Source organism: Chelonia mydas, chromosome 13, assembly GCF_015237465.2.
Source record: "Chelonia mydas isolate rCheMyd1 chromosome 13, rCheMyd1.pri.v2, whole genome shotgun sequence".
NCBI lineage: Eukaryota > Metazoa > Chordata > Testudines > Cheloniidae > Chelonia > Chelonia mydas.
The window spans coordinates 33,388,391-33,460,479 of NC_051253.2; the positions used below are offsets into that span (position 1 = coordinate 33,388,391).

Consider the following 72,089-nt stretch of genomic DNA (forward strand, 5'->3'; position numbering starts at 1 on the left):
TTTGCACCTGGCTCCTGGCCTGCTCCTATGCCAGCGGCTTCCTGAACTCCTTAATCCAAACTCTCTGCACATTCAGCTTGCCCTTCTGTGGGGCCAACCAGGTCGACCATTTCTTCTGTGACATCACATCCCTGGTGAAGCTCTCCTGCACCGAGACCCAGAGCAACATGACCATCATCCTGGCCTCGGCCTGTGTCATCGGTGTCAGCAGCTTCCTGACCACGCTGACTTCCTACCTGTACATCTTCTCGGCCATCCTCAGGATCCCCTCCCATCAGGGCAGACACAAGACCTTCTCCACCTGCACCTCTCACCTCACAGCCATCTCCATCTTCTTCGGGACTCTCATCTCCATGTACGTGCGGCCCAAGCCAAGTTATTCTGCTCAGCAGGACAAAGCTGTCTCTGTGCTGTACACCCTAGTGATTCCCATGGTGAACCCCATGATCTACAGCCTGAGGAATAAGGAAGTTAAAGAGGCATTGAGGAGAAGGCTTCCTGTCACAGTCAGTGGTTTGCATCTTCCCACCCTTCCCTCTTCCAAAGAACCTGGCCTAAACAGAGCTTTCTATAACACATAGAGGGAGAAGAGCCAAAGACTAGATTACATTCACAAGGGGCTTTGCTAATGCTGATCCATCAAAAGTGGGCAGCAATTTTCAATGGACCCAAGGGATTTAGGTGCACAAATCCGTTCATATGCAATGAATGCCTTTCTCTCTTAGTATCCTTTTAAAATCCATGGCCAAGATACCACAGTGATGGGCAACAAAATAAAAACATGTTGGATAAATAGACAAATGAACAGACAACACGTAATGATTTTAATTTGTATCTACTTCAAGGAAGGGGTTAAATTACTGATCCATGGGGGTAACCTGAAAGTATCTTTATAGTACAGAAAGTCAGATGACCAACTTTTTCCAAAGTGGCTCTTGGTTTTGGCTCCCTTGATTTGTGAGAACTCAGCTTAGACACCTTAGTCCTGAGATGTCAGAGGAAATGAGCAACTGCAGCTCCTATCGTCCATCCGACTCTCCCTCTCTATCTCAGATGATAAGCTCTCCAGGTTGGCTTCCCTTTGGAGAAACGAGCTACACAGATTCAAAGTTTTGCTTTTTTATTTACACTATATACATGTGGCCTGGAACAGAGGTGGCCAGAAAGATCACACAGGCAATCCTTGCTATTAGAAATCTCAGCCCCCAAACCAACGCCCGATTCCCATACAGTATCTTTGCCCAAGAATTGCCTTTAGATAAAGAACAAATTTTCTTGCTATTTGCAAGAGCTCCCTGCAAAAAAAAAAATATATTAAATTAACAACAATAGAATATTTCTTCAAAGACTGAAAAGAGCTTTCATACTAAGAAAAAATGTAAGAGCACCCCCTTTTGACTCCTGCCATAACAATATTTTAGGGCAGTGGATGTATTTTTGTTAAGAAAATCAATCAATGTAATTGTGAAGCAGAATATATTCAAGTTATCAGACTGGATGGAATAAACATTTAAAGGTGCCTTGAATTATACTTTTTTTTTGGATTTTTTTTAATTCTTTCTTTCTTCAGAATAATTTGTTAAAAGTATTCTCAGAATAATCAGTAATAAATTACTTCCGTAGAAAAGGAATTATTAATATGTAATCATTTATTATTATTATTATGCAAATGTCTACAAAACAAAGGCTGAAGGGACCTATTATTGCTCTCTCTAAATGCATCAGAAGGTAAAACACCAGGGAGGGAGAGGAGTTATTTAAGGGCCAATACTGGCACAAGAACAACTGGATATAAACTGGCCATTAATAAATTTAGGCTTCATATTAGAGGAAGGTTTCTAACCATGAGAGGAGTGAAGTTCTGGAACAGCCTTCCAAGGGGAGCAGTGGAGACAAAAAAACTAATTTGCTTTATGACTGATCTTGATAAATTTCTGAAGGGGATGGTAAAATGAGACTACCTACAATGACATATGGCAGGGGTAACCAAAATTACTGACCCTCTGAGCTGCACATGACAATTTTCAGAAGTTCAAGAGCTGGGGCACACCTGCTGGGATTCAGGGATTCGGCCTGTGGGAGGCACCTGCCAGTGTGGAAAGGGGGTCTTGGGGTGCATCTGCTGTGACTCAGGGTTTCAGCAGGAGTGGGGCTGAAGCCCTGAGTCCCGGCAGAGGCACCCCAAGACCCCCTCTCCACACCGGGCAGAAGCCTCTACCCCACGACCCTTCTACAAGGCAGAGGCAGAGGTCCCAAGCTCACCCCAGCAGTCTGGTAGGTAGAGAAAAAAGGGAAGAAGGAGGATCCTGGGAACTACAGGCCAGTCAGCCTCACCTCAGTCCCTGGAAAAAATCATGGAGCAGGTCCTCAAGGAATCAATTCTGAAGCACTTAGAGGAGAGAAAGTGATCAGGAACAGTCAACATGGATTCACCAAGGGCAAGTCATACCTGACTAATCTAATTGCCTTCTATGACGAGATAACTGGTTCTGTGGATGAAGGAAAAGCAGTGGACGTGTTGTTCCTTGACTTTAGCAAAGCTTTTGACACTGTCTCCCACAGTATGCTTGTCAGCAAGTTAAAGAAGTATGGGCTGGACGAATGCACTATAAGGTGGATAGAAATCTGGCTAGATTGTCGGGCTCAACGGGTAGTGATCAATGGCTCCATGTCTAGTTGGCAGCCGGTATCAAGTGGAGTGTCCCAAGGGTCGGTCCTGGGGCCGGTTTTGTTCAATATCTTCATAAATGATCTGGAGGATGGTGTGGATTGCGCCCTCAGCGAGTTTGCAGATGACACTAAACTGGGAGGAGAGGTAGATACGCTGGAGGGTAGGGATAGGATACAGAGGGCCCTAGACAAATGAGAGGATTGGGCCAAAAGAAATCTGATGAGGTTCAACAAGGACAAGTGCAGAGTCCTGCACTTAGGACGGAAGAATCCAATGCACTGCTACAAACTAGGGACTGAATGGCTTGGCAGCAGCTCTGCAGAAAAGGACCTAGGGGTTACAGTGGACGAGAAGCTGGATATGAGTCAACAGTGTGCCCTTGTTGCCAAGAAGGCCAATGGCATTTTGGGATGTATAAGTAGGGGCATTGCCAGCAGATGGAGGGACGTGATCGTTCCCCTCTATTCGACACTGGTGAGGCCTCATCTGGAGTACTGTGTCCAGTTTTGGGCCCCACACTACAAGAAGGATGTGGATAAATTGGAAAGAGTCCAGTGGAGGGCAACAAAAATGATTAGGGGACTGGAACACATGACTTATGAGGAGAGGCTGAGGGAACTGGGGATGTTTAGTCTACAGAAGAGAAGAATGAGGGGGGATTTGATAGCTGCTTTCAACTACCTGAAGGGGGGGGGGTTCCAAAGAGGATGGCTCTAGACTGTTCTCAGTGGTAGCAGATGAGAGAACAAGGAGTAATGGTCTCAAGTTGCAGTGCAGGAGGTTTAGGTTGGATATTAGGAAAAACTTTTTCACTAGGAGGGTGGTGAAACACTGGAATGCGTTACCTAGGGAGGTGGTGGAATCTCCTTCCTTAGAAGTTTTTAAGGTCAGGCTTGAGAAAGCCCTGGCTGGGATGATTTAATTGGGGATCGACCCTGCTTTGAGAGGGTGTTGGACTAGATGACCTCCTGAGGTCCCTTCCAGCTCTGATATTCTATGATTCTATGAAAAGTTTGTTACAAGGAGGAGAGAGAAAAAATATTTCCATTAACCTCTGATGATAGGACAAGAAGCAATGGGCTTAAAATGCAGCAAGGGAGGTTTAGATGGGGCAATAGAAAAAACAAACTTCCTGTCAGGGTATTTAAGCACTGGAACAAATTGCCTAGGGAGGCTGTGGAATCTCCATCACTGGAGGTTTTAAATAACAGGTTAGACAAACATCTGTCAGGAATAGTCTAGCTATTACGTAGTCCTGCCTTGAGTGCAGGGAACTGAACTGGATGACCTACTGATGTCCCTTCCAGTCCCACACTCTGTGATTCTATAATAGATGCTTTACCAGATGAAGAGACTCCAGTGTGCAAAGTGATTTTTCTGCTTCTGTATGTTCAACAGGAGATAAGCTGTGGTTGTGTAACTTGAACAGAGTGGGACAGAAAGAACCAGGCTTGTATAAACCAACAAATGTCTACTGAAGTCAATGACTCAATGGAGGTATGATGATCTACACCAGCTTGATAGCTGGCCCCATTGACTGCAACAGGGCTGAAGTGATTTACACCAGCTTGGTATCTGGCCCCATTGACTGCAGTGTAGCTACGGCTGCTTCACACCAACTGGGGTTTCAAAGAGTTGAATTTAATGGATCTTTGACAATTGACGCTAGCTGGGGATCTGGGCTTTTGAAGTTGAACTGGGCCTCTTAATGAGAGGCATTTTGTGGATTTTCTCACTTAAGCATCATAATCTATTCTATCCAACTTGATCTGATTCAGTTCTGATGAGGTGCTTTCCAAAATCCCTCTTTAGGTGCCTAAATATCTTTGAAAATATGTCCCTAAATGACTTGAGAGCCTAAGTCCCATAGTTTATTTCTCTGAGACTTTTACATTAGCATCCATGGAAAGGTGTACATGCAGTCTGACAATGTTCAGAGGAAAAGGTAAACAACTATGCAAAGTAGAATCGCGAGGCTGGCTTTCATCACCTAGGGTTGGCTGTCAGCTGTCCCTACCAGTGCATCTCCAGGGTTCAAAATTATCTTATTAGCAATGACTATAGATTCCACTTACATTCAGGTTCCCATTTTACCAGCTGCTGCACAGACACACAACCAGAGAAAGTTTGTGTTCCCAAAAAACTCACCATGTAACCAGACAGCGCTGGAGAAAGGAATTGTCAATATCCACATTTTACAGATGGGACTTGAGAAACAGTGGGATTAAGGTTGAGATTTTCAAAGCGGCCTAAGCACTTTTGACACTAAAATCCTAATAAAGTCAATGAGATTTGGGCACCCAAATCCATCAGCATTTTAGCCTAAGCAGATTGCCCAGAGTCACACAAGGAGCTAGAAATAGATTCCAGATTTCCCAAGTTATAGTCCAGCATCTTCACCACAAAACCATCCATCCCCATGTTTGAGAGAGCTCCCCTCTCTTCAAAGGAGCCAAAGGGAGTTAGATGTTCAGACGAGTGCCTAATTACCTTAGGCCATTGAAAGTCCCTGCCTTTCCCCATAATATTCACCAGCTGAGACTATTGTTCCATGGAAGAGCCTTGTTGGAATTCTGCTGTCTTTGGCACCCATTGTCATCCATCCCAAATACCTGTCCACTCTTCAATAGCCTTGATCCTTCAGGGAGCTCAGTGGAAAAAGCCTTTCTTTGTTTGTTGTTTTCTCAGAGCCTCTTTCACCCCCTTGTTCCTCAGGCTGTAGATCAAAGGGTTCAGCATGGGGTTGACAATGGTGTAGAACACAGAGACCACTTTGCTTTGCCTGGGGAGGATATGGCCCTGGGCTGGGCATACATAAAGAAGATTGTTCCATAGAACAAGCTCACAGTCACCAGGTGGGTGGCACAAGTAGAGAAGGCTCTGTGTCTTCCCTCAGAGGTGGGTATCCTCATGACAGTGGTGATGACGAAACCATAGAAGATAAGGATGACCAGGCCAGTGCTCACTATGATGAACCCGCACATGGCCAGCATTGCCATTTCGCTGGCAAAGGTGTCAGAGCAGGAGGCTTGCATCACTGCGGGGATGTCACAGAAGAAGTGATCTATTTTCCCTGGCCTGCAGAAGGACAAGCTAAATGTAAAGCCTCTCTGGATCCTGCAGTTCAGGCAACCTGAGAGATAGAAGCCCACCACCAGGCAAACACAAGTCCTCTTAGACATTGTGATTGGATAGCGCAGCAGGTTGCAGATGGTGGCAAAGCGGTCGTAAGCCATCACTGCCAGGATGAATATCTCGGTGGTCCCAAAGAGAGAGAAGAAGAACATTTGGGCAGCACATCCATTGTAGGAGATGGCTCTGCACCCCGTTGAGAAGCACAGCCGGGCTTTGGGGGCAATGACGGAGGAGTAGCAGAGGTCCAGGAAGGACAAGTTCTTCAGGAAGAAGTACTTGGAGGTGTGGAGCCTGGAGTCAGAGCTGATGATGATGATCATGCCGGCATTCCCCAGCAGGGTGACAGTGTACAGAACCAAGAAGAGGACAGAGAGGAAGACTTGCAGTTCGGGATGGCCTTCAAACCCTACCAGGGTGAACTCAGACACCGTGGTGTAGTTTTCCTTGGCTCCTTTGGTATATGGAGGAAAGAAGAAACAATTTGGGGAGAATGTTGATTCCTCAATTAGCTCCAATCATCACATTGGTATACATGTCAGTGGACACATGTGGTTGAATGATCCATTGCAACTCTGGACATGAGACAGAGAAGACAATACATAAGAATCACCCTTGCTTGCAACAGGTGTCACACTTCCTTATCATGAGCAAACATCCATACGTGTAGTTTATCATGGTGGAAATAGACTGGTTCTGAAAGTTGAAAGAAGGTAAAGAATTATTGAGAGAACTTCAACAAGCCAGGAAAACTGTCATAAAAATGTAGATATAAATAAATATATTACATTAAAATAGCTAGAAAAAAGAGAGAAGTGAGAGGAAATAGAGAAAGATTAGAAAGGGAAAACAGAGGAAAAACATAGATAGATAGATTGCAGTTTTAATCGCACTAATAAACAATAGAATACCAGTTGAAATGTATTAAATATACTTGGCTGTTTTTCTACATTTTCAAATATATTGATTTCAATTACAACACAGAATACAATGTGTACAGTGCTCACTTTATATTATTATTTTTATTACAGATATTTGCACTGTAAAGATGATAAACAAAAGAAACAGTATTTTCAGTTCACCTCATACAATACCGTAATGTAATCATTTTATCATGGAAGTGCAACTTACAAATGTAGATTTTTGTTTGTTACATAACTGCACTCAAAAACAAAAACAATGTAAAACTTTAGAGCCTACACTTCCACTCAGTCCTACTTCTTGTTCAGACAATCACTAAGACAAACAAGTTTGTTTACATTTACAGGAGATAATGCTGCCCGCTTCTTATTTACAATGTCACCTGAAAGTGAGAACAGGCATTCACATGGCACTTTTGCAGCCAGCATTGCAAGGTATTTACGTGCCAGATATGCTAAACATTCATATGCCCCTTCATGCTTCAGCCACCATTCCAGAGGACATGCTTCCATGCTGATGACACTCGTTAAAAAAAGTAATGCGTTAATTACATTTGTGACTGAACTCCTTGGGGGAGAATAGTATGTCTCCTGCTCTGTTTTACCTACATTCTGCCATATATTTCATGTTATAGCAGTCTCGGCTGATGACCCAGCATGTTGTTCATTTTAAGAACACTTTCACTGCAGATTTGACAAAATGCAAAGAAGGTACCAATGTGAGATTTCTAAAGATAGCTACAGCACTCAACTCAAGGTTTAAGAATCCAAAGTGCCTTCCAAAATCTGAGAGGGATGAGGTGTGGAGCATGCTTTCAGAAGTCTTAAAAGAACAACACTCCAATGTGGAAACTACAGAACCTGAACCACCAAAAAAGAAAATCAACCTTCTGTAGGAGGCATCTGACTCAGATGATGAAAGTGAACATGTGTTGGTCTGCACTGCTTTGGATCATTATCAAGCAGAACCCCTCATTAGCATGGACGCATGTCCTCTGGAATGGTGGTTGAAGCATGAAGGGACATATGAATCTCTAACGCATCTGGCACATAAATATCTTGAGACAACAGCTACAAACAGTGCCATGTGAACACCTGTTCTCACTTTCAGGTGACACTGCCAACAAGAAGCAAGCAGCATTGTATCCTGCAAAGGTAAACAAACTTGTTTGTCTGAGTGACTGACTGAACAAGAACTAGGACTGAGCGGACTTGTAGGCTCTAAAGTTTTACTTTGTTTTATGTTTGAATAAAGTTATTTTTATACATAATTCTACATTTGAAAGTTCAACTTTCATGATAAAGAGGTTGTATTACAGTACTTGTATGAGGTGAATTGAAAAATACTGTTTCTTTTTTATAGTACAAATATTTGTAATAAAAAATAAATATAAAGTGAGCGCTGTACACTTTGTATTCTGTGTTGTAATTGAAATCAATATATGTGAAAATGTAGAAAACATCCAAAAATATTTAAACAAATGTATTCTATTATCGTTTAACAGTGCGATTTTCGTGCAATTAATCATGATTAATGTTTTTAATTGTGTGATTAATCACATTTAATTTTTTTAATTGCTTGACAGCCCTAATAGATAATTACTTTTTTGGCAAGTTAGGTGGGAATACATTCAATAACAACCAACTCTTACATTTTTACGATAGCCGTTCTCATGACAATTTCACCATTCACGGTGGCAGAAAACCTCACAAGAGTTCAGCCCAACCCATCCCAAGCCAATTAGTCTTCTAGCTAGAAAACCCTTTGCCCAGTTCAGGTCCAAAGATCACTTTGTTAACCTTCATTTGAAAGAGGAGAAAAGGGGTCCAAATTTTGCTTCTGCTGAGAGCAGTGTACAACAGGAACAGATGTTAAGTCACTTTCCTTAATGCACTACTAGACGGTGATCGGATACTGGCATGAGGAGGGCAGTATAAAAACCTATCTAGAATCGAATCGAGTAAAATAGAATATGAAAATATGTATTGCACTCAATGGTTGTCTCCTCTCCCCGAGCCCCATGTAATCAGGAGTACCTCCATTAGAGTCAGCAAGACTGATTCTGCTCTCCCTCACTCCAGTGTTATTTGACTGTATCTCCATAATGGTCAACATACAGTTTTGTTGTAAAATTGGCTTAAGAGACAACAGAATCAGATCTTATACGTCCTTACATTTAATCATCTGACTCCACCACAGAGCCGGTTTCTCTCTCCTTCCCCCTGCCCATTATAAACTAGTAATTATTTCAAGTGAATTCTCTGCCTTTCCTAACTTACTTGTCTTCCCACCCAAGAAGGACTAATATTTTGTCACTAAAAATAAAACAGTGTAGTTACTGGAAATGTGACACAGTCATGAATTACTTACTTTAATAAGTAACTAATGCTATTTTTTAAAAGAGCTTTAAGCAGTTAGAAAGCTATGATATGTCTTTTTACTTTTTTTTAATTGTAAAATTCCTTCTTCAAATGAGGGATCTGTATAATACTGTTATTCCCCATGAGCTAATTTCTTCACAATTTACTTTCCTGTAATCTATTTTACAGGGTTTTCTTACAATGCAAATTATTTAGACAAAAATTACTAAAAATCTTTATTTAAATTCTGTCACAGGGATGATAATTATTTAGTTATGGAAATTAAGTAAATTTAACAATTTCCCACTCTTGGCACTTCCTTAGGATGTAAAACTATGTGTATATCATTTTAAACATTTATGATAATATAGCTTTTAATTATTTTATTTCAATTTTCATTTTATTTCATTTTAATGCTGTGATTAAATATTATTTCACTGCAAAAGTTAACAAGAGTTTTGTGTGTATGTGTGTGTGTTTTTAAAGCAGGAGAGTACGTGGAGAAACATGCATCTTCATCACTATGCCATTTCTCTTATTCATGTTGTTACTCAATCTTTCATGATGACACATGGCTTTTGTGTTTTTAAATGTCATATTTTATTAAAACTGTGACCCTGACAGTCTGGTCAACTTTTGTGTGACCCACAACAACTTAGCAAGAAGCACTGAAATGTAATCAAGACAATCTACTTGTATATGAATTTCAAAGAGATGTCCTAGGCCAGCAGTCATTAACTCATTTATTTGTAGTAATAGAAATCAAGAGTAGATGCTAAGTGTATTTGTCTGTGTTTGCCTGTATCTTGTTAAAAGTTTAACTGTGTGATCTAATTAGCTTTTAGTTGCTAAAATCCTGTCTTTTAATGATTCATTATTGTATTCTGTTGACACAAAGATCAAAAATGTAAGATATTGTAGGAACTAATAGTATTATTTACATTCTCTTCAGCTTAATTATCTATGCTATAATGAAATGCCTTGATCATTTGAATGACTCATTGCCTCATGTGAATAAACACAGCAAGTTTATCTCTGCACAGGAAACAGATTAGCTTCAAAGCTACAGTATACACTGCCTATTCTTCATCTGAGGAGAGTCCTGCTGTAAAGATTTCTTTCCAGAGGCTTATCAGCTTGCTAGAAGACTATAAAGAAAAAATCCCAGGCCTGATCCTTTTAATATCAGGTCTGTTTAAACTTTGACAGGGAAGGTCTATGCCACACGACTGAGGTCTCCAGGTTTACTCTGGATTTTCCCTGGAATTCTCATGGAAGAATTTGAACAAACTCTACACCAGGACTACTACCTTTTGGACTATAACCTTTTACATTCATAGAATCATAGAATATCAGGGTTGGAAGGGACCTCAGGAGGTCATCTAGTCCAACCCCCTGCTCAAAGCAGGACCAATCCCCAATTAAATCATCCCAGCCAAGGCTTTGCGAAGCCTGACCTTAAAAACTTCTAAGGAAGGAGATTCTACCACCTCCCTAGGTAACGCATTCCAGTGTTTCACCACCCTCCTAGTGAAAAAGTTTTTCCTAATATCCAACCTAAACCTCCCCCACTGCAACTTGAGACCATTATTCCTCATTCTGTCATCTGCTACCACTGAGAACAGTCTAGAGCCATCCTCTTTGGAACCCCCCCCCCTTTCAGGTAGTTGAAAGCAGCTATCAAATCCCCCCTCATTCTTCTCTTCTGCAAACTAAACAATCCCAGTTCCCTCAGCCTCTCCTCATAAGTCATGTGTTCCAGACCCCTAATCATTTTTGTTGCCCTTCGCTGGACTCTCTCCAATTTATCCACATCCTTCTTGTAGTGTGGGGCCCAAAACTGGACACAGTACTCCAGATGAGGCCTCACCAATGTCGAATAGAGGGGAACGATCATGTCCCTCGATCTGCTGGCTATGCCCCTACTTATACATCCCAAAATGCCATTGGCCTTCTTGGCAACAAGGGCACACTGTTGACTCATATCCAGTTTCTCGTCCACTGTCACCCCTAGGTCCTTTTCCGCAGAACTGATTCCATTCCGCAGAACATTGATTCCAGAGAGACTTTTACAAATCAGCAGCCTCACCATCTCTGCTATAAAATTGACCTAAGGAGTGTTCATACATCTGTATGTGTATTGATCTATTAACCACTGCAATTCTCTTTCTTCTTTTTCTTTTTATTATTAAAACCTGTAGTTTTAGTTCCTAAAGAGTTGACACCTGGGTGATTATCGGGTAAGATCTCATATTGATCTGGGTGGACCTAACATATGGTGAATCTATGTTCAATAACCACTCACTATATTAGACTTGGCTGTCTAGATGGGAATCAAGGGGAGGGGTGCTTAAAGGGGACTGTATCTGGCTTCTTGGTAACTACAGTAGTATTACAGGAGATGTTTTGTTACTGGCTTGGTGAATCTAATTATAGAATAAACCACCAGTTTGGGGGATTGCCTGCCCCATTCCTTGCAGTTTGCCCTGAACATAGCATCCTATGAAGTGAGCTGTAGCTCACGAAAGCTCATGCTCAAATAAATTGGTTAGTCTCTAAGGTGCCACAAGTACTCCTTTTCTTTTAGCATCCTCAGTGTAACCCATCAAAGAAACAGGTCCAATCCTCCTTAGGCTTGGCCGGATATTACAGGTGATTTGTACTGCAATACAGCCAAATCGCCGCCCCACTGACAGGCCTAACCAAAAAGAAACAGCCAAATGCCATTCAGTGGACTGAAGAGTGTCAGAAGGCCTTTAACCAGCTTAAAGCGACACTCATGTCTGACCCTGTGCTAAGGGCCCCAGACTTTGACAAACCGTTCCTAGTAACCACAGATGCGTCCGACCGTGGTGTGGGAGCAGTTTTAATGCAGGAAGGACCGGATCAAGAATTTCATCCTGTCGTGTTTCTCAGCAAAAAACTGTCTGAGAGGGAAAGCCACTGGTCAATCACTGAAAAGGAATGTTACGCCATTGTCTATGCCCTGGAAAAGCTACACCCATATGTTTGGGGACGGCGTTTCCACCTGCAAACCAACCATGCTGTGTTGAAGTGGCTTCATACTGTCATGGACAATAACAAAAAATTTCTTTGGTGGAGTTTAGCTTTCCAAGGTTTTGATTTTGAAATACAACACGTTTCAGGAGCTTCTTACAAAGTGGCTGATGCACTCTCCCGTGAAAGGTTTCAGAGTAGCAGCCGTGTTAGTCTGTATCCGCAAAAAGAAAAGGAGGACTTGTGGCACCTTGGAGACTCTTGGAGTCCTGTGATAACTGCTGGACTCAAAGTGTTCTAATCAGAGCAGTACAGTATACAGGACACTGGGTGCATGCTGGCTGCTGGGGCTGTGTGTGTGTGTGCGTGTGTCAGTGTGCGTGTGTCCAGGCAGGGAGCCACAAGTAGCAGAAGCATTTTGGGGTACTCAGAGCTATAATACAACACGTCACTTTCCCATTTCAATGTGTTCCAACTTTCTTACTCAGTGTTTTTGTATCTTCAAGTTATATTATGTTATAAAATATTAAAATCAAATATTAAATACATTATTATATTTGTAATCATATGGAACACTATATTTGGTATTCTATATTATATTTTATATTGTAATATATTATATTTTATATTACATTATGATTATATTATTAGGGTTTGAAATGATTGAAATGAAACATTTCAACATTAGCAAAAAATAATTCAATGCAGTTATTTTGCTGGATCTGGATTAATTTTATCCAGCATTTCTGTTTCATGACATTTCAAATTTTCAACCTTTCATCTTGATTCGGGAGGAAAACAAATTTTGAAATGTCCAAAATTTCCCACATGGCAGAAATTTCATTTTCCCACCAGCTCTAGTTGCATGTTCTATTCTCATCATGTAATAAATCAATCTTAATAGCCAGAGATGGGCCTTCAGTGGAACCTCAGATCTGTACCTCAGATCTGGTTTACACTGGGGCTCCAAACTGTAAAATAATGCAGAGAAACAGGCTATCCGTGTAATTGGGGATCGGTCCTGCTTTGAGCAGGGGGTTGGACTGGATGACCTCCTGAGGTCCCTTCCAGTCCTGATATTCTATGATTCTATGATACCTGAGAAAGAAAATGAATCAATCAGAGAAGCTTCTGCCTACAGAGACTCCTTCCCAGGTTTCACAATGGATACAGTAATTGGGCAAGAGATTAAAATGTTTGCATTTAAAAGTGACGTTTGTCCACTCTCTGCAAACCTCAGGGGAAGTCAGATGATTCTGAAAATTGGAGATTGCAAGCATGAGCCAATGGGGCTTCTTTGTGGAGATTTCTAAGTGTTTGAAGAGCATGAGATTTAACAAGCTGCATATTCATTCCTTTTGAAGTGTGCTTGCCATGTCATTTTGTATGTGTGTCCACATATGAGTGTGTGTGAGAGAGGTGAGTATATATGTAGAAAGATTTTGGAATAAAATACAATTTAATATGAGTTTGTTTTCTCTCCTTTGCTTTCTCTCAGATACAACCCCAGTGGAGCACAGATACAGATCACTTTCTGAGGGTCACATCTAGACTAGCAGCATGTCCTAGCGATCAGCGCTGCATTATTTGATAGCTCACAGCTCTCTGGTTCTTGGGCAAGATCCAGAGGACTGCACTCCGGCTTTAGTCAAACCTTACTCTTTTCAAAGTGTTTGGGAGTTTTGCCCGAGTGTTTGAAACTTGAATAAAGGCTCCAGGTTTCCCTTACCATGATCCTGAGGCAGAGAGTCAGATTTTACTTATTCCTGATGTAAATTGGAGGAAGGACTGAATAAAAATGTGTGGGGAATCTCAGGATTCTTCTCCTTTTTCTGTTTATTTTGTAACAATTGTACTGGCAGGTGACTTATAACAATTACACTGGCAGGTGACCAAGCCAAACATAAGGACTCTCCATTGCCTGCATTGAACCTTTCAGTCTTCCTCACCTGGCCTGAATTTTGAAGGCAAATCACGAAACAGAAGTCCCTGTAGCACCTCCATTACCTGTCACTCCCTTAATCAATACATACTTTTTCCGGTGGGAGTTTCAAAAGCACTCGGCATTGACTTAACTCTGGTCCCACTGCAGACAAGAGTTTTGCTATTGACGTCAAAGGGTGCAGAGCTAGCCCAGTGCTGATTTTTTTAAAGCGACGGTCTTCTTAGTTCTTTCAAGACTGTTGATCTGTTAGACGAGAAAACTCTTGAAAGCACAATCGCTCATAAAACTCCATAGAATTCCACTGAATGCATCCGATGAAGTGAGCTGTAGCTCACAAAAGTTTATGCTCAAATAAATTTGTGCGTCTCTAAGGTGCCACAAGTCCTCCTTTTCTTTTTTCATAAAACTCATGTGAGTTTTGCCATTGACTTCAACTGAACCAGGTTTTCACCCATAGAATTTCACTCTAGAAAGAACCATTTTAGATCAATTATTCTGAGCTGCTGCATGACAGGTCAGAGAATTTCCGATAGTTAGGTAGTCCCCTTTGCCCCATTCATCCCTTAGTGTGATCACAAAATGGAACCAACTCCAGCCGCTCCTACCTCTGGAAGAAAGAATTTCTCTCCTCCTCTACATTTGCTGCTGCCTCTGCATAATTAAGCAGTGGAAGACGAGCTTTTAAAATCTCTTTCTAGCCATGGGGGATCTCATGGCTAAAAGAAAGAAGGTGGCACTTCCCTTAAGGATGTCACCAAGGAATATCTGTTAGTTAGCTGTAAGTTTGTGCTGGAGAACCAATATTCCATTGAGATCCCTGGGGTCTGGAGACCTCTATCTGTTCATCAGGGGCAGAATGGGTAGGAGCTCCAACAGAATCAATGGACTCTGAGGCTGGGAAGCCCTCCAGGATTGAGCGTGAAATTCAGGCTTCATGGTCCTTCCAGTCTATGGGCTGGAATTCTAAAAACAGAGTTAATAAATGGTAATTATAGCAGCATTGCCTAGCGCCATACCCACCTCTCCCATTAGTAACTGAAAAAAATAATAATATCCTAATCAGGTTAGACATCTAGCTCCCAAGGAAAGTCAATGGGAGTTAGTTGCCTAGCTCACTCAGTTCGTGTCTACACTGCAAGCTACATTTTGAAAGGCATCCACTTGGGTGCACACCCCTATGGTCGTGTGGGTCACACTAGGGCACTAAAAAAAATTGTGTAGCCAATGCTTTGCCATTAGGCTTCAGAGCACGAGCTCCAGCCCATGCCACAATGTCTACACCACTATTTTTAGCATGCAACCTGCTAGCCTGAGTCTGTGGACCTGGGCTGGGAAGCTCTCTCACTGATGCAGTGTAGACATGCCCTTAGGTGCTTCTTAAAACCCCACTGGGAGCTCGATCTTCCAAGGGATTTAGGCACTTAACTGCTATTTTGGGTGCCTACGTCAAAAATTTAGATCCCTGCTTAGCTAGGGCCTGAATTTCAACCAGTGGACATGCCCAGAGTTGCCTCAGTCCTGGGGAGATTCCAAACTAGGTATTCCCCCCCACTTGTCTTGTCTGTAGGGCCTGATCCATAGGTGTGGCTTGAGGTCACCAGAACCCTGTCAGTTCACAAAATACAGCCGGGGGAACAGTTGTTCCCTTTTCATCCTATAGCCAAATGGTTAAAGCATTCACCTGGGATGTGGGAGAACAGGGTTGCAACCGCTATTGTACCTGAGAGAAGTGAGGACTTGAACTCAGGGCTTTCCCCCAACAGTAGGTTGCCCTTATCAGGGGCCTATGTGCAATGTTGGTGCAGGGCTTTTTCAGTCTGCCCTGTTGAAGCTATTCCCACTTTGCTTGAAATAGTTAATTCTTTGAGCCGGAAAAGAACGAGAAGGACTCTTTAGCCTGCATGTTAGGGGGTAGGACAATCAGGGCCAAGTCCCTGCTCCAATAAAGAGCTAATTGTTCTTTACAAGGTGGAACAACTTCATCAGGTCAGACAGAGAGAGCCGTCATCCTGGGATTAACGCACTCAGACTGTGAGAAGTTGGGCTACAGCTCCTGTGAGGTGCTTCAGAAGAATGTCTGACTCCAAATGTTTCACTTGTGGGGTGTTTGGTTTCCAAGTGGAAAAAAAAAACAGAAATGTTCTGTGAAAAGCCCCTTTTCATATTTCTGTGTGCAAAACAGTTTGGATGGAAAATTCTTGACCAGCCGTATTTGACGATAGTTAAGTAGCTGGTATGCTGTGCCCATGCTTCTCATGCTGACCTGCATTTTCTCTAAAAAAGAAAAGGAGTACTTGTGGCACCTTAGAGATAGTCTCTAAGGTGCCACAAGTACTTCTTTTCTTTTTGCGAATACAGACTAACACGGCTGTTACTCTGAAACCTGCATTTTCTCTGTTTCTTTTTGCTCCTTCTGTCTGTTTGTTGTGTCCTCCTGTCTTATGTCTTACCCTTATACTATACAGTCACTGGGGAAAGGACTGTCCCTTTTTTATGTGTTTGCACATTGACCCATTGGTGTGCCCCCTGCACACTTTTATGTGCCTGGGAGGGAGATTAAACAATCCTTGATATCTGACTTGCTAGGAAATAGGGAGCGTCTAGGGAAAGCGGGGTACTGGTGGGCAAGGCGCAGTGGCTGGCTGGCTGGCTGTGGTTTTTGCCTTGATTACTTACTCCTTGGCAGACCCAGTCCAGCGGCATCTGCTGGCTCTCTGCAGGCAGCAGCCCGCAGGGGCTGGTTGCTGGGGTCGCTGCTAGTCAGCTACAGGCTGCAGCTGCATCGTTGTGACATATTCGTACACATACATACTGTATGTATTGCTGTCCTTGTGCAAGCAAGCGGCCACCCATTGCAGTGGCCAGGCACATTTTGCAGGTGTGCAGCCCATGGGGAGGGTGCCAGTGCCCTTTTGAGGGGTGGAGGGGTGGGGGAGACAGTGTTTCTGCAGCTAACACCTCAGGAACTTCTGCAAGAGGCAAGTTGGGTTGCTGCTTAATGGTGTCCACAGGAAAACTTCCAGCCTCAGCAACTGCTACTCTGTCAGGTTGCAGGAGGCAGCCACCTGGGAGGCAGGGGAGGAGACAGAGGTCTGGGGGGCATGCAGCAGCAACACCACAAGCGATAGGGGGTGGCAGGTGGGGGCTGCAGCTCCAAGGGGAACCACTACCCACAGCAAAGCCGTCCCAGTCCCCGGCTCAGTCCTGGCACGTGGAAGGCGTGAGTTGGCTAGCCAATGGGGGCAAGAAAGGGGCATCCCTGGGAAGGACTAGGTGGAGCAAAGCATCCTTATAGAAACTCCCACATTGGGCCGTACAGCCGATCTCGCTGCTCTCCCTGTTGTCGTGCCATGCCTCGAGATGAATGTGCTGCACGTCTGCCATTTCCAAGCCACAATTTCACATATGTCATGGGATTCCACTGAGTATAAGGAGGTCCCACACATGAAATAAATAGCAAGTCCACCACATGACGAGTGGTAAGTACAGTCCATTTCACTATAATGATGTTGTTCATTGCACTGAATCCTCTTTTGCAGTCAGCGTTGCTTGCAGCAAGGGTGTCCACTGCAAGAATGAGTTTTTTAAGTTTACCAGGAATGTTTTTTTTTCTCCAGAAGCCTTGAATTCAACAAATCCCAAGTGTGTTTCTTGTTGATTGATTCTCAGTTGATCAGCCAAGGATCTTATTTCCTTTTCTCCAAAGTGGGAATTCTCTGGATTCTCTTGCCATTTTTCAGGATTCAAAACTGACAAATTGTTAATTAAGTGCTTATAATTGGAAGCCCTTTCTTCACGTGTGCTTTGATAGGCTTTGTTTGAGGCAGTTGTGAAGAGTTTTGTCCTCATGTTGTCAATGAATGCTTGAATGAATTGAGATGAGTTGATTTGGGGGCTTTTTCCAGCGCCGTTTATTTTGCTGTTTTTGAACATCAAAGATTGTTCAGCCTTTTGAGCTTCTTCAGAGTGAATTGCTGGGTCTGTTTTTAGGCTTTCGATTCTCTTGATGTATATTTGCATTAGGTTGTCTGCTTTTGGAATGGTCATGTCTCGTTCTTGTAACATCTCGGACAAGTTCTTCAGTTCTTTCAGCACATCCAGCATTAACGAAAGGTTTCTAATGAAATTTACAGAACACAGCTTTGAGTGTAGTCCTTGAAATTTAATACTTTCGCTTCTGACTCTTGACAGGTCTTGTGAGGCCAACTCGAAGTGTTTTGCCAAAGCAGAGTATGTTTGCTACACTGCATTGACTGCTCTCCATGTTGACGCCACCCACCTTAAATTGAATATTTTGCCGCTTTTTTTAAGTACAATGTGTAATTCATTGGCATGAGCACTCAGTTCACGAGAGTTTTTTGGTGATTGACTGTACAAGGAATATAATGCATCCAAAAAGGCCTTAAAGTCATTTGTACCTCCGGTGACTTCTAAAGCTTCATCAACAGCAAGTTCCAGTCTATGGTTGAGGCAATGCCATAATATCACATTAGGAAAGTCCATTTGTAGTAGTTTTCCAACAGCAGCTTTGACTCCAAACATCACATTTGTGCTGTCTCTACAAAAGCTGATCATCACTTCCAATAATAGTTCTTTAGAGAACCCACAACGCAGCAAGCATTTCAAAATTTCCCCTTTAATGGCTGCTGCTGTTATGTTTGCAGCTCTATCAAGTCCAGAGGAAACGTAAGAGGCCTCATGATTCCATCTATACTTGCTTTCAAAAAAATGATGAGAGTCGAGTTTCCAGGGGGAGTAGCCGATTCATCGACAAGTACTGTCCTTTTTGCCTTATTGTCGATGATTTTGTTGACAATTCTCTTTTTCATTTCAGTGGCTATATGATTGATTATGTCTACACAAACTGTTCTACTATGCAACAAATGCCCCATTTCAATTCCGTTGATCTGCTGTAGGTCAATGAGGCTCTTGTGGTCACTGAGGGGTCGATTTGTTTTAGCAATGTAGTAGGCTGTTAGGAATACACGAGCAGTAGTTTCAAATGCTGCTTCTTCACTTTTAGCATGCAGATTAAGAAGAGTTTCTTTTTTAGCCATGGCTTGAATTTTTTCAGCCTCCATGTGAGCTGCAGATTTCTTATGTTCATTTATTTTTTTTGCGAAGGGAGGACCGCTCTGTCTCTTTATTCTTTCCATACGAGGATATTTCACAAGAGGCCTACTTTGGAGAGATGTTTACCCCTCTTGCAGAATGGAGCTTCAAATCTGAAATGTCATGACATACTGTGCACCCAAGTTTACAGCCCGAAGCAAAAAGCCAGTTGTTTTTCTTTTTGAACGCCTCAAATTGCATTTTTGACCACACAGCAGGGTATGGTGGTGGAGTATCAGCTTTTTTACAGGGCAATTCAGCAGTTTCATTTGTCTCCTCTCTTTGTGGTGGCTGCAGCTCACCACATGACACAGATGTAAAAGTGTCAGCATTTTTCCCTGTGGATGACGAGTTAAAGCTTCTTCATTGGCTGCTGTTCTTTTTGACTGACAATCCCCCATTTCCTCACTTTTACGTTTAATCATACCTGTTCGGGTCTGTTGAACATGTATCTTCTTAGGCGGCATTTTCCCCCCACTTACTGTCCTCCTGCTGTTAATAGCGCGCCGGACAAGACTTGACCAATAGGAAGCAAGCCCGCGCAAGTACCATGTGGCGGTATGGCACTCAAAAGCTAACTTTGGAACATCCACATGAATGTCTTCTTGTGAAAACAAAATCTTCTTGTCTTCCTTGACAGATCTAAATCTACTCTTATTCCAGGTATGTTCTAAATGTATAGGTCCAGTATGGATGGATCTCTCAGGAAAGAAAGCTCTTCAGTGTAGGAATCGGACCAACAGCCCCCCGGAGCAAGATGCCATTAAGCAGCACATATTAAGCAGAAGGTCCTGAGATGTTAGCTGCAAGGGTGCAGGGGGCACACCAATATGTGGCTATTAGTAGGGGAAGACAGGGGTGAATGAAGGACAGCTACAATAGCCGCCATGAAATAAACAAGATACTTCCAGAAAGTTTTGTCAATTTCAGCCTCCGCACTCTGCAGGACACCAACACCCACAAAAAAAGAGAGATCTGAGCCCCGAGGTCCTAAGGACATTTCAGGTGTTTAATTCAATATATAAAGAGGGTGGAATGAAAGCTACTAATTTCTTTCAAAGGTGGCACAATAATTTCCCTGAATATCCAGTTTTCCCCTCCAGTCCCTTTGTGGTTTTGTCTATGGGGCTATTTGCTTTCCCTGTGAATCTTTAGTTGTTTTACCAAAATTGCTTTGCCCAAAATAAACCCCAATCATCAGAACACATCTTCTCACCATGTTCTCCATATTTTTTTTTTAAACAGTAACATTTCAAAGAGGATCTGCAAGCAGTTTGGACATTACAACCATGATCCTCTGCTGGGGATGGAATGGGAAAGATTTGAACTTGGAAATGGTTCCTGATTTTGATTGTATTTTTTGTGTATTATATTATTGAAGACTGCCTCATCCAGAGGGCAGAAAAGAACTGCCCAGGCTTTGATACCCCCACCCCAACAACTCTGAGTGAAATTAACAAGGAAGCCAGAAATAGCCCCTAATTCTGCGGTTCAGAGGGCGGAGTGAACAGCTAAATTTAAACTGTTCCTATGCAGACAGCAGGCATCCTGGGGAGGCTTCTCCCTCAGCCAGTCCCCCTGCTCTCTGCTACAAGCTAGAGGGGAGACCCTGCAACCCCTGCTGAGTGCAGGGTTCGGGGAAACATGGAGCCTAGCCGCGTCCGCAGCCTGGCTGGAGAAGGAGAGGGAGAGAAACAATAAACAAATGTGACAGTAAGTTTTCCCTTTCCAAGCTTTTATTAGCTTTGAGTCTGAACTTTTTGTTCTGCAGCCAAAGGATGTGAGAGTCAGCCGGTACTGAATGCTCCACTTATTTGCCAGTTCACTACTGCATCATTTCTTACCGCTACTCTGTACTGGACTGGCTTACTTTCATCTCTGGAGAAAACCCACCAGCTTGCCACATTAGCTAGAGTGAACATTCACTTTAATTCAAAAACTGCACTGTTGGTTTAGGTTTATAGTAAAACAAGTTTATTAATAAAACAAGAAGGATTTTAAGTGAATTCAAGTATCAGAGATAAAGTTAGAAAGGATTAGAAGCAAAGAAAAGTGAAAACAAACATCTAAAAGTCTAAAACTTAATCTAGCAAGGTACAGTCTCAATTCAAGATGACTTTCTTCACTCACAGTCTTCCAGCAAGATGATGTCTGACACCCCCACACCCCCACCAAGATCTCTTCCAGAAGCCCCAAAATGCTGGTTCCTTTGTCTTTGTGAAACAGATAACTCGGGGGTATTCTGCCCCTTTCTTTTATAGTCCACTGAAACTTTGAAACGGAGTCTTCTGAAGGTTACCCGTCAAGGTAAAGTTTATTCAAGTTGTGAGGAAGGTGAAATGGAGTCTAGTGGCCAAGGGAGGTATACATTTAAGTTGAGCCTCTATTATGGTGTCTTTGGAAAGTGTCCATGCAGCTTACAGGGTCACTCTAGTCACTGTACCTTTTAATTTCTGTTTAACTAACCTCCCCATTTTTGCATAGTTCCCCTTTCTGAAATTAAATGCCACATTGTTGGGCTGTTGAGGTGTTCTTCCCACCACAGGAATGTTAAATGTTATTATATTATGGTCACTATTTCCAAGCGGTCCTGTTATAGTTACCACTTGGACCAGATCCTGCGCTCCACTCAGGACTAGATCGAGAGTTGCCTCTCCCCTTCCTGTACCAGCTGCTCCAAGAAGCAGTAATTTAAAGTATTGGGAAATTTTGTCTTTGCATGTTGTCCTGAGATGACATGTACCCAGTCAATATAGGGATAATTGAAATCCCCCACTATTACTGAGTTCTTTATTTTGATAGCCTCTCTAATCTCCCTTAGAATTAGTGGGGGAAGCAAAAGTGGATGGGAATCTGGGAGGCAGTGACCATGAGTTGGTTGAGTTCAGGATCCTGACGCAGGGAAGAAAGGTAAGCAGCAGGATACGGACCCTGGACTTCAGGAAAGCAGACGGACCCCCTGGGGGACTAACATGAAGGGGAAAGGAGTCCAGGAGAGCTGGCTGTATTTCAAGGAATCCCTGTTGAGGTTACAGGGACAAACCATCCCGATGAGTCGAAAGAATAGTAAATATGGCAGGCGACCAGCTTGGCTTAACGATGAAATCCTAGTGGATCTTAAACATAAAAAAGAAGCTTACAAGAAGTGGAAGGTTGGACATATGACCAGGGAAGAGTATAAAAATATTGCTCGGGCATGTAGGAATGATATCAGGAGGGCCAAATCGCACCTGGAGCTGCAGCTAGCAAGAGATGTCAAGAGTAACAAGAAGGGTTTCTTCAGGTATGTTGGCAACAAGAAGAAAGCCAAGGAAAGTGTGGGCCCCTTACTGAATGAGAGAGCCAACCTAGTGACAGAGGATGTGGAAAAAGCTAATGTACTCAATGCTTTTTTTGCCTCTGTCTTCACGAACAAGGTCAGCTCCCAGACTGCTGTGCTGGGCATCACAAAATGGGGAAGAGATGGCCAGCCCTCTGTGGAGATAGAGGTGGTTAGGGACTATTTAGAAAAGCTGGACATGCACAAGTCCATGGGGCCGGACGAGTTGCATCCGAGAGTGCTGAAGGAATTGGCGGCTGTGATTGCAGAGCCATTGGCCATTATCTTTGAAAACTCGTGGCGAACGGGGGAAGTCCCAGATGACTGGAAAAAGGCTAATGTAGTGCCAATCTTTAAAAAAGGGAAGAAGGAGGATCCTGGGAACTACAGGCCAGTCAGCCTCACCTCAGTCCATGGAAAAATCATGGAACAGGTCCTCAAATAATCAATCCTGAAGCACTTGCATGAGAGGAAAGTGATCAGGAACAGCCAGCATGGATTCACCAAGGGAAGGTCATGCCTCACTAATCTAATCGCCTTTTATGATGAGATTACTGGTTCTGTGGATGAAGGGAAAGCAGTGGATGTATTGTTTCTTGACTTTAGCAAAGCTTTTGACACGGTCTCCCACAGTATTCTTGTCAGCAAGTTAAGGAAGTATGGGCTGGATGAATGCACTATAAGGTGGGTAGAAAGTTGGCTAGATTGTCGGGCTCAACGGGTAGTGATCAATGGCTCCATGTCTAGTTGGCAGCCGGTGTCAAGTGGAGTGCCCCAGGGGTCGGTCCTGGGGCCGGTTTTGTTCAATATCTTCATAAATGATCTGGAGGATGGTGTGGATTGCACTCTCAGCAAATTTGCGGATGATACTAAACTGGGAGGAGTGGTAGATACGCTGGAGGGGAGGGATAGGATACAGAAGGACCTAGACAAATTGGAGGATTGGGCCAAAAGAAATCTGATGAGGTTCAATAAGGATAAGTGCAGGGTCCTGCACTTAGGACGGAAGAATCCAATGCACCGCTACAGACTAGGGACCGAATGGCTCGGCAGCAGTTCTGCGGAAAAGGACCTAGGGGTGACAGTGGACGACAAGCTGGATATGAGTCAACAGTGTGCCCTTGTTGCCAAAAAGGCCAATGGCATTTTGGGATGTATAAGTAGGGGCATAGCGAGCAGATCGAGGGACGTGATCGTTCCCCTCTATTCGACATTGGTGAGGCCTCATCTGGAGTACTGTGTCCAGTTTTGGGCCCCACACTACAAGAAGGATGTGGATAAATTGGAGAGAGTCCAGCGAAGGGCAACAAAAATGATTAGGGGTCTAGAACACATGACTTATGAGGAGAGGCTGAGGGAGCTGGGATTGTTTAGTCTACAGAAGAGAAGAATGAGGGGGGATTTGATAGCTGCTTTCAACTACCTGAAAGGGGGTTCCAAAGAGGATGGCTCTAGACTGTTCTCAATGGTAACAGATGACAGAACGAGGAGTAATGGTCTCAAGTTGCAGTGGGGGAGGTTTAGATTGGATATTAGGAAAAACTTTTTCACTAAGAGGGTGGTGAAACACTGGAATGCGTTACCTAGGGAGGTGGTAGAATCTCCTTCCTTAGAGGTTTTTAAGGTCAGGCTTGACAAAGCCCTGGCTGGGATGATTTAACTGGGACTTGGTCCTGCTTCGAGCAGGGGGTTGGACTAGATGACCTTCTGAGGTCCCTTCCAACCCTGATATTCTATGATTCTATGATTCTTAGCATTTCATCATCACTATCACTGTCCTGGTCAGGTGGTTGATAATAGATCGCTAGTGTTATATTCTTATTAGAGCCTGGAATTACTATCCATAGAGAGTCTATGGAATATGTGGATTCATTTAAGATTTTTATTTCATTTGATTCTACATTTTCTTTCAAATATAGTGCCCCCCACCCCCCGCACAACCTGTTCTGTCCTTCCGATATATTTTATACCCCGGAATGATTGGGTTCCATTGATTGTCCTCGCTCCACCAGGTTTCTGGGGTGCCTATTATGTCAATATCCTCCTTTAACACGAGGCACTCTAGTTCATCCATCTTACTATTTAGACTTCTAGCATTTGTGTACAAGCACTTTAAAAACTTGTCACTGTGTATTTGTCTGCCCTTTTCTGACGTGTCAGATTCTTTATGTGAATGTTTCTTGTCTGATCTGGCCCATACTTTATCCTCTTCTATCTCTCCTCCTGACTAAAACCTAGAGAATCTCTATCAATAGACTCTCCTCTAAGAGGAGTCTCTGTCTGATCCACGTGCACCTCTGCAGCAATCGGCTCCCCCCCCCCCCCCCCGCCCCAATCCCCATCTCTTGGTTTAAAAACTGCTCTGTAACCTTTTCAATGTTAAGGGCCAGCAGCCTGGATCCACTCTGGTTTAGGTGGAGCCCATCCTTCCTGTATAGGCTCCCCCATCCCAAAAGTTTCCCCAGTTCCTAATAAATCTAAACCCCTCCTCCCTACACCATTGTCTCATCCACGCATTGGGACTCTGAAGCTCTGCCTGCCTCCCTGCCCCTGCGCATGAACTGCCAGCATTTCTGGTCCTGGATTTCAGTCTCTTTCCTAGTAGCCTAAATTTGGCGTCCAGGACGTCTCTCCTACCGTTCCCTAGGTCATTGGCACCTACATGTACCATGGCCACTGGCTCCTCCCCAGCACTACACATAAGTCTATCTAGATGCCTCAAGAGATCCGCAACCTTCGCGCCAGGCAGGCAAGTCACCATACGGTTCTCCTCGTGATCACAAACCCAGCTATCTATGTTTCTAATGATCGAATCTCTCATTACTAACACCTGCCTTTTCCTAATGACTGGAGTTCCCTCCCCCTGAGAGGTAACCTCAGTGCGAGAGGATTCTTCTTTCAGTTAAGAGCTCTAGGGCAGCAGCAGGGTGAAATAATACTCCTTTTTGGCAATTTAATATGCCTAACTTCCCTCTCTGTCTGGCTTTACGCCGCCATCCACTGTGACTCAACTATCTTCACTTAAGTTACTAATTTTCATCAGATGAAGTGAGAGGAGAATCAATGCCATGGAAATTCAAGTCATCCATCCCCACACACCCCTCTATCCATCCTACCATACCCATCCATCCATCCAGAGGCAGGAGGAGATATATGGATCCAGGTCACTGTGAGAGCCAGGAGCAAGCCATGAAGGGGGCGGTTAGTTATTTGCACTTGTGCAAAGCTCCCAAGACTTCTCCATGCCCACAAACTGCAGGCAGCATTTTACAACCACTTGACACAGAGGTAAATGATTACACAAATTGGACAGCCATGCACACTCAACCCTTGACTTCTAACAGACGCTGCAGCAATGAGCACGTCATAAGAATCCATCGAGAATTGTATATAGATTAGAATATGTTACTTAATGCAAAATAAGGTGGGGACTGGGACATATTAAAAATCTAAAAGAAAAAAATAACCAGTAATTGTTGGTAACTCTGGATGGAAGGAGCAACTTCAGTGCTAAGCAGAAGCCGTAGGGGAAGTAGCACTGACCTGAAACACCAAGATGTTTGCAGCTTGAAGTAATGACCTCTTATTTCGAGGGCTGGATGACCAGGATTCAGGCCCCAGAGCTCGGATTTATCTCTGTGTTTTCTCCACAACATGGATTCTCTCACTAAAGAGCCTAACGTCCCAGGAGCTGGGACTGGATAGCAGGGGATGGATCACTCGGTAATTGCCCTGTTCTGTGCATTCCCTCTGGGGCACCTGGCATTGGCCACTGGCAGAAGACATGATACTGGGCTAGATGGACCATTGGTCTAATGCCATATGGTTGTTCTTAGTATGAGCACAAGCCACAATCTCATGTGGAAGAACATGCTTCTTATAAAGTAGAGATGCTTGCTCATATTGGTACCTTTTCAGGAGAAGACTGTATCGCTCCTGACAGGGTTTGTGAAAGAGATTTAAATGACTGAGTCTGCAGAGTTATTTCTATGTCTTTTGTGTAGATGGCACAAACAACAGCCCTGTTGCAGACAACTTTCTAAGTCACATGAGCTCTCCCTGCTGATATCTCATCACTGGGGATGGTCAAAAACAATGCTGAGAAATACTTTTCTGAAGGAAATTTGGGATTTTAACTACAGGACAATTTCACACAAATTGTTGGCTTTCCTCAAAAGGTTTTGATTTTTTTTTTTTTAATTGGAAAACCTAAAAAAAAAAAAAAAAAAAAAAAAGTCCAGAAATTAGGTTTTGGACCAATGGATAGTGGGTTAAGTAAGTTTTCAGCTAAAGTTTTTTGGCTTTTCAAACTTTTTTTTTTTTAGTTTTCAGCAGAAAACAATTTTTTTGTGGATGATAAATTGAAATTTCAATCAAAAAACATTCTACGGGGACAAAAGAACTCCTGCTAGTTCTACTGCTGATATTAAAATTATAATGTATTATTTGCATTGTGCAATCAGCAAAGATCCCCAGTCATGGCCCAGAACCCCATTGCGCTAGGTGCTGTACAAACACAGGATGAGCTGATTGCTCTCAATGGCTGAAATGTAACTTTGAGCCCCGTTATGTCCCAGAGCAGGCTAACCGGCCTCACTCCAGCTGTCCTTATTCACACCAGCACCTCTAACCACTAGGCGACAGACTCATTCTCTTTGTGGTTGCTCTGTCTCTCTCTCTCTGGTCCATGGGCTCTTTATTTATTTATCCTCAGTGGAATAACTTCAACAGGAGAGAATTCATTGAATGCTAGATCACAGCCAAAGTGAAAGGAGAGCTGTGGCCATTAGCTTCAGTGGAGTTAACTCCTGAGTTATTTATACCCAGTGCAAAGTCTCATGCCTGTTCCATTTACTGTTTGATATATTCTCCTGCTCACACTCACCTGCTGCTTTACCTTGATGAATGCAGGGAGGGCTAATCCAGCAGGGAAAGGATCTGGGGCCACCCTGGAGATCAGTTTAAAATAACATTAAATGCCAAGGTCCTGAGAACAATCCAGGATCTGTATTCATTGGCTTTTCAAACAGATTTCATTCTGCTCGCAGGGTGTCTCTGAAAGCTCTGTGTTTGCAATCCCACCTCCAGTTGGATTGAGCCCACAAGTGTCAGATCTGTAAGCACATGCCATACTGCCGGTGCTGAAGAACCAGCTCCAACAGCTGAAAGTCTGCAGAAGACTCATAGTTTATACATGATCTAGTCACTAGAGGGGGACAAACAGCCTGACAAGGCTACCGTGGGTTATGCAATGCCCCAGACTGCAGGAGCTCGTGCCAAGCAGCAGAGACCAATGTCAGTTCAAATCCCTCTGGGGCCAGCACTTTGTCACTCCGCTTGCTTCTTCTCAGCCAGATGGATGAAGAGGGTCAGACTTGAGCATTTGCAACATGCGGCTCTTAACATCATGAATATTTGAGTCTTCCTGTTCGTATTGGTACCCTGCACCCAGGGGAAATTGGAAAATTTGGGGAAAAAATGGAAATGTTGGAAAAAATTTGGTGACATGATTCTGTTCCCCGTTACATCGGTATGAAACTGGACCGATTCCAGTGACTAGAATGGATTGGAACAGAAAACTCATCATTACTCCTCTTCTTTTCTTTCATTTTTATCTGGTTTTTAAATCAGAATTTACCAGTGAAAAACATGATCAAAATGTTCCATTTATCCAAAATATTGGTTTCTGTTAAAAAAGGTGCTAACTATTTCAACAACATTTTCAATAACATTTTCACAAAACATAAAACCAGAACTTAGAAATTAAAATGATTCCTCCCCCACAAAACTAGGTTATCATTTTTCTAACCCCTCTATGTATCAAAGGCCCAATAGCATGATAAGAGCTAGGGGAGATGGTCTTTTACCACAGGTGTTAGGTGCTTGTGCTTTTGCAGGCTATTTCTAGGATGGAGGCACTGTGTGCAAATGCTGTGATGTTATAGGCTTTATTGATTGAACATTAATTGTGCAACAGGAGACAAAGGCATCTGGCATCACACAGAGCAGAGACTGATTGAGCAATATTTCACAACAGCAAGCAAAGAATGATTTATACCAAGAGAGAATTTTTCTTTGACTAATGTGCAGAATCAGAATTCCTCGACTAAAGTGCAGTCACATTATGGGGTTAACTAACAAGCTAGGGACTAGTGCTTTCATAGCAGAAGCTGAGACTCCTCTCCCCACTGTGATCCCAAATAATGACATTTTCCAGCCAGGTGACAATTCTGTAGTTTTCAGAATCTACTGGGTGGCTTTAATGTATACAGGACATAGATGAAAAAGTCTTCTTAAGACCTTGCCTTCTTGCTGGAGCAAGCCACAATGTGTTTGATCTCTTGCAGAATCTTGTCTTTGTTGTTCGACACATTCATCCTGGCTGACTGAAGGAGTTTTTGGACGTCTCCCTCTTTGTAGAGAAAGCGAATGGGGGTGAATTTAATTCTCCATTCCTCCACATAGCCTGAAAGCAAAGAGAGAGAAGATGTGAATATGTTTTTAGGATGAGGATATTAATGTTACTAATGTAGTGTCAATAACAACTACGATTATTTTTAGGACTGAAAACACAGGTAGATATCTTTATGGCTATTTCGAAGATTCACATTTAAAATAGTTAAAATTAAAACAATGGATGGGATATAGGGCCAGATTTTCAGAGGTATTTAGGTGTGGAAAGATAGGCGACAAGTGAGATTTTTGAAAGCACCTGTGTAGGTTAGGTAGGTTAGGTGCCTAATTCACTTAGGCACTTTGTAAATCCCACTAGGTGTCTAGCTGCATCTATAGGCACCTAAATACCTTTAAAAATAGAAATGTTCACAGTTCAGTGCAGAAAAAACAAAACAAACCAGAGGCTAGTAACAAACATCCCATATGGCAGATAACTCCATAACTACCTCCTCTGTGATTTCTCCCAACTTCCTCTTAAGTTTCTATCACTGGCTACTCTAAGACAGGACACCAGATGAGATGAATGTGACTTATTTTCCCAATCCCTATGTCCCTTTGCTACACTACCCCAGCGCAAACCAGACTCAGCTGTATTTAAGTCACCCGCGTAAGTGAAATAAGAGTGAGGCCAGGAGCCTTTAAGAAAGTTGGCGTGACATGAAAGTTACCCGGGCAATTCACTTTGTTGAAAAGTGGGAAATGCATGACAGTAGGAGCACCCTCTCCTCTGAAGACGTAGCAGTCAGACGGGTTATCTGTGTCTTGGAGCAAGTTCTCGTCCACCTTAGGAAATGGGATGTGGTTATCTTCACAGTATTTGGCAGCTTGCTTGAGTGTCTAAGAACGAGGGAAATGTGATTGTTTTATTTAAAAGAACCACAGAAGGTCAAATACTCAAGACCAGGTAGTTCAAAATACAAGAAGTCTAACTTTCTCTCTGAGGCCTCTAATAAATTGACTAAGCAGAAAATCTTGTGGAAACCAGACCCTCTGCTCTTGGGATAGGAAGAATGTTTGCGTAGCAATACGTGGCTGTCTACACAGAGACTCCCTGGCTGGGATTTCCAAAAAGCTAAAAGGAGCAAGAATTTACCTCCCTGGAAAAGTCAATAGGAGCTGTGATTGAGACTTCTGAATTAGGGTAGTTATAAAATAGACTAGCAAATGAATATTAAAAATAGGTATGATTTGTTGATTTAAGGATTTGTTGATTTAAGTTACTAATGGTTACTTAAGGCACCACAGCCATAAGCCTGGATCAAACATGGCACATTGAGTCCAGCACCCTGGCACAGAGCTAGAAGCTTCACAGCAGCCCACAGCTGTTCCACAGGGATAGATCTGAGTGGTTCAGTAGGACCCGAAAGGAGAGCTCTGTGTAAGCTCGAAAGCTTGTATCTCACGATAAAAGACGTTACCTCACCCAGCTTGGTTCAGTAGGAGACATTTTCCTCTATGGCTCAATATTCACCCCTGTACTCATCACATCAAAGCTCAAGGCCACTAAAGGTTCATCTTTCAGTTTACAGATTTCCTTCCCTGTGGTCACTATGTGGTAGGTTTTCAAAGTCACCAAATCTGTTGCCTGACTCCCATTGATTAAGGCACCAAACTGTCCATTGTGCATTTGAAAATCTCCTTCAACAGAGATCCATTGGGCCATCTCACAAAAATACTAGATTTGACTCAAGTCTGCTGACCAACTTCCTACTTGGATGATTGGATTCTTTCCACTAAACATTCCCCCAGCAGGTTCAGAAGGGTCTGGGATTCTTTGTTCCCTTCCTGTCCTGAACCGTTCTCCATCAATTAAGTAAAGAAAATAATATTTGTTTTTTTAAAGATTCTAAACTCCTTTTTTGGACTCTTATCTCATGGGGTCAGGGCCAACAGATTTTTCTGTGTTCAAACATCACCCAGCACGATGGGCCCTCAATCCTAATTGGAACAACAGTAAAAATGGTAACAATGATAGAAGTTACCTTAAACGGATCACCAGGCCCATAGTCAAAGGAGAGGATCAGTTTCACTTTCCTGTCTTGGCGGAGAACCAGAGGGTAAGCACAGTTTATGGCTATGCCAGCATCAACCAAGGAGAAGACTTTATTGTTCACCAGCTCAGGGTTGCCAATACCAGCTAAAGAAATGTATCCAAAAATAGAGTTTTAATACTAAGAGATTAGAATCTGCACATGCCCAGTGATCCCAATAAGGCATGCGAACAAGATTTATAAATAATATTCACTGCAGCTGTGCTTTGGTAAAGAGTCTGTATTCTCTGCCCATTACACAGTATAGCCACCCCTTCCCCACCCCCACTCTCTGCTGCCCCCAGTGCCCGTTATACTTAATCTTTCTTATTCTTAATCCTTCCATCCCCTGGCCATTATATAGTACACTATATAGCACTGCTGGAAGCAGTACCGATAGTTAAGTTTGACTAACACTTCCCATCACCCTGTTCCCTGTTTTCAGTTTTCTTATGAGTTTGGGTGGGGGGGATGTTATATAACCGTGTAATTAAAACTATATCATAATGCCTATGCAGAAGGCAGCTTTACTGCAATTGCATGGGCAACCTTAACTCTGACCTGCCCTAATCTTTGAGTGCTTGACTTTGCAATCTTAACATAATATTTAGTACATAATACTTTAGATTGGAAGTATTCGATTTTTATCGGTCAATAAACAAGGAGTTCACCCTCTCTCTCTCTCTCTCTGTATATATATAAACCAAAGAAAACCTATTTCCACTGATAATCAAAATGTACTTCTAGGCAAAGTAAGAAAAATGCTTCTTGAGAATGTATAGTCAAAATCCAGTGATTGAGACTTTTGAATTAGGGTAGTTATAAAATAGACTAGCGAATGAATATTAAAAACAGGTATGATTTGTTGATTTAAGGATATTTATTTTGTATATTTTGACATGTGATGTTGACAATTTGTGTTTTAATGGTAAAGAAAGATTTCACTTTTTGACTCTCAGTAGCTACTGTCATTAAACAATTGTTTGAGTCTCCCTGTAGATTTCAGTAACTGTGAAGATTTAAATCAATAAAAATAAAAAAAAGTTTGAAATCCACAATTTCATGCAACTGTGAAAATTTAAATTAATAAACATTTTTAAAAATGCTTAAAAATAAACATTGATATTGTCCATCAAAATTTGTAAAAAAAAAAAAATTAAATTCTTCCAATCCTAAAAATACTGTATAGGAAGACAACTTTTTCCTATAGGTTTCTGTGTGATGTATTTACTGTCAAAACAGGCCCCTAGGAAAGAGACATCCATACCACAGAGTCACTAATCCGTATTTTACTTACAGCATTTGTAAAGAAAGTTACTATTGGTTCCCCATTTCCAGTGCAAGAGATCGTGAGCGGTTTTAGAGAACATCCTAGCTAAATCCACTGCTGAGCCTGCTAGAGGGCACAAATCAGAATTAAAATATCAGAGCTATGTATTACAACATATTCAGGAACTTCTGAAAATCAGAGTTTCTCTGATCTCGTATTTGCTAGTATAGCCAAGGAGCTGTGGGAAAAATTATGGTGTTTCTTTTATGGAGCAGAAACTTCAAAGCAAAGCAGATTCTAAGAAAAGTAAAGGGAACTCTTTCCTGAGACACAGAGAAGCTGTGGTATTCCCAGCATCCTGGATCCCACACTGTGCCACATAATGACCCACCCATGCTTCTCTGATTAAGATGCCAAGTTCTCCCCTTCACAAAACACCTGCTGGAAGTTATAAATCATTTCCTATATTCCACCATGTGAGATATGTAGCCTAGTTCTGTTAGCTGCTGAATTGAGCTGTGTAAATAACGGATTGTTCGGTTCCATGGCTAAACAAACAATTGTAATTAAAAAAAAAAAGATTTTTTTTTCAAATTTTTCAGCGAACAGAAAAAGTAAAAAAACAATCATTTTAGGTAGAATGAAATGTTTGGCTTGACTAACAATGAAACATTTCATTTTGTTTTTTGAGATTTTAAAGGTGTTTTTAAGTGAAATTGAACACAATTTCTAAATAAAAAGTCTGTTTTAAACCAAAACATTTCACTTTGAAAATGTTGATATGAAATGTTTTGTGTTTGCTTGAAGTGCTTGGGAAATCTCAGCTCAGGAATAGGGGTTGGTGCATGTCTTCTCCACGTTGAGGGAGGGGCAGACTGGGTTATAATGACTGGTCAGGCTTCTGATCAGGGCAGGATGGTACAGTTGTGGGGTCCTAGGCTGGGGATCTGGGGGGCATTGGCTGGAGCCTCTCAGTTCTTGGTTCACAAGAAGCATTCATGTCACTCAGCTGGGGGTGTCCCTGCCTTGGGATGGCTGCGTAAGTGCAGTACCTGGAGGGCTTTGCAGCTTGTCACAGCATCACAATGAGCAAGGGAGCCCAGGCTGGTAAGCAAGAGAGCCCAGCGGTACCCCAGTTCCAGGTTGCATCCCAGGGAACCCATCACACACACACAGCCAAAGCAGCCAAAATGGACAAAATCAATATGAGCTTCCTCTCCCGATAATCATTTTGAATAAGTCTAAACATTTTGGCCAACACAAAATGGGCTTTAGATGCCTAAATGCTTTTGAAAATATCACCAGGCACCTCAACACCTTTAAAAATCTGATGCTAAGTGACTTAGGAGCATAAGTCCCACTGAAAGTCAACAGGGCTTGTGCTCTGATTCCCTTTACGTGCCTTTTGAAAACCCCACCATACATCTGTCATGGTGTTACAGGCCCACATCTGTAAGGCAGGAATAATCATGTTACCCCAGCTGAAATGACAGTCTGAAAACACATTCATCGATATTGGTGAAGGAGCCCAGAAACTTTTGTAAAGGGCACAACACAAAACTCTACACATAAATAGGGCTAGTCCAGAACTGCTTTGTCCTGAGCAGAAGTCTGTCAAAAACTGATTACGTGAAAATTATTATTCACGAGGCAGAGCGTACAAGAGCCGAGGGATTTGTTTAATTCAGAAGTGCACTCGGCATTAGTCTCTTCTCACAAAGACGCCAATAACACCTCATGCAGCCAGTGTACGAGAGGAGATTCAAATTCACACTTACCTATGCCACTCACCACATCTCCAATAATTGAACAGTCCGTAATACCTGAAAAATATATTTGGATTATCAGTCACTGACCATAATACAAATCACCTAGGAAACAAAATTCAGGGCACAATGAGTAAGGCCAAGTTAACATTTCCTGCAGGTTGTATCATAAGAAAGAAAAAAAGTGGTGGAACTATGTCTAATATACAGTATCTTCGATTCTTCTATAAATCTGTGTCGGTACCTTGCCACTTTTTCTTTTGCAATATATCTAAACTTACCCTTTGGCTAAAATCCTTTTCCCAGGCTCCACCATCTCTGTGAGCATCTCTGTAGCTTCCCTAATGCACAGAGACCTTCCCCCAACACACACCACACTCCAATCTGTCCACATTATAGCTGCTAAAATGACCTTTGCTTGGATTCTGATTAGCCAGTGTCCTCTTTGAATCTCTCCACTGCATCCTCCTTGCATATTAGAGGTTAAAATTCTCTTCCTCTTTTTGAATGCCCCCTTGCAATTTTATTCTTGACTACTTGGACAGGATTCTAATTCTGCTTCTGGCTTTGCTAAAAGCTTTTTCTGTGACATTTGAGAAGTCGCTTAGGCTAGGCTATGCAAGGAAGTTATGACTTATACCCCACTGAAAGTCAGTTTTAACATGTTTAGAGTCCGTTGAATTTCCCAACTTTATTTCTGATTGAACCCTCACTTTCCCATCCTGAATTTTCTTAAGGTTCTTCCGGTGACTATCAGAGAGTTGCCTACATTAATAAAGAAATATGAGCTTCCCACGAGGCTTTGGTGCTGAGCACAAACTTAGAAAACAGAGAACATTACTCATGAGGATCATTTATGTCATTAACAATCTGGATATGATTATCCTCTCAGGGAGGAGCAGATCAGAAGCAATTCCACAGCTGTCAATGCAGTGCTGCTATAATGAAAATGTGTTAGCTGTCACTTTACTTGTAAGGGGTTTCCTGGTGATGATTGTAGGCTACAGGGGCTCTGAAGGAGGCATGTGATCAAGGTTTTTCAGCAGTCATTCTACAAAAAGCCAGCCTAGATCAAGGTGGGGAGAGTTGTTCCTCTCTGCTTTAGGGAGCAGCCTGCTTTTTCTCTGTTTTTGTTTTCTGTGTGAGAAGTTTCTGGATTTTAATTCCTCAAGGGCTTCTTTTCCATGGGTACAGATGATGAAGATGTCATCAATATAGCGCAAGTAGAGTAGGGGCATTAGGGGATGAGAGCTGAGGAAGCGTTGTTCTAAGTCAGCCATAAAAATGTTGGCATACTGTGGGGCCATGCGGGTACCCATAGCAGTGCCGCTGATCTGAAGGTATCCATTCTCCCCAAATGTGAAATAGTTATGGGTGAGGACAAAGTCACAAAGTTCAGCCACCAGGTTTGCCGTGACATTATCGGGGATACTGTTGCTGACGGCTTGTAGTCCATCTTTGTGTGGAATGTTGGTGTAGAGGGCTTCTACATCCATAGTGGCCAGGATGGTGTTTTCAGGAAGATCATCGATGGATTGTAGTTTTCTCAGAAAGTCAATGGTGTCTCGAAGATAGCTGGGAGTGCTGGTAGCGTAGTGCCTGTGGAGGGAGTCTACATAGCCAGACAATCCTGCTGTCAGGGTGCCAATGCCTGAGATGATGGGGCGTCCAGGATTTCCAGGTTTATGGATTTTGGGTAGCAGATAGAATACCCCAGGTCGGGGTTCCAGGGGTGCGTCTGTGCGGATTTACAACCTATCCTGAAGGACGACCCATCACTCTCACAGATCTTGGGAGAGAGGCCAGTCCTTGCTTACAGACAGCCTCCCAACCTGAAGCAAATACTCACCAGCAACCACACACCACACAACAGAACCACTAACCCAGGAACCTATCCTTGCAACAAAGCCCATTGCCAACTCTGTCCACATATCTATTGAGGGGACACCATCATAGGGCCTAATCACATCAGCCACACTATCAGAGGCTCATTCACCTGCACATCTACCAATGTGATAGACGCCATCATGTGCCAGCAATGCCCCTCTGCCATGTACATTGGTCAAACTGGACAGTCTTTACGTAAAAGAATCAATGGACACAAATCAGACGTCAAGAATTATAACATTCAAAAACCAGTCGGAGAACACTTCAATCTCTTTGGTCACTCGATTAGAGACCTCAAAGTAGGAATTCTTCAACAAAAAAACTTTGAAAACAGACTCCAATGAGAGACGGCTGAATTGGAATTAATTTGCAAACTGGATACAATTAACTTAGGCTTGAATAGAGACTGGGAGTAGATGGGTCATTACACAAAGTAAAGCTATTTCCCCATGTTTATTTCCCCCCCTACCGTTCCTCAGACATTCTTGTCAACTGCTGGAAATGGCCCACCTTGATTATCACTACAAAAGGTCCCCCCCCCCCCGCGTTCTCCTGCTGGTAATATCTCACCTTAAGTGATCACTCTCGTTACAGTGTGTATGGTAACACCCATTGTTTCATATTCTCTGTGTATATAAATCTCTCCACTGTATTTTCCACTGAATGCATCTGATGAAATGAGCTGTAGCTCATGAAAGCTTGTGATCAAATAAATTTTTTAGTCGCTAAGGTGCCACAAGTCCTCCTTTTCTTTTTTAAAAGTAATATTACATTGTAGCCTTCTAGCAAGAGTATTTAATGTTTTTTTTTATCTAATTTCCCTGTTTGAATGCTGTGAACATAATAGCAATTATAGCTGTAGGCTCAGGGCCAGAGATCCAGGAATATATAAACTACCAGGGGAAAAGTTATGTGGTGAAGATCCTCCTGACCCTATAAAGCACCTTCCATAGCACCTGAAAATATCATAGGAATTTCCAGTCATTTCACACAGCCACAGACAAGAACACAAACATCTAAGGGCTGGCCTAGACCTAAAACATAGGTTGACTTAGTTACTTTACTCAGGGTTGTGAACAAGCCACACCCTGAGAGATGTAGTTAGACTGACCTAAGCCCCAGTATAGATACCGCTAGGTTGATGGAATAATTCTTCCTTCAGCCTAGCTACTGCCTCTCGAGGGGGCGGTTTAACTATGGCGATGGAAAAACCCCTACTGTCGTTGTAGGAAGTATTCACAATACAGTACAACAGCACCATAGCTGTGCCACTGTAGCATCTGTAGTAGTACAGACAAGCCGTAAGAAACAACACTCAGATTACAGCAAAGATATTCATCATTAGCCCAAGGACAAAAATATTAGTTGAAATACCACAGGATAGAATCTTCCCTCCTCTACCTCTAATCTGGATTGTCCAACATTTTGCCAGTTTTTTTTCCTTTTCATCTTATGAAAAATTATCTCTTCCTGAGTGTGCACATGGCTAAAATCAGTGCCCAGACTTTATCATTTCCCCTCTCAACTACTGCATCCTCTTCCTCTATTGCCTCCACAATATATTTATTAATCCCTCTCTCGGAGGTTCAACGTTTTACCCCTAATATCATCTTCCTCGACTGGCAATATAGACACATCAGCATTAGGGCTGATGGAAAGTATTCTGTCAAAACTGTTTTAGCTGCAAAATTAGGGTGTGAGGAGTTTGCGTTCTCAGGGATATTTTTATGAAAATCCCCAAAATTTCAATGAAAACAGAAATTTTATATTTTATATTTTTAAAATAATTCCATTTCATCAAAAAAGCTATTTTTCACACACACATGACCTGGTCTACTTTGTTGATTAGCACCATTGTGAATTCGATAAATAAAAAAATATATATTTATATATTTTCTTCTTGAGCCACCATTTGTCAAGCAGAAAGTGTGAGTGTTAATATTTATTGTAATGGATAACCAATAATTACAACATGATCAGCCCAATCCAGGTACCAATCAGAACCAAAATGACTGCTGTAAAGTAGAACAGGTACTTTACACGCTTCCAGGAATATATTGCTATACTGAAACATATTAATAGCTGCCATAAGTGATTTCTTTGATCTGAAGACCACCACAGGCCTTTTCAGTGGGTCTGCCATGCATCCTTCAGACTCGTCAGAAGGCACATATAAATCAGGCTACTTGGGAAACGGTTTTCCCGTTCCACAAGAATTTTGGAGATTTCCAACATTTTCCTGTCTCGAATTGAGACAAATGGTCAAAATCTCAAATTGTTTTGCAAATCAACATACCTCACTGTAAAAATCAGTTCCGATCAATTGAAACATTTCATTTAAATTATTTTGAAATGTTTCATTTTGACTTTGAACTTTTAAAACGTTTCCCTTATTATAAATGACATTGAATTTCAAAATGAAAAGTCATTTTCAACTGAAAAAAAAAGAATTTTTTGATTTAAAATATGCCAAAACAGAATTTTTCAACAATTTTGAAATTATTTTTCCAACTTTATTTAGTTCGGGTGTTAATCAAAATTGTCCCTTTCAAATGAACAGTTTCAGTTTTAGCAAAGTGGCTGAAAACCCCCCAACATTGTCAAAAACTTCCCAATCAGCTCTACAATTAAGAACATAAGAATGGTCACACTGGGTCAGATCAAAGGCCAATGCCAGGTGCTTCAGAGGGAACAAACAGACCAGGGTAACTACTGAGTGATCCATCCTCTGTTGCCCATTCCCACCTTCTGGGAATTACACCCAAAACAAATGCATACAGTGGAGAGTATTTCCTGCCACAGGTCAGAGTTCAGCCATGCATCCTGAGGGGTTTCCCTGTTTGCAGATGCAGAGGCCACAATACTCGTTGAAGCCTGGATATCTCACAGGAAGAAAGCCAAGAGAAGGAGTTGTGAATGTGACCCGGAGAGGAAGCTCAGAGATAGAGCTATTTGGCACAGAGCCCACTGGAGTGGCAGATTTGGGGATTTCTGAACAAGGAAACTGCTGAGTTTTTTGTTTCTACTCTGTACAGGGTGACAGGATTTAGTGTACATATTTTGTAAATAAAGGAGGTTAGACCAAATATAGATGATACCAGTCAGGTATTTTTCCTCTTAACAAAATGGCCCGGAAGGTCCCAAATATTAGCTAACAACTCAGGACAAAACAGGCAGCCATATGTATATACTTACCGGCTTCAGATTCAACAGAGGGTGCTGGAAACCCTTCCAATGTTCCTTCCGAACCACCTGAAAATGTCATTAGGATTATCCGTCATTTCATATAGCCAGGGACAATCATATAATCAACTGGGAAGCAACATTCAGATTACAGTGATCAGGGCCAAGTCATTTTTTTCAAGTTTCATAAGAAACAAAATTGGTAGCAATGAGAAGAAATACAATTATCTTTTAGCTGAAACAGCTTTTCAACCAAAAAAAAAAAAAAAAAAGAAAAGAAAAAGAAACCTAATGAATATTTCTACACAGCAACATTTTGGGGGGTTATTTTTCCATTGGTTTAATGAATAACCAGAATATCAAAACTTATTTTTTCAGTAAATTTGTTTTGGTTTTGGTAAAAACAATTTTTTTTCCAGAAAATTTGTAGTGAAATATTTTTGATTTCTGGTATTTCGATGCTCAATCAGTACATTGTTTCCCTCTCAAAAAGAAGGCTTTCCCCCGTCATGATGGGAATGATCCTTTTCAGACATCAGCACTACAGTGTAGCACCATTCACTTCTCTCTCGCCTCACCACACAGGCACATATGCTAACTAATTCCACTTGTGTCATTGGAGTGAACATGGACTATAATGACCTACTTTCATCATCCATTGCAAATGCTAAACATGATTCTTTTTTTCCCTTAAAGATGCCAAAGAATATATCTGAAAAAAAAAAAAACAATTAGGAGAGTCAGCCATTTCACAGTTCATTGACAATAATTCAGTCCTTTAGGAAACAACCTTTAGGTCACAATGATTTAGGAGAAAAAATATAGTGATGAAATTATAGCACAACCATTTCTGTCCACTCCCCACCAAGCTTGTCACAAAATCTCTATCTTGTCACTATTTTCTTCATCCTATATTGAACATCCACTTAGCATGGCACGGTGTCCCCCCCTGGAGGTGACTGGGACACTTGCAGATGTCACCTTTATTTATGGTTGAACTAGAGGTGGACAAAGTGACACTTGGAGTGGGAGTAGCTTATATATCCCTTCCTCTATGTCTATATGGCTCAAACCATCATCTAGGCCTCATTACCCCCATTTGATTCATTGACTCATTAAATAAGGGGTTTTTAAACATATAAAATTATAAAATTATAGCGGATGGAAACATTTTGATCAACATTTTTTTTTCCTGTCTGAAAATCTGGTTCATCAAAGTTGAAATCTTCCATAGGACTATGTCAGTTTTGACCTTTTTTTTTAAAAAAAATTAAAAAGTCCAGTCGGAAACTCTGAAAGGAAACAAACAACAAATCAACGCAATCTGACACTATATTTCACTTTTTAGAAATATTTTTTTCCTAGTTTTGGTGTTTGGATTGTCACTCTATTTTATAACCTTTTTCTCCCTTTTTCTTGTTCCACACCTTCTTCTTATTTTTTTTAAACTCACTGGAGAAAGTAGGGGGTGGGAGGATATAAAAAGACATGAGAAATGTGGAGTAAAACCCAATTTTTCACACTTATTTTACTATTTCCAACTAGAAAAAACTGACTATTTTTCCCACCAAAAATTGTGGTTTTCTGATCTCCCCTAATAAAAATTAAGAAGAGTCAGGTATCAGCCAGTCTAGAACCTCTTCCATAAATTAAAATAGAATAAATAAATAAATAAATAAATCTGCGGAACACAAAACACCCTCGCCCTTAGCAGCATACACACAGAGATGCCCTCTGGAGTGTGCTGTAAAAGTCCCTAGAGCTGGGTTATTTCAGACAAGTGCAGGAAGCTGGTTCTGGAGCTGATGAAGAAGACACCACTCTAGAGCAGTGGTCCCCAACCTTGTTCCGCCGCTTGTGCAGGGGAAGCCCCTGGCGGGCCAGGCCGGTTTGTTTACCTGCCGCGTCCGCAGGTTCGGCCGATCGCAGCTCCCACTGGCCACCGTTCGCCGCTCCAGGCCAGTGGTGGCTGCTGGAAGCGACGCGGGCTGAGGGACGTGCTGGCCGCCGCTTCCAGCAGCTCCCATTGGCCTGGAGCAGTGAACCACAGCCACTGGGAGTCGCAATTGGCCGAACCTGCAGATGCGGCAGGTAAACAAACCAGCCGGCCCGCCAGGGGCTTTCCCTGCACAAGCGGTGGAACAAGTTTGGGAACCACTGCTCCAGAGGATCCCATCCGGCAGGACATACTACTGCAGTGCCTTTTTTATAAGGCACCTGTTCTATTTAAGTTAAGGACCTGGACTCTGACTCCAGTGTGCTATGAGGACAGAAATTGTCATACCTTTTAAGACTTTTTCATTTTCTGCTTTGCTGCCAATGCAACTTCCCCACAAACCTGAAAAGAAGAAGGAAAAGAGTATAAAATGATTTGACTCTCTGTTTACTAGGACAGGCTCTGCTTAGGGCTGATCAACATTTTTTTTTCTAATTATTTTTCAATAGAAAATTGGGGTTTTGACAAAAAGAAAATTTCAAGGAAAATGCCTGCTTTTATCAAATTTTTTTTTCATTAGAAAACTGAGTTTTTATTTTTATTTATTTATGGTTGAAAATTGAAATGTTTTTGGTTTTCAGAAGGTTTTGGACAAATGTGTTTTGGTTTTCACTGGTTTGCCACTGATATTTTTTATTGTTCAGGGGGTTTTTTTTTTGGTGTTGTTTTGTTTTATGAAATGTCATACATTTCCACTGAAAATTTTGATAACAATTAAATAATATTACATTTTCCACATTTCACTCATTGTTCTGTTCACTCCCTCTGAAGCAGCTTGCACTGGCCACTGTCAGAAGCCAAGACACTGGGCTAGACAGACCATTGGTCTGACCCAGTATGGCTGTTCTTATGTTTTTATTGAAATGAAATGTTTTGATTTACCTGAACCAAAATGTTTTTTGGATTTTTAGTTTGTGAAAAATTTTGAGATTTTGACTTTCTGTTCTAATTCAGGAAAGGAATTTCTATTTATAAAGCGGAATTTTTCCCAGCACAGGAAAACTGTTTTCTGCCCAGTTCAACTACCTATATAAAAGCTCGATGTTATTATGTAGGGCATTTGTTGTGTGTTAGAAGAGGTGAGTGAATGGAAGGAGGGATGAGAGGGAAAATGTAGATGGAATGAGAGTTGGTAGATTGTGTGGCTGGACACACTCCACGCTGCTCTACAATATATGTAAATATTACTCCATTTTAGAATTACATGGTTGAATTGCGGTATCTAGCCATCTAACCAGCATCAGTTCTCTCTATCTGCAGGGACATGAGCATTCACCTTGTAGGTAGCTCATATTTTCCTCTTCTTTGTGATTCTTGAGCACCCCATTCTTGTATTCACTTCCAAAGTATTCAGTGGGTACACTTGCTCCATAGCCAAGGAAACTGGCTTCATGGGGGGTGAACTCGAACCAGGTTTCTGAAAAATAAAAACAAAGAGTTTGGAAACATGCCCAGCAATAGTTTTGTGGTTGCAGATGAATCGCCAGGAGGTACCCATAACTCAAACAACATCTACATTAATAAAGTTTCTTCCCATCCATGTTGTCCCATCTTCACATCCACTCTTGACTCCTATTCACATTCTGTATGAAGCTATTGGTCTGCACCTCCCAATCCCACACCACCTGCGTCTCAGTTCAGAGTTCTTACCACTGAAGCTGAGTAAATAACGTAATTTTTTTTCAGGGGCTGAACCAAAAACTCTGGAGAAATATCCGTTTGGTTCAAACTGAAAAAAAAATCTATATTGTTGCCAAATTAAAAAAGTTTTAAAAAATCATTCTGAGTTGACCCAAAGTGAAACTTTGTTTTTTTTAATTCATTTCAAGTCACAGAAAACATTTTAGCCAATTCATTTTTTCCCTCCTTGATTCAGCTGTTTTCACTTATTTTTAATGGTCACACTTAAAATTTGAAAGACCCATTTTAAATTGAAAAGTAGAAACAAAATGATTTTGCTCTTTAGAAAATTTTTTTCCCAACTGAAATTATCCATCATATTTAAAGTGACCTCAACAAACAGGGATTCTGAAAATGCAGTTTTCGGTGAAAAATCAATGTATTGAAAAAAATTCTCCTAGCTCTACTTGATCACCCCTTTTGCTCCACCACTGAACTCCCTACCTCCCCATTATCTTTTCCCATTGTCCTCTTAGTGCCATCTTCCAAGATGCCCCAGCCATGCAGAGTTCTCTTCATGTTCCAGAAAGCCCACATAATTCACTAATTCATCTGCAATTCCTCCTATTGTTTCCTACTGCATATAAGTCCCTCTGAACCCTCCCCGAAATGTGTAAAGCACCACCTGGTCCCAAGCTCCATCCAAAATATAAGAGAAATACCGGGCAAGTCTAGGGCTGTGCAGAAGCCATATTTCCCATTTCGAGGGAAATTCCACAGTTTTGACATTTGTTTTTGTTCTGAATTAGTTGGGGATTGGTCCTGCTTTGAGCAGGGGGTTGGACTAGATGATCTCCTGAGGTCCCTTCAAACCCTGATATTCTATGATTCTATTAATTGGATTGAAAACAAACCAGAAAAAAATCAAAATTTCCTGCAAAAAGAAAATTTAAGACAATTATGGTTTGGGTCAATCAACAAGGTTTCATTTTGATTTTGACTTTTTGCTTCAGGTTAATTTATTATTTATAAAACCTGAAATAAAATAAATTTTGAATCCAAATGTCATGTTGAATCTAAAAATTGAAAGGCTTCATTTGGGTATTTTTCTAATTTTTTTTGGTCAAAACTGACACATTCCCATGTGAAGTTTTGATTTTGTTAGAACATTTTTGACCACCTCTAATCAAGCCTAAAAGTGAATGGAGAGATGGCTGGTGAGTTTCCTGTGACATTGTTCTTTCATGCGGCTGGAATTTTGCTGTGTTATTCATGATGTTAGCTTCCCACAGGCTTGAACAGGCATAATTTTATATCAATAAATAAATATCAAATAGCATACATAAAAATATCAAATATCAAAAAACCCTAAATCAAAATAAGTAAATAAGATAATAAAGTGTATCTCCACCTAAAAAGATATACTAATCTAAGAGGAAGGGAAAAAGAAAACACAAGTGAGTTTGAATTTTGCTTACAAAAAGTTTTTGCATGAAAAGTAGCCTTTTTTCAAAACCAAAACTTATTGTCAGCAGTAGTAGATGTTACCTGAGGTTTCCAGGTTATGTGACATTTTCTGCCATAGTTTTTACTCAACCTTTAAGCAAAAAAATTATGGATTTGTTTCTCTGGTGCTTTTCTTAATGAAAATCAAGATTTTGCTAAAGAAAATAAAATTAAAGATATGTTTTTGATAAATGTCTCTGGGAGAAACAAGGGAAACATACTGTAGAAAAAATTATGAAACATGGAAAAAAGGCTCATTAACAACCAGACAAAGATTTAAAATTTTGAAATTTTTCACAGTTTTTTTTTTCCATTTTTCAACCAGCTCTAAAGACAACCTTGATGTCTCTGGCTTGAGGAGTTGCATGTCGATGTAATAAATCACAGGCTTCTTTACACTGAGATTAGCTGGAGATTTGTGTTTTTGGTTTTACCTGGAGCGTATTCAGTGACTTTGCAGAAACTATGCTCATCCACAGCTGCATAGATGGGGTAGGGGTTTTTTCCACTCTCAGACGCACCCCTCTGCTCTGACAAGTGCCCCTTGTTCAGCTGTGAAGACAGGATTTTATAGGTTCAGACAAACACATGCCTAACTGTAACCTATGATTTTAACACTGTCTATATTCCCTGCCCTGACAGCTTGGTCCAAGACTGAGTTCAGGGGCCCAGCATGTTACCACATGCTGAGACGATAGCTAGATGATGTGGAGTCTGCCTTCGGTTTCCCAAGTGCATAGATGAACTAAGTCAAGTAACTTCAATGAATTCAGTGGAGCCAGTCAGCATTGATACAGGTATAACTGAGAACAACCCTTCCTCAATGGCTAAGTGGTCAAGCCATTAGCCTAGGACTTCCCCTGCAGACTCCCTGCAGGGATGGCACAATGCACAGAGATCCAGAAAATCCACTCAAATATGTTCTGGGTGGAACCCAAAACCTGTTCAGAGAGATTTCACACATCTCCCCTACACTGAACACTAAGCCTGGGTTCTGACTCAGGTGTGAGCCCAAGACCTGCTTCCATGCATGCACAAATCCATCTGACTTGGCTCAACATGCCCTCAGGACCCAGGTCTTAGGACCTTAGTAGAGGAGTGGGTCAGAACCAGAGTCTCACAGTGACTTGGGTCCAAGCCCTGTCACAGAATCATAGAATATCAGGGTTGGAAGGGACCTCAGGAGGTCATCTAGTCCAACCCCCTGCTCAAAGCAGGACCAATCCCCAACTAAACCATCCCAGCCAGGGCTTTGTCAAGCCTGACCTTAAAAACTTCTAAGGTCAGGCTTGACAAAGCCCTGGCTGGGATGATTTAATTGGGGATTGGTCCTGCTTTGAGCAGGGGGTTGGACTAGATGACCTCCTGAGGTCCCTTCCAACCCTGATATTCTATGATTCTATGATAAGGAGATTTCACCACCTCCCTAGGTAACCCATTCCAATGCTTCACCACCCTCCTAGTGAAAAAGTTTTTCTTATTATCCAACCTAAAGCTCTCCCACTGCAACTTGAGACCATTACTCCTTGTTCTCTCATCTGCTACCACTGAGAACAGTCTAGATCCATCCGCTTTGGAACCCCCTTTCAGGTAGCTGAAAGCAGCTATCAAATCCCGCCCCCCATTCTTCTCTTCTGCAGACTAAATAATCCCAGTTCCCTCAGCCTCTCCTCGTAAGTCATGTGCTCCAGCCCCCTAATCATTTTTGTTGCCCTCCACTGGACTCTTTCCAATTTTTCCACATCCTTCTTGTAGTATGGGACCAAAAACTGGACACAGTACTCCAGATGAGGCCTCACCAATGCCGAATAGAGGGGAATAGAGTCCTTTGAGCTGCTGGCAATACTCCTACTTATACAGCCCAAAGTGTCATTAGCCTTCTTGGCAACAAGGGCACACTGTTAACTCATCCAGCTTCTCGTCCACTGTAACCCCTAGGTCCTTTTTCTGCAGAACTGCTGCCTAGACACTCAGTCCCTTGTCTGTAGCAGGGCATGGGATTCTTCCGTCCTAAGTGCTGGACTCTGCACTTGTCCTTGTTGAACCTCATCAGATTTCTTTTGGCCCAATTCTCTAATTTGTCTAGGTCCCTCTGTATTCTATCCCTACCCTTCAGCGTATCTACCACGCCTCCCAGTTTAGTGTCATCTGCAAACTTGCTGAGGGTGAAATCCACGCCATCCTGCAGATCATTAATGAAGATATTGAACAAAACCGACCCCAGGACCGACCCTTGGGGCACTCCACTTGATACCAGCTGCCAACTAGACATGGAGCCATTGATCACTACCCATTGAGCCTAACAATCTAGCCAGTCCATTCATCCAGCCCATATTTTTTTAACTTGCTGGCAAGAATACTGTGGGAGACCATGTCAAAAGCTTTGCTAAAGTCAAGGAATAACACATCCACTGATTTCCCCTCATCCACAGAGCCAATTATCTCATCATAGAAGGTAATTAGGTTAGTCAGGCATGACTTGCCCTTGGTGAATCAATGCTGACTGTTCCCAATCACTTTCCTCTCCTCAAAGTGCTTCAGAATTGATTTCTTGAGGACCTGCTCCATGATTTTTCCAGGGACTGAGGTGAGACTGACTGGCTTATAGTTCCCCGGATCCTCCTTCTTCCCTTTTTTAAAGATGGGCATTACATTAGCCTTTTTCCAGTCATCTGGGACCTTCTCCAATTGCTGTCGTTTTGCAGTGTGGACGCAAATCAAGCCACAGACCCAAGTCAGAAGGTTGGGTAGTGCAGTATGACCTCATTAGCATGGTTGTGACACCTGGGTCTGGCAGCTGTGAGTACGTCTGCACTGCAAAGAGAAACCCACGGCACCGAGTCTCAGAGTCTGGGTCAATTGACTTGGGTTTTGGGGGCTTGGTCGGTGGGACTTAAAACACTAGTGGAGACATTCTCCTTTGGGCTGGAGCCCAGGGTCCGAGACCTGCCCCCATTGCCGGGTTTCAGAGCACAGGTTCCAGCCCAAGTGGAAACACCTACACTGCTATTTTTAGCCCAGAAGCCAGAGCCTCAGGAGTCCAAGTCAATTGACCCAGGCTCTGAGACTCAGCACTGCAGGTTTTTCTTTGCAGTGTAGACGTAACCTTTAAGCCCAGGTTTACACTGCAGGGTGGACACTCCACCCTGGGCTTGGAAATGCCAAGTACACCAGCCTGGGTCCCACAGATCCAGATTTACAATGCAGTATAGACATACCCTGTATGGCCTTGAGCAAGTCAAGCCAGGCCAGTTTTTAAAAGGTATTTAGGCACTTGGTGGGATTTTCAAAATCATGTAGGCACCTAAAGCCCATTGAAATCAATGGGTGCTAGGTGCCTGCGTGCTCATCCCACAAGGTGATATCTTTAAAAATCTGGCTCTGGGATGCTCCATGCCTCAGTTTCCCCTCTATACACTTCCCAACCTCAGATAAATGTTTTGAGGATAAACACACTTCATGAAGTGCCCTGATACTTCAGTGATGGGGGCCAGACAAGGACCTTAGAAAGTTACAAAAGGGAAAGTTTTTCACCCACCTCATGTAACATGCCATAGACCACAGTGTAGGCCCAGAACTCAGTCAGGGAATACTTTGCATCCTTAGCTGCCTCGAGTAGCATTTCCGTGGCCTTTCCGAGGTACCAGCTGGATTTGGTAAGTGCATCACACATGTGTTTCTCCAAGGCCTGCAATTTCTCTGCCCAGTCCCCATTTTTGTAGAGAGAGGACATACACCTATTACAGAGACAAAACACACACTGCAGGGGGAATGGGATATGGGCTATTTTCCCCAGGCCTTTCAATCTCTGCACAGTTATTTATTTATTATCATTCTATCATTGCAATGCACCTGTAAGCCACAAGGATTGCGTGGCTGGCTAGCTGCTGTGGAAAGCCATGGCCTCAGCAGAGATAAAATTCAGGTCCCCCAAACCCTTACCAGATTACACAAAAGGAGAATTTCCATTAGCAATATGCAGGGTCCATGGTACACAATTTGAACAGCTCTATCCACAGATTATAATCCACAGATTATACCCCAGCCACTAATTCTCCCTGAGCCCTGGTTCCCCATAGGAACAGGGGAGACAGGCACTTCCCTACCTCATGGGGTGCTGTGGAAATAAATACGGCGGTGCTTAGATGCTATGTTAATGGGGGTGGGGGTGCAGATAAGTACCTATGATCATTAGGAAGTTGCACGGTGGTGTCAGTCTCCTGTTGAATTATACCAACAGCTGAGTGCCTGACTCCCTTAGGCTCCTGTGTCTATTGCTACTCCCTGTAAGGCTGTCAGTGTGTGGCCCTGTTAGATCAGCTGGATGTTCTGAAGGACAGTCTCCTTCTCCACTAAGAAACTAACTCTCCACCCTATCCTATAATCTTGTTGCCTCCTTTCCACCTGGATTTCCCCCTCTTGTGTTACATCCAGTGACTTGTTCCTGTTTAACGACCCCTAGTTATGTCCATTTCTCACTATTCCCATGGCACAAACCATTGTACACACCCTGCCCCTCTTTCAGGACAACTAGAATAAGGGACAACAAAAGGTACTAGGCACCGTTCTGCTATCCTGCTTTCAGCACTAATGCCAACAACAAGTGTGCCAAAAATCACAAGTCAGGTCGCAGAAAATTCTGAGATTGGCTTAAACATCATGAGATTTATTTTTAAAATGTGGGTTCTTTTTATTTGCCTCTTGGCATTTTTGCTGGTAGGGTTCATATTTCCAAGTGTCTCTCCACAACCACCGGGGCTAGAAACTTATGCTTCATAATATCATGAGAGCTGATGACTGGTTTACACTAGTCTGTCAGGTCAGCATAATTGTGTTGCTCGTGGGGCGGGGTGGGGGGAGAATCCATACTCCAGAGCGGCATAGTTAAGCCAACTTAAGTCCCTATGTAGGCAGTGCTAGGTTGAGGGAAGAATTCTTCTGTTAGCTTAGATGTGGTCTCTCAAGGAGCTGGATTACCTACCCCAATGGGAGAACCTCTCCCCCTGCTATAGGCAGTGTCCATACTGAAGTGCTACAGCAGCGCAACTGCAGATTCACAAGAACATTGCGAGAGCTATAAATATTAAATTAGAACTATAGGGCTGGGCACCTGTCACTTTGCCCATGTAGAAATCTTAGGAGGGTCAGAACTAAAAGGCACGTCCACACAAGCTCTGGGTCTGTTAACCTGGGGCTTGAGCGTCTACAGTCATTTGTAACCCCGGGTTTGGATCTGTTGAACTCTGGTCCCGACATGGGGCTCCAGAGTCTACACTGCATTATGCGGGACTGAATTCAGCCACCCATATCCCAGACTTTCTAGCGTCCTCCCAAAATGTGGCTGCATTAGCCCTTTGTTTGTGAAGCAGTGTGGGAAAAACTTGACTGCCCACCAAACCTGACTGTCCAGAGGACGAAGGAAGCTGGCCTGTGGGACATCTCTGGTGGACTCCCAGAGCATGAGTCCAGTGGGACTGCTTCTAGACTGCAAAGCAATAGGGCTTGAACCCTGGGTTTTGCCTTGATTCAGGCTCAGACCCTACACTCTCATGGAGCCCTGGGACCCTGGCTCTAAGCCCTGGGTTAGCATGATTTGGTATAGATGGAAGAGGGCTTGAACTTGAGCCTGAGTTTGAACCCTGGGCTTACACTGCAGTGTAGACATACTCGCACATTCTCACCTCCTCAGGAAATGGACAGACAGTGTTTTCCTATTGGTCATGGAGTATCCAGCATGTCCTTTGGCTAATAATAACAATGGCAAGAATTGTCTCTGGCTGTCAGTTCTATAATGGGATACACTTTCACTCACACTTCTCTTGGCATGTGCCTACCATGTTGCACCTGAGACCCCACACAGGTACATGACGGTGTCCAGGAGACCATGCTTTTGTAGCTCCTGCAGGGTTCCATGAAGGGCGATCATGGCCCGCAGACCTCCCCCAGCTCCCAGGACGGCAATATTGGGCACATCTTCCTGAGGAAGCGAAAAGACACAACAGCATATAAACTGGGATTACTGAGGAATCTCCCTTGCTCATGTAAATTACTTGTGTGGTACCTAAAGTCACACACCTGCCATTCCCACCTGGGACAACCCCCATCACATAGTTTAAAAGAGTATCTTGTAGGACCCAATCTTTCAAGTGTTTACAGCTGTGAGTGGCTTTATTTACATGGGTAGCTCCACTGGCTTAAAGGCGACAACTCCCACGAGTAAATTTACTCACAAGCTTTCCTGATTGTCGCAACGAGTTCTGATTCTACCTCCTGAGCTACAAGAATAACTGCCATAGCTGCTACAGTATATGATATGCGTGTGTATATTATGTATTACATCTATCATAACTACTGTTAATTATCAGAACTGCTTGAAAATATTTCAACAGCGGGGTTTTGTTTGTTGGTTTGTTTGGGGGACAAAAAATACATTCTTAATTAAAAGGAATTTTTAATTGATACATGTTGGGGGTTTTGCCCAAAACCTGGGGGGAAAAATCATTGTTTAACAACCAAAAACTTCAAAATACATATGTTTGACACCAGTGCCACAATATGTTTGGTTTTAGGAAACAGAAAAAAAAAATCAGATTTGAGGTTTTAAAAGAATTTTTTTTAAAAAATCTGTGAAATAAAAATCAATATAAACAAAAAACATAGAAAATAAAATATATTTCCCAATCTGTTCTGTCATTTATATTTTAAGTTCATTCCAATTCCGCAAAGCTCTTAAATGTGCACTTAATTTTAGCCATTTACTGAAGTCCCATTGGCTTCAATTTGTTTTATTCTAAAAGCCTTGAAAAAAACGAAACAGGAACACACACACACACAAAAACAACTTTTTGATGAACACATTTTCACCAGCTCTTCATGAGTAATCATTACCATTGTCAATGTTCCTCTACAATTCAATAAAACATTAATGGACTCCTACCAGATTACAGGGAATCCCAAGGCTATCCAGGCATTTCTTCACCTGCACCTTTCTGTTGCTTGTCCCTAGTTTTTCCCCTTCTGACAGCTCATAGGAAATTCGGACTTTACCTTCACCCTGGTAAAAAAAAAAATGTCAAGAGAATGTATCATCTCTGAAAAATCTGCCAGGGATGGGACAATGCACAGAGACCCAGAAAATCCATTCAAGCGTGTTCCAGGTGGAAGCCAAAGCCTGTTTAGAGAGATTTCACACATCTCCACTACACTGGAACAATGGGGAAATCTCCATGAGGAAAAGGAGAGACACGGTGGATGAGGTGATCTCTTTTATTAGAGCAACTTCTACTGGTGACAGAGACAAGCATTCAAGCTCCACACAGCTCCTCTTCAAGTCTGGGAAAGGTACTCCAAGTGCCACAGCCAAATACAAGGTGGAGCAACTTGCTAAACATAAAGAGTTAACACATGTTGCAAGAAATCACTCCAAATCTCATATCCTGGGACCAACATGGCTGTAAGTCCAATGCAAACAACTATGAGAAGAAACTCATGGACACTTCCCAACACTTCCCCCGCTTTTCTCCACCACCACACTGGGTGGTGAATAGACCCACTGACTGCAGCAGGAACACATGAAAGAATAGATTTCACATGCGTCATCTGCACAGCACTACATAATGCCTTCTCCCCACCCTCCACAAAATAATCAAAGATGGTAGTGGCAGTGATGATGGCAGGGCTCAGCTTGGTCCCCACACTTGGTCCCCAATTTCTCTCCTGCTGGTAATAGCTCACCTTACCTGATCACTCTCGTTACAGTATGTATGGTAACACCCATTGTTTCATGTTCTCTATGTATATAAAATCTCCCCACTGTATTTTCCACTGCATGCATCTGATGAAGTGAGCTGTAGCTCACAAAAGCTTATACTCAAATAAATTTGTTAGTCTCTAAGGTGCCACAAGTCCTCCTTTGCTATTCTGAAACCTGTCATTATGCAAGGCACTAAATTTCAGAATAATTTGAACAAAAAAATCTGGAGATGAAATTATTTGGTCACCCTTCATATTATAAATAGTAAATAGATATTAGTAGAATACGGCTTAGTAGCATTCATCACCATGTATTTTTGAGAGGTTTCCATGCCCCATTTAGGGCTTATGTCAAGCCCTCCATCCCCGTTTCCGTTGGCGCTGAAGTTTGGTGCCATTGGCCATTCTGAAAAAATGTTATGTTTGAATAGGGAGAGTGTTGTGTTTGTGCCTTGATACCTATAGAGCAAAAGGTTGAAAGAACAGAGTGAGAGAATTTAAAGATAAAAAAGAAAGTTTGGGTATGGTTTAGAGGAAAAAAGGAAAGAAAGGTTATTTGGTGAGGTTGAGTGAGGAGAGATGATTTTAAAGACCTCGTTTGGCATGTTATTAAAGAATAGAAAATTTTGAGATAAATGTAAAAGGTGTATTAAATATAAGGGCAGGTTAAGAAAAGAACATTTAAAAAAAGTTAAATAAAAGAGAAAACTAGGTTTAAAAAGAACACACATGGCCAAAAAAGGAAATTTACTAAGGCAGAGCCTGTTTAGTAAGCACATGGTAAAAACTGTAAAGGGTGGTTAAGAAAAACACAATTAAACTATTAAATATCAGGGTAGATTATTAAAAGAGCATTTAAAACATTAAATAATATTGAAAACTAGGTTTAAAAAGAGAATTTACTAAGGCAAAGCCTGTTTAGTAAGCACATGGTAAAAATTATAAAGGGTAGCTAATAAAAAACATTTAAACTATTAAATATCAGGGTAGGTTAAGAATCATTAAATTTAAAACATTAAATAATATTTAAAATATTAAATAACATTAAAAACTATAAAGCTAGGTTCAAAAGGGAATTTACTAAGGCAAAGCCTGTTTAGTAAGCACATGATAAAAACTATAAAAGCAGGTTAAGAAAAACAAAATTAAACTATTAAATATCAGGGTAGGTTAAGAAAAAGCATTTAAAACATTAAATAATATTGAAAACTAGATTTAAAAAGAACACACATGGCCAAAAAAGGAAATTTACTAAGGCAGAGCCTGTTAATAGAAAAGCATTTAAACTATTAAATACAAGCGTAGGTTCAGAAATAAAAGCATTTAAAAAGAGTTAAATAAGAGAGAAATATATAAAGAGAGGTTAAAAGACAGAACTGGGCATGAAAAGGGAAAAGAAAGCCCCTTTGCAAAGGGCAAAGATAGACAGCACATGGTTGAATCAGAGAGAGAGATCTTACCATCCCAAGGCTTTCTGCGGAATGAACCAACTTTCCAGGGTTAGAACCCCTCAGACTTGTTATAACCACCTTTGGAACGGACCAATCAGATGTTGTTCTACAGCAGCGTCATAGAATTCATTTTCCTGAACCAATCCTAGAGTCCCAAGATTTTAGATAAGAGCCAACTCCCTTCTCTCCCCTCCCTCCCCTTTAACTACCTTATTCTTATCCAGACCCTATGAATTTTTCCCACCATGTAGCACTTTTACATAGGGATTTTAATAAAAGTTAAAACCATAAGTTTTTAGTAACAAACAATTTTTAAAAGTTTTCTCCTATGTTTTAGACTAACAAGGGTTATTTTTAGTAAGCACAATTTGAAGCCACACCTGTGTTGTGCTCAGTTAAAAGTTAATATATGTATTTTTTTCAAATAGGACGAGGCCTTTTTTCTTGACATACCAGATTCTGCACTAGAAATTTTAAATTTTGGTAAGATGATTAATATGCTACACAATTATGGTTTATTTTTAAAATAAATGGTTTTAAGAAGTTTATTTTTTTTCAATTTAGAACAAGATGGAAGTCAAAACCAACAGATAGGTTTTCCTGAGATTACAGAAGACGGTATGAACTGATTTTTAAATATGTGTTTGAAATAACGGTTATTGGAAATAGTGTACATTTTTTCTAGGGGTTGTGCATTAACACGTGTATTGGGAACTATGTTTGTTGTTGTTAGTGAAAAAGAAGCTGCCTTTGCCCCAAAGATTCTACTGTAAAAACGTTTTGCTGGCAGTTGTTGAGAATTTGGAGCTGTACTGCACCCGTGTTTCTGCATGCTCTTTTTTTATTACAACACATGCAAAAGTGCTAAAATAAAGGGCTGTTTCTTCATATAAGTTTGCCTTTTCAAGTGATTATTCCTTTACAAAACTTAATATAACTTTCACTTGTATTTGTTGAAAAGCAGGTGAAGAAGCAGCCTTCTTATTTCTGATCCACAGACTCACAGACGCTGGTTTTGCAACATTGGCTTTGCTGGAAAAGCATGCTGCTTCCAATTGTTTTTACTAAAAAATAACCCATGTTAGTCTAAAACGTAGAAGAAAATGTTTTTATCACTATAATTTACTTTTATAAACAGGTTCTCTGTGTTTTTAACCCTGGAATGTTTCTGCATGCTCACTTTTATTGAAACATATGCAAAAGTGCTGAATGAAGGGATGTGTCTTCATATAGGCTTGTCTTTTCAAGTGTTTATTCCTTTACAAGACTTAATATAACCTTCACCTCTATTTGTTAAAAAGTGGGGGAAGAAACAAACTTCTTCTCTGTAATCCACTGGTTTACAGAATATGGGGAATATAAACTGGCTGTTACTAAGGACCTGTGGTTTTAAACCTGTCGTGTTTCTGCATGCTCTATTTTATTGAAACATTCCTGTAAATAAAGGGATGTGACTTCATATAGACTTGTCTTTTAAAGTAAATATAAAGCAAAGCTTTATTCCTTTACAAAACTTACTGTAACTTTTACTTGCATTTGTTAAAAAGTTTGGGAAAGAAGCAACCTTCTTATCCCTGGTTTCAGAGTAACAGCCGTGTTAGTCTGTATTCGCAAAAAGAAAAGGAGTACTTGTGGCACCTTAGAGACTAACCAATTTATTTGAGCATAAGCTTTCGTGAGCTACAGCTCACTTCATCGGATGCATACTGTGGAAAATACAGAAGGCTTTTCCATAGTATGCATCCGATGAAGTGGGCTGTAGCTCACGAAAGCTTATGCTCAAATAAATTGGTTAGTCTCTAAGGTGCCACAAGTACTCCTTTTCTTCTTATCTCTGACTCACAGAAACTGTTTTTGCTGACAGGGGCTTTGCTGCAGCTTCAAGTTGTGCTTACTAAAAAATAGCCCATGTTGGTCTAAAACATAGGGAAAAGCTTTTTAAAATTGTTTGTTACTAAAAGCTTGTGGTTTTAACTTTTATTAAAGCCCCTATGTAAAAGGGCTACATGGCAGGAAAAATGCTTGGGGTCTGCTTTTTTAGATAAGAATAAGGCAGTTAAGGGGGAGGGAGGGGAAGGAAGGGAGTTGGCTCGTGTCTAAAATCTTGGGACTCTAGGATTGGTTCAGGAAAATGAATTCCATGACGCTGCTATAGAACAACATCTGATTGGTCCAATCCAAAGGTGGTGTTAACAAGTCTGTGGGGCAGTAAACCTGGGAAGTTGCTTCATTCGGCAGAAAGACTGGAAGGGTAAAAGCTTTCTCTCTCTCTCTCTCTCTGATTCAGAGCTGACCACGTGCTGTCTGGGGCTTTCTTTTCCCTTTTCTTGCCCTGTTCTCTCTTTTAACCTCTCTTTATATGTTTCTCTTTTATTTAACTCTTTTTAAATGCTTTTTTCTGAACCTACTCTTGTATTTAATAGTTTAAATGCTTTTCCATTAACTTTTTTACGATGTGCTTACTAAACAGGATCTGCCTTAGTAACTTAACTAGGCTGACAAACCGTCCTCTACAATCGAAGCACTGAGCTCATATATATGGCAAAAGTATAACAAGTTTATTGATAAAAGGACACAGGTTTAAGTGATACCAAGTATTACCCTGGCAGACCAGATGCCAGCTCATGCCAAGGCCTCTAGGCCACAACTGAACACTGACAGTGCACAGCTGGAAACCAGGCTGGCAGATATCAAACCTGGGAGATAAGAGAGTGACTCAGAGCCCAGACTAAGCAATATATGCAGAGACCCATGCAGTAATCTCACTCATTACATCTGAAGCCCATGTGGTAAGGTAATATGCATATATTTGCTCTGTAACTATAGAAGTGTTTGCTCTGGAGCTATAAATCTGAGAAGCATTATCAGATGTGAAATATTAGTTTGCCCAAGGAGGGGTTATCCCCTGCCCAGTGAAGGAAGGCCCATAGACATCAAATAAGCCATTGTGAAACCTCAGAGGGCAAAGGAGTTTGCTGATTGCTCCCCCAACACCCCTGAAGGACGTCCCATCAGCTCAGACTCTGGGGATAAAGAGATAAAAATCCCCTGACAAGGGGAATTTGTGGTCTCTATGCTGCTTGAGATTTGGGAGAGCACAAAATGTGTCAGCACAAGCAAAAAATCCCCAGCTGTTTTGCGTGGGTTAGTCCTAGAGGAGTTATAGAGGTGGCATATAATAGCTGCTCTGTCAACTTTTTAAACCTAAGACTAGCATTCATGTGGTATGTGTGTGTTACCTGCTTTAACCTCGTCAATAACACTCTTCTTTCTTTTTCTCAGTTAATAAATCTTTAGATATTTTACTACAGGACGAGCTGCAAGTCTTTGGTGCAAGATCTAAACTGCAATTGGCCTAGGGAAAGTGACTGGTCCTTTGGGACTGGAAGTAACAATAATATTTTTGTGATTTGTGGTATAAGGTCCCATATATCACAAAGGGAGGCTTGCCTGGGTGGCAAGATAGACCAGAGTGCCCAAGGGGACTGTCTGTGATGCCATGGTCACGCTGTCATAGTGCCTGAGGAGTTTATACTTGAGAGTTGGTTGGTGAAATCTAAGTATACAACTCACAACCCACTGGGGTTTGGACCCTGCTTTGGACAATCTGCCCTGAGGTTGGTACTCACGCCCTTGAGACACTCCAGGAAGTGTGAAATCAGGTATAAGGAATAAGGACAGAAATGGTTACAAACAAACAAAAGTCAAAATACTCTCCTAAGACTAAAACTCAACAGATTAGAGTTTGAGGTTCAAAGAAGTTGTTCTAACTGCAGTCTTTCTTCCAGCATGGCTGGCCCATCCTTTAGCCAGGAGCTAAAGTCAGGAAGCCCCTCTGAAGCTCAGCTTGCTGTGTCCATCCAGGCACTGATAACAGCTTAATTTCTGTCATCTCCTCCCGCCACTGTGTTAGTTAGTGGATACTGCACACACTTACTAGTTTAATGGCTTTATTTTCCTTTTTATGTAAATATACTTTCATTATCTCTCCTGGCTCAATTTATATTGGAGACACATTTAAACTGCCGGGTCAACAATTCTTTGTCTAGGCCTCAGTGACTTCAATCTCATGTTCCAAACACATTTTCAGGACAGGTGTCAGGGTTCTCTCCCCATTCTGAACTCTGCGATACAGATGTGGGGACCCGCATGAAAGACCCCCCTACGCTTATTTCTATCAGCTTAGGTTAAAGCTTCCCCAAGGCACAAATCCTTTCCTTGTCCTTGCTGCCACCACCAAGTGATTTAGACAAAGATCCAGGAAAAGGGGCCACTTGGAGTCCTTGTTTCCCCAAAATGTTCCCCCAAGTCCCTTCACCCCCTTTCCTGGGGAGGCTTGAGAATAATATACTAACCAATTGGTTACAAAGTGAGCACAGACCAAACCCCTGGGTTTTTAGGACACTGAAAATTAATCAGATTTTTAAAAGAAGAATTTTTTTTTAAAGTAAAAGAATCACACCTGTAAAATCAGGATGGAAGGTAATTTTACAGGGTAAATAAAAAGATTTAAAACATAGAGGATTCCTCTCTAACTCTGTCTTCCAGTTACAAAATAGGAATAAAATTACCTCTTAGCATAGGGAAAATTCACAAGCTAAAACAAAAGATAATCAATTCACGTATCTTTTAAAGAGATGGTTTACGTGCTTGGTCTCTCCCTCTATCCAGAGAGGGAACAAACAAAGAGAGCACAAACAAAACTAACCCTCCCCCCCAAGATTTGAAAGTATCTTCTTTCCTTATTGGTCCTTTTGGTCAGGTGCCACCAGGTTATTTTAGCTTCTTAACCCCTTTCAGGTAAAGTGATTTTGTACCTCTGGCCAGGAGGGATTTTATGTTGCTACATACATAAAGGTTGTTCCCTTCCCTTTATATTTATGACAACAGGTTTCCAGCATATTTTTATATCTAGGGCCCTACCAAATTCGTGGCCGTGAAAAATGTATCACAGACCGGGAAGTCTGGTCTCCCTTGTGAAATCTGGCATTTTGTGTACTTTTAACCTATACTATACAGATTTCACGGGGGAGACCAGCGTTTGTCAAAGTGGTGGTCCCAATCCAAAGGCGGAGAGCTGCAGCTGGTGGCCAGCCACCCAGCTCTGAAGGCAGTGCCGCAGCCATCAGCAGTGCAGAAGTAAAGATGGCAATACCATACCGTGACACCCTTATCTGCACTGTTGCCAGCAGTGGTGCTGACTTCAGAGCTGGGCTCCTTGTCAGCAGCCGCAGACCTTCCTGCAGCCGTGGGAGATTCCTGGAGGTGGATCTCACCAGCCTGGCCAGGAGGAACAGCTGGAGCCTGGCATATAGTAAGAGCCCTTGGCCTGGGCGCCCCAGCTCTGCCTCTCCCGGCTCTGGGCCCAGCCCCCCAGCACTCAGGGGTTAAAGGGGCCATGGGTTGGTTCTGCATATGTGTGTGTACTGGGGGGTTGACTAGGGGGTTGACCCCCCCAACCATAGTGCCCTGGGTGGCTGCCCACCCATAAGGCCAGCCCTGCCCACCCCAAAATGAGGAGCCCACCATACCATGCCACACTCACTTCCCACTGTTGCTGGCAGTGGTACTGCCTTTAGAGCTGGGCGCCCGGCCAACAGCCATTGCTCTCCAGTCGCCCAGCTCTGAAGGCCACGTCACCACCAGCAACAGTGCAGAAGTAAGGATGGCAATATTTCAGCCCCCCTACAACAGCCTACAACAGCCTTGCAATCCCCAACCATGACCCTCTTTTGTGTTGGGAACCCCACGGTTACAACACTGTGAAATTTCAGATTTAAGTATCTGAAACCATTAAATTTACTATTTTTAAAATCCTGTGATTGTGAAATTGACCAAAATCGAGCGTGAATTTCATAGGGCCCTATTTATATTGCTCAGTACGCACCCTGTCCATCCACCATGCAATGAGCAGTGGACCCTGCGTGTTACCACTTTGTATACTGGACTGTACGTGACGCTTGTTAGACACAGATTATGAAAATACAGTAGAACCACAGAATTATGAACACCTCAGGAATGGAGGTTGTTCTTAACTCTGAAATGTTTATAACTCTAAACAAAATGTTACGGTGTTTTTTTCAAAAATTTACAACTGAACATTGACTTAATACGGCTTTGAAACTTTACTATGCAGAAGAAAAATGCTGTTTTCCCTTTTTTAGTAGTTTACATTTAACACACTACTGTACTGTATTTGCTTCTTCTTTTTTTATCTCTGCTGCTGCCTGATTACGTGTGTCCGATTCCAAATGAGGTGTGTGGTTGACTGGTCAGTTCGCAACTCATCGGTGTTACTATAATGTGGTAAGTGTAGTGAGTACATCAGGCCTAACAACTGTTGTTGACAGAGAGTACGAAACCACCCCGGGGTGTCTGGATCACAATCTAAAATCAAGAATCTGAAAGTCAATAAAGATAAGCACAAAATGCTCCCAGCTTCTTGAGCTTTAGTGACTTGAATTCTGGAGAACATCAGCTGATCCTGAAGCTGAATACTGGAGACACCTCAGCACCTGACCCCAGTTGGGTTGTCATTTCCTTTAATCCTTGCCTGAAAGATGGATCAACATCTCTGTTGAAATCAATGTGGCTGAGGCTCCTCTCACTCTGGTGTCTGTTAGTTGGAGCCTGGCTGTTTAGGGAGCCAGGGAGATATGGGAGGTGCCAATCAGCAAACAAACCAGTCAATAGAAGTTCAGATGGTCTGGGAAGTGGTGAAACGACAGGTGTGGGCTTCAAACAGCTCTGCCTGTGCCACTCAATCCAAACCCACACCCCTGCTATCCCAGCCCTGGGCTCTCCCAGCTCTGCTCGTGCCCCTCACTCCTGACCCCCATTTCCTTCCTAGTCCAGCCTTTCATTCCCTCCCCACCACAACTCTGTAGGTAGCCCTCTGTCCTGACCCTCAAACCCCTGTTATCCATCCCCACACCCAGCTCCACTTGGGCACCCTACTGTGTGACGCTCAGACCTGTTTCCATTCATTAACTGACTCTGTGCGGGGATGCACCTTTCCCTGTGTTAGTCGCAGGGAGAAGGTTTCACCCTCCAGCCTATGACCACTGTGTGTCCCCAGCCCATCAGGGAGGAGAGGCGAACCCCTTGAGAGCTGAACCCTGTAGCCCAGTGGGAATCAAAGCCATGAGCCCTGGTTTACAAACAATGCCCTGAGCTCTGCACCCAGTACCCCTGTCTGACAGGCCAGAGCCAGGGGTGAGGGTCTGGGCTGAGCAGCTTGTCTGGGTCCCACTGGAGTGATCCATTCCCCCCAAACCAGCCTTTGTTACTGTGCAGGGACAGGTCTCCTGGGGGTGCTCTGCAGCCTCCTAAACATTTCCATCTCCAAAAAAGGCTCTTAATCTCGTCCCCTTAGGAGGAGCTCAGAGCTGGAAGCCACCCCTGGGCAAACACAGCGGCACAGCCCCAGACTGTGATCAGCTCAAAATGTGTTTCTGCCAGCCCTGCAGAGTGACCCCCTCACACCGAGAAATCCCCTAGAAAAGGCATTTCCTTAGGGGTGTGGCAGTGGGTGAGACAAAGGAAGGCCTGATCCCGGCCCAGGTCTCTTTCCTCTAGCCCTCACTGATTGCCTTGGCAAACCAATGAAATCCACTGGGGTCTTTCCCCTGGCTGTGCAACAGGCCTACAGTGACCAAGGGAGTGTGATTTTAACCCCTTTCTGAAGAGGGTTCAACCTAGGCACGGAGATGTGGGGTGGCTAATGCAGCATCACACAGGGTGTGTCTAAAATGCAGAGTCCACCATGGTTCTGACACTTGTTTATTCCCAAACCTGCTGCCATGCACAGGGACATGTTAATGTTGATGGAATATGGTGGCTCAGTGAGTCACAGGTGTTAACACGACCCTCTCACTGTCCAACATGCCAGGACTGGGGTGACCCAGATAACAAGAGGCTGAGTGTTAGACTTGATGGCTGCAAGCAGAGATGTGGGGGATGGAGGAAACAAGGTCTGGGCTAGCAGGGGGCAGAGGTTCAGGAGGGTCAGGGCACTGTCAGAGCTGGGGATGGGAAGAGCTCAGGACTGGGCTAGCCAGGAGTGAGTGGCACTGGCAGAGCTGTTTGAAGCCCACACCTTGGCCAACACACCCTGTCAATTTTCCACTCCCCAGCCCACCTGGCAGGTTATTTCCTTTTACTCCCAGTTCTGAGGAATTCTTGTGACTGGCTTTGTTTACTGACTGTCTCCTCCCGTATGCCCCTGGCTCACTACCCAGTTGGGCTCCATTTCAGCCCTTGATCACAGTCTGCAGGGGAGGAGAAGCTGGAGGAAACATTGACAAATAACCTATGGAGGCCCCGGCGCAAAGGAGGGAGATAGGCCGGATGAGCGGGGGAAAAGCCATCATGCTAAGCTGGTTAATGGCCTGCAGGAGGGCAGGATGAGGTCTAGGGAAGTGGAAAGGCATAAGGGGCTGGGGGTGATGGCTAATCAGGGGACAGGGCAGGGAGTAAGCCCCAGGATCTGGGGAGAAGGGAAGAGGGAGACCTCGGGAGACAGGGCAAATCAGGGTGGGAATTAGAGGGAAGGATGAAGTGCTCCCAGAGGTCTGGAATTAAGGGAAATTTATGGTGTGGGGCAGCCCCAGGGGTTTCTGCTATGCCCCACTCGAAAATTCACCAGATGCTCCTGACACACAGACCCCCGAAGCCCCGCTTAGCCGCGCAACTTGTGGCCAAATTGTAACTGGTGACACCTAGACAGGAAAAGTCCTTGAACCAATTGCCCACCCCATGAGCACAGTTGCCAACTTTCACGTGGTAAGTAAGCATCCTGACTTTCACAATAAGCCAATAATCAAGCTAATCCCATTTCAAAACAAGGCTAAAACAAGCCAGTCCCTAAGAACCCCAACACTCTATATGACTAGATCCCCCCGTGTGGAGTCTGGAACTGTGGGGGCCCGCTGTGCACCACTCACTCTTTCCTCCATTCTCCTACTTGCCGGGAGTGAATAAAAAAAAAAGCAACAAGCTACAAGCCAAACTAGCCAACAAAAACTCACAAGCCAATTAAGCCGAAAACAAGCCCAATTTCTACAGGGTTTTTTTTGTGGGTTTGGCATGTCTGCCCATGAACCAGCCAGTGCCCTGCCCTCAGGCCAGATGGGAACTGACACTAGGGTGATCAGATGTCCCGATTTTATAGGGAAAATCCCGATATTTGGGTCTTCGTCTTATATGGATGCCTATTATCCCCCCACAGGCACACACTCCCTGTCCCAATTTTTCACACTTGCTATCTGGTCACCCTAGCTGGCACCCCGTAGAAGGGAAAAGATCCACGTCCCATTCCCCACCTCCATGAGCCAGCCAGTGCATCACAACAGGGCCAGGTCGGAGTCAGCCCCTCTAGAGGGGCAAGGACCCGTAACTCATTTTCTGACACCTAGTCATAGAATCCTAGAAATTGTGGGGCTGGAAAGGGCCTCACGAGGAATCTAGTGCAGCCCCCTGTGCTGTGGCAGGACCAAGCAAACCTAGACCAGCCCTGACAGGTGTTTGTTCAACCTGGTCTTTACAACCTCCAATGGTGGGATTCCACCACCTCCCTTGGGAGCCTGCTCTAGAGCTTAAACAGACGGAGAGTTAGAAAGTTTTCCCTAATATCTCTCCTGAATCTCCCTTGCTGCAGACTAAGCCCATTGCTTTTCCTACCATCCATGGACATGGAGAACAGTTGATCCCCCTCTTCTTTATAAGATCCCTTAACATATGTGAAGACTGTCATCAGGCCCCCTTCAGGCTTTTCTCCAGACTAAACCTGCCCAGTTGAAGAAACAGGACATCTTTAGTCCTTTCCTCACAGGTCAGGTTTTCTAAATCTTTGATCATTTTTGTTGCTGTCCTCTGGACTCTCTCCCCTTTGTCCACATGTTCCCTAAAGTGCGGTGCCCGGAATTGGACATATTTCTGCAGCTGAGGCCTCACCAGTGTTGAGTAGAGCAGGACAATGACTTCCCATGTCTGATATCGAACACTCCTGGCATGGTGGAAAATTAACCACGCGTTGTGTTTGGATCAGAACAGGCCTTTATTGATTACAAGCGCAGGGGGTAACAGCTCAAAGTAGCTGCCCCCCGATGCAAAGCACACACCACAGACAAATTACACATACTTCCATATTAATTACCTTATTTGGAATACATTGCAAAGTTAACCATGGTCAAAAGCAAAAAACGAGTGTCTCCCCCACTAGGCCCCTCTTGTTGTTCACTGTCCGTTCTTTTGCGGTCAGTGACCTTTCTAACACAACCGTTGCGGCTATATATTTCATAAACTTGACTATTGCAAATTCATTCTGTCCCCAAACCACAATTGGTCAAGCACACTTGCACCAACTCTGTTTTCCCTTATTTGGCATATAATGTAAGCTTTTAACAGTCGCTCTGCCTTATCTGGAATACAGCAAAACAAGCTTTTCCTGTTATTGACAGGTTTGTTTTTTTGCGGTTAACTGTCTTTCCTAATTTCTAGCTGCTATGGTTACATTTCTTAAGCCATGCTGTTATAACTGCCCTACAATGGAATTTTCCTCACCCGCTTCTTATGCTCTGTATAAACAGTTAGCTTGACCAAAGTTTTAGGCCTATAAGTTTAGGCCTGCTAGATTTTTCCTCCACACCTGGTAATCCACCCCAGAAGATTTAGCCTTTGTCATGGCTGCATCACATTACTGAAAAAAGAAAAGGAGTACTTGTGGCACCTTAGAGACTAACAAATCTTACTCATTCAATTTGTAATCCACAATAACCCCAGATCCGTTTCAGCAGTGCCACCACCTCCCTAGTTATCCCCCATTTTGCAGCTGTGCATTTGATTTTTCCTTCCTAAGTGAAGCACTTTGCACTTGTCTTTACTGCATTTCATAGTCCTGATTTCAGACCAATTCTTCTATTTGTCAGGATTGTTTTGAATTCTCACCCTGTCCTCCAAAGCACTTCTGTGATATTATCTAATTAAAATATAATCATGAAAATCATTATTGCTACCACGGTTATATAATTGCAACAAATCTCATACAAAGTCTGACACATGGCCAGAAAGGGTTCAGCAGCTTGCTGGCTGATTGGCTCAGAGTCAACCATTAGAGAGAGGTGAGAACAGTAAATGGTAATTAAAGTCCATTCCTTGCTAGATAGGCTAGAACTTTGAAATGCCAGCCTGTAGTGCTAGAGAATCGAAAGGTTTCAGAGTAACAGCCGTGTTAGTCTGTATTCGCAAAAAGAAAAGGAGTACTTGTGGCACCTTAGAGACAAACCACTTTATTTGAGCATAAGCTTTCGTGAGCTACAGCTCACTTCATCGGATGCATACTGTGAAAAGTATAGAAGATCTTCTTATACATACAAAGCATGAAAAAATGGGCGTTTACCACTACAAAAGGTTTTCTCTCCCCCCACCCCACTCTCCTGCTGGCAATAGCTTATCAATAGAATTATCAATAGAATTGAAAGTGATACTAATTGTATGTGTTAATATTAGCTTCTTAAATGTTAGCCATGTAAACAGACAGTTCCTGTCTGTCACTATAGCTATTGATTTAGTGCTCAAAATGGAATATTAACATTTAGATGAATCTTAGGTGAAATAATGTCATTGTCTATATGTCTCTTTACAGTTTGTGATAAACTGCTTAATGGATACATTATTTTATGTTAATCCATGTAGTTACTTACCGGTGAGGTTTAGGAAACAGAAGGTGACATCAAAAGCCTATTGTTCACCCAGGACTGTATGGTTGAGTGGCTGCTAGAAAACTGTATAAAAGACCTTGGGTCCTGATCCTGTTATCTCAGATCTGCTTGATGCTTCAATGCAGGGGAAGCTTAAGCTACAAGATTAAGATCTCAGCTTTGACTGGACCACCCTGAATACAATTTGTACTATAACCTATGAGCCAATTCTGAAAGAACTCTGTTCAACTACAAAGTTCACCATCGCTGCTATAAATCTGAACCTCAAGAATTATATTGATGTCTGTATGTATACTAATCTTTTAACCAACACTCTCTCTCTCTTTTCTTTTTTCATAAATTTTAGTTTAGTTAATAAGAATTGGCTGTAAGCGTGTATTTGGGTAAGATCTGGAATATTCATTAACCTGGGAGGTCATGTGTCGCATCCTTTGGGATTGGTAGAACTTTTTTATATGATGAATAAAATTTTCAGTAATCCTCATCATATCTGACTTGGCTATCTGGGCGGATGCCTGAAGCTAGGATACGTTAAGGGAACTTTGTTGTTGGCTTCTGGGTAACCAGTGAGGTATTATAGAAGCTTTTTTTTGCTGACTTGATAAATCTAAGTATTGGATATCTACCAGCTTTGGGGATTGTCTGCCCCATTCTTTGCAGTTCACCCTAATAGAGTGACCTCAGAAGGCTCCCCCTAGGACACCGGTCACAATCTAGTGTCATCTGCAGGTTTTATAAGCATCCTCTCCACTCCATTATCCAAGTCATTCATGAAGGTATTGACTAGTACCAGATCCAGGACTGACCCCTGCGGTACCCCACTAGATACATAGTTATATTATCCTGTTTGACAGAGAATCATTGATAACTACTCATTCTGTCTTCAGCACTGATGGGGCTTTGAGAGAGACACAGAAAGCAATGTCTAATTTCTCTGCATCAAATCCCCTGCAAACACACACCCAGCTGTTCTGCATTTGCAGTAACATATTTTAATGCAGGAAATAGGACAAGAATCCATCACAGCAACCCGTACCACAGCTCAGCCTGAGACAATCATTTCCCCACATCACCCTTAGGAATGCAGAAAGACACTGATGGCTGCCAGCGAGATGTGGGGGAGGGGGGAAACAAGGTCTGGGCTAGCAGGGGGCAGAGGTTTAGGAGGGTCAGGGCACTGTCAGAGCTGGGGATGGGAAGAGCTCAGGACTGGGCTAGCGAGGAGTGAGTGGCACCGGCAGAGCTGTTTGAAGCCCACACCTTGGCCAACACACCCTGTCTATTTTCCACTCCTCAGCCCACCTGGCAGGTTATTTCCTTTTACTCCCAGTTCTGAGGAATTCTTGTGACTGGCTTTGTATACTGACTGTCTCCTCCTGTATGCCCCTGGCTCCCTACCTAGTTGGGCTCCATTTCAGCCCTTGATCACAGTCTGCAGGGGAGGAGAAGCTGGAGGAAACATTGACAAATAACCTCTGGAAGCCCCGGTGCAAAGGAGGGAGATAGGCCAGATGAGCAGGGGAAAAGCCATCCTGCTGAGCAGGTTAATGGCCTGGGAGAGGGCAGAATGAGGTCTAGGGAGGTGGAAAGATGTGTAGAAAGGATAGTAAATATGGCAGGTGACCAGCTTGGCTTAACAGTGAAATCCTTGCTGATCTTAAATACAAAAAAGAAGCTTACAAGAAGTGGAAGATTGGACAAATGACCAGGGATGAGTATAAAAATATTGCTCGGGCATGCAGGAGTGAAATCAAGAAGGCCAAATCACACCTGGAGTTGCAGCTAGCAAGAGATGTTAAGAGTAACAAGAAGGGTTTCTTCAGGTATGTTAGCAAGAAGAAGAAAGTCAAGGAAAGTGTGGGCCCCTTACTGAATGAGGGAGGCAACCTAGTGACAGAGGATGTGGGAAAAGCTAATGTACTCAATGCTTTTTTTGCCTGTGTCTTCACGAACAAGGTCAGCTCCCAGACTGCTGCACTGGGCAGCACAGCATGGGGAGGAGGTGACCAGCCCTCTGTGGAGAAAGAAGTGGTTCGGGACTATTTAGAAAAGCTGGATGTGCACAAGTCCATGGGGCCGGATGCATTGCATCCAAGAGTGCTAAAGGAGTTGGCGGCAGTGATTGCAGAGCCATTGGCCATTATCTTTGAAAACTCATGGTGATCGGGGGAAGTCCCGGACGACTGGAAAAAGGCTAATGTAGTGCCCATCTTTAAAAAAGGGAAGAAGGAGGATCCTGGGAACCACAGGCCAGTCAGCCTCACCTCAGTCCCTGGAAAAATCATGGAACAGGTCCTCAAGGAATCAATTCTGAAGCACTTAGAGGAGAGGAAAGTGATCAGGAACAGTCAGCATGAATTCACCAAGGGCAAGTCACGCCTGACTAATCTAATTGCCTTCAATGACGAGACAACTGGTTCTGTGGATGAAGGGAAAGCAGTGGACGTGTTGTTCCTTGACTTTAGCAAAGCTTTTGACACTGTCTCCCACAGTATTCTTGCCAGCAAGTTAAAGAAGTATGGGCTGGATGAATGGACTATAAGGTGGATAGAAATCTGGCTAGATTGTCGGGCTCAACGGGTAGTGATCAATGGCTCCATGTCTAGTTGGCAGCCGGTATCAAGTGGAGTACCCCAAGGGTCGGTCCTGGGGCTGGTTTTGTTCAATATCTTCATAAATGATCTGGAGGATGGTGTGGATTGCACCCTCAGCAAGTTTGCGGATGACACTAAACTGGGAGGAGAGGTAGATACGGTGGAGGGTAGGGATAGGATACAGAGGGACCTAGACAAATTGGAGGATTGGGCCAAAAGACATCTGATGAGGTTCAACAAGGACAAGTGCAGAGTCCTGCACTTAGGACGGAAGAATCCCATGCACCGCTACAGAGTAGGGACCGAATGGCTCGGCAGCAGTTCTGCAGAAAAGGACCTAAGGGTTACAGTGGATGAGAAGCTGGATATGAGTCAACAGTGTGCCCTTGTTGCCAAGAAGGCCAATGGCATTTTGGGATGTATAAGTAGGGGCATTGCCAGCAGATCGAGGGACGTGATCGTTCCCCTCTATTTGACACTGGTGAGGCCTCATCTGGAGTACTGTGTCCAGTTTTGGGCCCCACAGTACAAGAAGGATGTGGAAAAATTGGAAAGAGTCCAGCGGAGGGCAACAAAAATGATGAGGGACCTGGAACACATGACTTATGAGGAGAGGCTGAGGGAACTGGGGATGTTTAGTCTATGGAAGAGAAGAATGAGGGGGGATTTGATAGCTGTTTTCAACTACCTGAAAGGGGGTTCCAAGGAGGATGGATCTAGACTGTTCTCAGTGGTAGCAGATGACAGAACAAGGAGTAATGGTCTCAAGTTGCAGTGGGGGAGATTTAGGTTGGATATTAGGAAAAACCTTTTTTACTAGGAGGGTGGTGAAACACTGGAATGTGTTACCTAGGGAGGTGGTGGAATCTCCTTCCTTAGAAGTTTTTAAGGTCAGGCTTGACAAAGCCCTGGCTGGGATGATTTAATTGGGGATCGGTCCTGCTTTGAGCAGGGGGTTGGACTAGATGACCTCCTGAGGTCCCTTCCAACCCTGATATTCTATGATTCTGTGTAAGGCATAAGGGGCTGGGGCTGATGGCTAATCAGGGGACAGGGCAGGGAGTAAGCCCCAGGATCTGCGGAGAAGGGAAGAGGGAGACCTCGGGAGACAGGGCGAATCAGGGTGGGAATTAGAGGGAAGGATGAAGTGCTTCCAGAGGTCTGGAATTAAGGGGAATTTATGGTGCGGGGCAGCCCCAAGAGTTTCTGCTATGTCCCACTCGAAAATTCACCAGATGCTCCTGACACACAGACCCCCGAAGCCGCGCTTAGCCGCGCAACTTGTGGCCAAATTGTAACTGGTGACACCTAGACAGGAAAAGTCCTTGAACCAATTCCCCACCCCATGAGCACAGTTGCCAACTTACACGTGGTAAGTAAGCATCCTGACTTTCACAATAAGCCAATAATCAAGCTAATCCCATTTCAAAACAAGGCTAAAACAAGCCAGTCCCTAAGAACCCCAACACACTATATGACTAGATCCCCCCGTGTGCAGTCTGGAACTGTGGGGGCCCGCTGTGCACCGCTCACTCTTTCCTCCATTCTCCTACTTGCCGGGAGTGAATAAAAAAAAAAGCAACAAGCTACAAGCCAAACTAGCCAACAAAAAACTCACATGCCAATTAAGCCGAAAACAAGCCCAATTTCTACAGGGTTTTTTTTGTGGGTTTGGCATGTCTGCCCATGAACCAGCCAGTGCCCTGCCCTCAGGCCAGATGGGAACTGACACTAGGGTGATCAGATGTCCCGATTTTATAGGGAAAATCCCGATATTTGGGTCTTCGTCTTATATGGATGCCTATTATCCCCCCACAGGCACACACTCCCTGTCCCAATTTTTCACACTTGCTATCTGGTCACCCTAGCTGGCACCCCGTAGAAGGGAAAAGATCCACGTCCCATTCCCCACCTCCATGAGCCAGCCAGTGCATCACAACAGGGCCAGGTCGGAGTCAGCCCCTCTAGAGGGGCAAGGACCCGTAACTCATTTTCTGACACCTAGTCATAGAATCCTAGAAATTGTGGGGCTGGAAAGGGCCTCACGAGGAATCTAGTGCAGCCCCCTGTGCTGTGGCAGGACCAAGCAAACCTAGACCAGCCCTGACAGGTGTTTGTTCAACCTGGTCTTTACAACCTCCAATGGTGGGATTCCACCACCTCCCTTGGGAGCCTGCTCTAGAGCTTAAACAGACGGAGAGTTAGAAAGTTTTCCCTAATATCTCTCCTAAATCTCCCTTGCTGCAGACTAAGCCCATTGCTTTTCCTACCATCCATGGACATGGAGAACAGTTGATCCCCCTCTTCTTTATAAGATCCCTTAACATATGTGAAGACTGTCATCAGGCCCCCTTCAGGCTTTTCTCCAGACTAAACCTGCCCAGTTGAAGAAACAGGACATCTTTAGTCCTTTCCTCACAGGTCAGGTTTTCTAAATCTTTGATCATTTTTGTTGCTGTCCTCTGGACTCTCTCCCCTTTGTCCACATGTTCCCTAAAGTGCGGTGCCCGGAATTGGACATATTTCTGCAGCTGAGGCCTCACCAGTGTTGAGTAGAGCAGGACAATGACTTCCCATGTCTGATATCGAACACTCCTGGCATGGTGGAAAATTAACCACGCGTTGTGTTTGGATCAGAACAGGCCTTTATTGATTACAAGCGCAGGGGGTAACAGCTCAAAGTAGCTGCCCCCCGATGCAAAGCACACACCACAGACAAATTACACATACTTCCATATTAATTACCTTATTTGGAATACATTGCAAAGTTAACCATGGTCAAAAGCAAAAAACGAGTGTCTCCCCCACTAGGCCCCTCTTGTTGTTCACTGTCCGTTCTTTTGCGGTCAGTGACCTTTCTAACACAACCGTTGCGGCTATATATTTCATAAACTTGACTATTGCAAATTCATTCTGTCCCCAAACCACAATTGGTCAAGCACACTTGCACCAACTCTGTTTTCCCTTATTTGGCATATAATGTAAGCTTTTAACAGTCGCTCTGCCTTATCTGGAATACAGCAAAACAAGCTTTTCCTGTTATTGACAGGTTTGTTTTTTTGCGGTTAACTGTCTTTCCTAATTTCTAGCTGCTATGGTTACATTTCTTAAGCCATGCTGTTATAACTGCCCTACAATGGAATTTTCCTCACCCGCTTCTTATGCTCTGTATAAACAGTTAGCTTGACCAAAGTTTTAGGCCTATAAGTTTAGGCCTGCTAGATTTTTCCTCCACACCTGGTAATCCACCCCAGAAGATTTAGCCTTTGTCATGGCTGCATCACATTACTGAAAAAAGAAAAGGAGTACTTGTGGCACCTTAGAGACTAACAAATCTTACTCATTCAATTTGTAATCCACAATAACCCCAGATCCTTTTCAGCAGTGCCACCACCTCCCTAGTTATCCTCCATTTTGCAGCTGTGCATTTGATTTTTCCTTCCTAAGTGAAGCACTTTGCACTTGTCTTTACTGCATTTCATAGTCCTGATTTCAGACCAATTCTTCTATTTGTCAGGATTGTTTTGAATTCTCACCCTGTCCTCCAAAGCACTTCTGTGATATTATCTAATTAAAATATAATCATGAAAATCATTATTGCTACCACTGTTATATAATTGCAACAAATCTCATACAAAGTCTGACACATGGCCAGAAAGGGTTCAGCAGCTTGCTGGCTGATTGGCTCAGAGTCAACCATTAGAGAGAGGTGAGAACAGTAAATGGTAATTAAAGTCCATTCCTTGCTAGATAGGCTAGAACTTTGAAATGCCAGCCTGTAGTGCTAGAGAATCGAAAGGTTTCAGAGTAACAGCCGTGTTAGTCTGTATTCGCAAAAAGAAAAGGAGTACTTGTGGCACCTTAGAGACTAGCCACTTTATTTGAGCATAAGCTTTCGTGAGCTACAGCTCACTTCATCGGATGCATACTGTGAAAAGTATAGAAGATCTTTTTATACACACAAAGCATGAAAAAATGGGCGTTTACCACTACAAAAGGTTTTCTCTCCCCCCACCCCACTCTCCTGCTGGCAATAGCTTATCAATAGAATTATCAATAGAATTGAAAGTGATACTAATTGTATGTGTTAATATAAGCTTCTTAAATGTTAGCCATGTAAACAGACAGTTCCTGTCTGTCACTATAGCTATTGATTTAGAGCTCAAAATGGAATATTAACATTTAGATGAATCTTAGGTGAAATAATGTCATTGTCTATATGTCTCTTTACAGTTTGTGATAAACTGCTTAATGGATACATTATTTTATGTTAATCCATGTAGTTACTTACCGGTGAGGTTTAGGAAACAGAAGGTGACATCAAAAGCCTATTGTTCACCCAGGACTGTATGGTTGAGTGGCTGCTAGAAAACTGTATAAAAGACCTTGGGTCCTGATCCT

The 72,089-nt window shown here is 42.8% G+C and overlaps 3 protein-coding genes across 6 annotated transcripts in view; 1 reads left to right on the forward strand and 2 right to left on the reverse strand.

Moving 5' to 3' along the window:
• The window catches only part of LOC102943383 (olfactory receptor 1052), a 2,344-nt gene extending 421 nt beyond the window's left edge, over nt 1-1,923 (forward strand). The window contains exon 1 of the mRNA XM_007070598.3: nt 1-1,923. This exon is cut by the window's left edge and continues 421 nt beyond it. Within this exon, the coding sequence (XP_007070660.2) occupies nt 1-581 (581 nt within the window). The 3' untranslated portion in view covers nt 582-1,923.
• Nucleotides 1,924-5,320: 3,397 nt separating this feature from the next.
• Nucleotides 5,321-19,083, reverse strand: LOC102943158 (olfactory receptor 12-like). The gene is given in 3 exon segments (XM_037915313.2): nt 5,321-5,463; nt 5,466-6,257; nt 18,741-19,083. Coding segments are annotated over 3 exon segments (1,278 nt in total).
• Nucleotides 19,084-28,391: 9,308 nt separating this feature from the next.
• Nucleotides 28,392-53,443, reverse strand: LOC102942934 (cytosolic phospholipase A2 gamma). 4 transcript variants are annotated; one of them, XM_027832774.3, is made up of 14 exons: nt 53,384-53,443; nt 51,109-51,225; nt 50,006-50,148; nt 47,710-47,908; nt 44,606-44,723; nt 42,322-42,462; nt 41,334-41,387; nt 39,696-39,761; nt 39,062-39,118; nt 33,992-34,036; nt 32,241-32,339; nt 30,896-31,050; nt 29,582-29,750; nt 28,392-28,923 (listed from the first exon to the last, which is right to left on the reverse strand). In XM_027832774.3, the coding sequence occupies exons 1-14, from the start codon at nt 53,384-53,386 to the stop codon at nt 28,751-28,753; spliced, it is 1,539 nt and encodes a 512-aa protein (XP_027688575.2). In that variant the 5' UTR covers nt 53,387-53,443; the 3' UTR covers nt 28,392-28,750. The 4 variants fall into 4 exon arrangements, with proteins under 4 accessions (XP_027688575.2, XP_043382746.1, XP_037771480.1 ...); XM_043526811.1 differs by having other exon boundaries at nt 32,241-32,336; nt 53,384-53,428; XM_037915552.2 differs by having other exon boundaries at nt 52,232-53,389.
• Nucleotides 53,444-72,089: the final 18,646 nt, after the last annotated feature.

Excerpts from the sequence above, each read along its gene's own strand:
- LOC102942934 (XM_037915552.2), bottom strand. The coding sequence starts at position 52,321 with ATGGCACCAAACTTCAGCGCCAACGGAAACGGGGATGGAGGGCTTGAC. Across the intron at positions 50,149-51,108 it reads TTGGGATTCCCTGTAATCTG|GAAGATGTGCCCAATATTGC; the intron begins GTAGGAGTCCAT and ends TCGCTTCCTCAG. Across the intron at positions 29,751-30,895 it reads GGCCTGGTGATCCGTTTAAG|ACACTCAAGCAAGCTGCCAA; the intron begins GTAACTTCTATC and ends CCTCGTTCTTAG.